The following is a 72,089-nucleotide window of genomic DNA, read 5'->3' as shown; positions in this document are numbered from 1 at the left end:
TGAATCACACTGCTGCTTTCTGAAAGGAGAAACACAGAAATATAACACACAGATCAATATAACATCAGATTTCTGCAGATTTATCTGTATATGATGTGTGTGTCTCACCTTTTCTGTGACTAAAACATCACAATGAATCGGTGAAACATGAGAAACTGTGAATGAAGAACACACACATCAGATTATAGCAATTCCTGCTCAAACAGCGACAATTAATAAATCAGTGTCACTGCGATGGAAAGAGGCTGTGGGTGGGGCTGTGGGTGGTAATGTGGGCTGGTGTGGCTATAGTGCTAGAGCTGGATTGTCCCCCAGTCCGCCCCTGAGTGAGACTGTGTTGAACAGTCGCTGTTCTAGCCAGAGCAAGTGGATGTCGCAGTGGAGTTAAAGGTCAAAGGTGAAGTAGACTAATGTCAAATTTACATAATTGTGGTTGTGATTTATTTCTGTTATAGGTGTCTTCAGCTATTTTTATGTTTGAATTTACATTGTGAAAAACAAGGTTGTGTTCCTTATTGTGGTGTTCAGCAATTTTAACACAGTATCGTCATCATATCAGTGTAGATGTAGATGGACCAAAATAAAGCCATTAAAATATCAAGTAAATAAGTATTGTGATACTTGGTGCCACAGTGACACTCTTGTTCCAAAAAGTATTGCTCTACCACAATACTCAATATGTTGTCTTACGGTGGGTCATTTCCCCTGTTGCACCTACACAAATTTGAGGGTTCCCCGACCTGACTAATCCCACTTTAATCCCAAATAGACAAAATATAAACTTCTGACCACAAAGTTGCTTGTTGCTTTTCCTATATATACTGTAGAGTGATTGAAAAGTTATAAAGTGGTGGTCAGAATTAATGGCACCCGTGGTAAATAAGATCAAAAATGGCTGCAAAAAATAAATCTGCATTGTTTATCCTTTTGATCTTTCATTCAAAAAATTCGCAAAAATCAAACCTTTCACTGAAGTAAAAGAATTGAAAGTGGGGGGTAAATCACATTATAAAATAAAAGTTTTTCTCCAAAACACGCTGGCCACAATTACTGATACCCTTTTATTAAATACTTTATGCAACCTCCTTTTGCCAAGATAACTGCTCTGAGTCTTCTCCTATAATGCCTGATGAGTTTGGAGAACACCTGACAAGAGATCAGACACCATTCCTCCATACAGAATCAAAATTCATTTTGTGCTCAGTTACCCATTTTTGTGTTGATTTTGATGTTTGTTTTGGACCGTTGTCCTGATGGAAGATCCAACCACGGCCCATTATAAGATTTCTAGCAGAGACAGTCAGGTTTTGATTTTTTATCTGTTTGTATTTGCTAGAATCCATAATACCATGTATCTGAACAAGATGTCCAGGACCTCCAGCAAATAAATAGGTCCACAACATATAAGATCCAGCAGTGTATTTAACCGTAGGCATGGGGGACTCTTCATCCTTGTTTGCACCAAACACATCTGCTGGGTTTGCTGCCAAAAACCCCTTTTTTTGTTTCATCTGACCACAGAATCCGGTCCCTTCTGTAGATCCAGTCGTGTCTGACAACTGAATATGCTGGAGTTTATTTTTGGAGGAGCGAGGAGGATTTTTCTTGAAACCCTCCCAGACAACATGTGGGGATGTAGGGGTTGTTTGATATTTTTTTTTTTAGGCTTTCTGACCCCCAAGACTCAAGTAATCTCTGCAATTCTCCATCTGTGATCCTTGGAGAGTCTTTGTCCACTCAAACTTTCCTCCTCACCGTCCATTAATACAATATAGACACACGTCCTCTTCCTGGCAGATTCGTAACATCTTTAGTTGATTATGACTTCTTAATTATTGCCCTGATGGTCAAAATAGGGATTTTCAATGCTTTAGCTATATTGTCTTACAGCCACTTTCGATTTTGTGAAGCTCAATAATCTTTTGCTGCACATCAGAACTATATTCTTTGGTTTTACTCATTGTGATGGATGATTCAGGGGATTTGGCCTTTGTGTTTCCTCATATTTAAACTCCTGTGAAACACGAAGTCATAGCTGGACAATTTCATGTTCCTAGTCACCCTGGTGTGCTAATAAAGGTAAATATTAATGGGAATATACTTCAGAGATATTTTGCATAAAAAATTCTAGGGGTGCCAATAATTATGGCCAACATGTTTTGGAGAAAATCATTTATTTCATAATGTGATTTACCCCCCAATTTCAATTCGTTTACTTCAATTTTTTGAATGAAAGATCAAAAGGATAAACAATGCAGATTGATTTTTTTACAACCATTTTTGATCTTATTTACCAGGGGTGCCATTAATACTGACCACCACTGTAGTTTATAATTGATGTGACACATTCAGACACCAGAGAAGATGAAACACTGATGATGATTAAATATGACAGTTTGATATTAAACATCATAAATACTCACAGTTTGGTTTGTCACTATTAATGCTTCTGTGTCTGACTAGACTCGGTGTGTTTTTCTGTTTTGGTTCATTAGATTGTAACTTTTTGTCCTTTTGGTTCCCCATTCTTCTCTTTCTCTCTTGTCCACATGTTTCATTATCCTGTAGTTTGTGAAGCTCCATTCAAGTTCTCCCATTTATCATATATTCTGACTTTGGTAATATCTGTTCAAGAGAATACAGTAAGTTCAGAGTGAAGTTTGACATCAGTTAATGATTGTTGAGCAATACAGGTTTACATTTCAGTTTCACTATAATAGAGACATTAATGTCTGGATATCTTTGTCTTTGGAAAAATCAGTAACACTTTATTTTACAGTGTCCTTGTTACATATATGACATGTACTTACCATAGTAATAACAGTAAATTATGCATAATTACATGCAACTCACCCTCAACCAAATCCTAATCCTATAGTAGATATACACGTAGTTGCTTAATATTACTCAGTGCTTAAAAAGATCTAAAACTACAGATTGGTGTCTACTGGTGAATTTAAAGGCATCATAAAAACAGTGGTAATGAAGGCTTGTGATTGTTTTTGTTGAGAGGATACTATGTTCTAATATAGAATTATTATTATTATTATTATTATTAATAATAATAATGTTGTCTTCATATATGGCTGCTACCTTGGCCAGGTCTCTCTTGTAAAATATTACTATATTACTTCCTGGTAAAATAAAGGTAAATAAAATAATAAATATATAATTACACTGTAAGAATGACACCTTAAAATATAGAGTAACCGAAAAATCTCTTTACAAAACAATTAAAGATTAAGTGTTTAATCACCTTGTGATGAGCAGAAGAGAGTAAGCATCCAGCGCAGATATGAGAGATCAGACTGCTCAGAAAGATCAGTTTTTAGTGTGAAGGTTAAACTCCTCCTCTGGCTCCTGATAGGCTGATCAGTTTCAGAATTATGCACCCACAGTCTCATTTACTGAAACCACAAACACTTCATCTCAATACTTCCTGTTAACCGATTTGCCTTAGCAGAATCTCTCAGTGAAATGAACTTCCCGCCATCTCTGCTGAGATCATCATAACTTTTGAAGTTTTGCCGACTCTTTACTGAACAACACCACATTAAACCAAAAAGGCACTTACAACAACAACAAATAAATCTCTATATTTCTCCTCTGCTCTTGCTTGTCTCCTAATCTAGCTTTCTAATAAACCTGATATTATATTCTATAAATATTGTGGCTTTGTGGCAAATAACTTGTGATATTCATTTGTAAGTGGATAAAAGCATCTGCTAAATTAATAAATGTATATCTTAAAGTACAGTGTATTTGCAGAATGTGTTTATATTTAGTATTTCGTTGTATTTGTTTTATTCATATAAATACAGTGTGTTTTTTGTTAACTGATCTACAGTAAATATTGATTTATTTCTCCTGTTTTAAGATATAACCAGATGCAGTGGCGTCATGCCCATTCAAAGTGAGGGGGCACGTGCCCCCTCAGATTTTTCCTCCCTGATAATTTTTTTGTCACAACTTTATTCCTATTATGCTCCATAATATACCAGAGCCTATAACGACTCAAATGTATTCTTCTGGATGTGTAATAAATCGGTCAGCATCAGCTCTTTTTCCTAATATGGTGTCTGTATATCAAATCGCGTAGCGCTCGAGAATCTTTGCTGTGTATGTTCAAGCAACTCACTCGTCTCGCACGTTGAGCTGGCAATGTTTTACAGATGGTCTTGAAGTGGTAAGTGGGCAAAGCAACAAATCGGCATTGAATTAGTTATCGGATGATATTAAAAGGTAGTGGGATTATTTGTGGTTGACCTGAAAATTTTAACTTGATCAAAAAGTTATGGATTTGATATTAGCTGCGAATTCAGAGCATTAACTTAAGTTGTGTCAGTGTAACGTTATCGATAGCTAGCCTAGTCTAACCGTAAACTAGTTGGCTAACGTTACTGCCATACAAAGCCATAGTAACGTTATCTGATTGGTTTTGAAACATCTGTTCTGTTTTGTCTTGTGTCAAAGTCCCCAGCTGGTTCAAATGTTTTCAGTTTCATAGAAACGAGCAAAATCACATAAAATAACTTAATTTCAGAGCACCACAAAGTCAGACCTCAGCACCTTTATGTACCTTTAATGTAAGATCGTTCTTAGGTCACATACCAAGAACGGGGGGTGGGGGTCTCCGTTGACAGCTATTTAAAGGAGTAATTCACTTAAAAATTAAAATTAGCCCATGGTTTACTCACCCTTAAGCCATCTTAGGTGTATATGACAATCTTCTTTCAGACGAATACAATCAGAGTTATATTAATAAACACCCTGATGCTTCCGAGCTTTATAATGGCAGTGAATTGCAACATCAGATTGAAACTCATAAAAGTGCATCCTTCCATTATATAAGTGCTCCAGTGCTTCTGAAGCTTAGTTGCGTATAAAGTGCAACTTATATAAGTGCTCCACACTGCTCTGGGGGGTTACTAAAGGCCTGCTGAAGCAAAGCGGTGAGTCTGTGTAAGAAAAATATTCATATTTAATACTACAAAGTAAAATTCTAGCTTCCAGCCAAATGAACATATACAGTACAGATTGCATATAAAGTGCAACTTACGCAACTTATGACGTCAGAAGTAGCGAAGCGCATCATGGCGTAGCCTAAATATCAGCAGTACGTCGCATTACTCGCATAAGTTGCGCCGTGGAATCCCTATGTTCGTTTGGAAGCAAATTCTGTCAGGACCACTATCGTCAAATACAAATGACCATTAGCATACAGTTTGGATTGCCGGTAAGGTTCTGTTCTGTCCGAGAACTCCCTGCGCATAGCAGCAATAACCCCCCAAACCATAACCATATGCCAATATACCCCAAACATTTTTTTTAATGCAGTGACCTGAGTGAGCTAAGGCAACAGCATGTTGCCAATACAAGCTTGAGCGACAACATGTTGCAAACAATACCAGAAAGCCTTCAGCAACAAGCATGTTGCCCTTACCCAGATGGCCTAAACGAGTATGTTGCCAATACCGAATGCTCAAGCAGTATACATGCATATTTTAATGTGGTTATGTATCCTGATTTCAGCGGCAAATGTTGAGCACTATAGATCCAAGCTGGAGCAAGCAAGGACATGTTTGCAACAAGTGTTCTGCTGTAGCCAATTTAACAATCGTATGGGATGTATTTGGGGAAGCTTACACCCCTAGCGGCAGCAAAATCTGATACAACTAGCATGTTGCATTATCACAGAACTAGTACTAATTTAATACTACTAAAACTAGTGTAGTTTGGCAGGGGAAGCATACACCCTACAGCAATAGCTCTGACTAGCGGCAACAAACTGATACAACAAGCATGTTGTATAACCATAGGACTAGTATTAAAACTAGTGTCATATGCAATGCGCAGCTAAGCAATGAATACAGTGTGCTTCCTCATTCACAAGTTCACTCTTACAAATAACTCAGACAAACGCAATAAATGGTATGCGTATTTGGCGTGCTGTCTGAGGAGAGGGCTCCGGGCTCGGTATTGACTCAGAGTACTCCCCCGTATTCCTGTCTGTGGAAGAACAGGCCAAGAGTGAGGAGTCGGAGTGGCGGAGGGATGCTGAAAAACTGTTGAGGAATGTTGGTGAATATATTTATATATATATATGCTTCCACTCATGCTGATACGTGCTCCTCCCGAACTTTGTTTAATGAAACATAATTTCATGAAAAACAGAACAAATAAATCGATGTTTACTGTAGATACACAAAACAAACACACTAAAGATGAACAACTGAGTGAATACAAAGCACAGATATGAATAAATTAAACAACGAAATACTAAATAAAAATACAGCACAAAATACTGCAAATATATACTGTACTGTACATTTATTAATTTAGCAGATGCTTTTATCCACTTACAAATGAGGAATATCACAAGTAATTTGCCACAAAGCCACAATATTTATATAATATAATATCAGGTTTATTAGAAAGCTAGATTATGAGACCAGCAAGAGCAGAGGAGAAATATAGAGAGAGTAATAGAGAGTAATAAATATAGAGATTTATTTGTTGATTTAAGTGCTTTTTTGGTTTAATGTTGTGTTGTTCAGTAAGGAGCGTTAGCTTAAATAACTGTGCGTGTGTGACTTTATGACACTGGTCCTGCATCAGTCTATAGTATAGCACCAGAGGAGGAGTTTAACCTTCACACACTGTATGAAAGCTGATCTTTCTGAGCGGTCTGATCTCTCAGCGCTGCACTGGATGTGTCCTCTCTTCTGCTCATCAAGGTGATTAAAACACTTTATCTTTAATGCTTTTGTTAAGATATATATATTTTTTAATTATTTAAATCAAGACATTTATGTCTATAGACAAATGATGATTTATGAATTGTGATTTGATTATCAACCCTAATTTTATAGTTTTCTGTTTTCTTTTATGTTTTGTACGATATCTATAGAGTCTAACAGTTTACAGTGATGTAAAAACACAAGACAGGGAATGAAACTGTCGACCTTTTCATTTTTTTTTTGTCTATTGACAGTTTCTATAACATATGAATATTATTTTCTAAATGTCACTGAAGGTGAATCAGAAACTGCTGATTAGAGATTTTCCATAAGGCTTATGGATTGATAATATCTAGTATTTTCCAGTATTTTAATAAATTCTGGTTTTGGAATTCTTTGACAAAGTATCATATATATATATATATTAGGGCTGGGGGAATTAACGCGTTAATCTTTGCGATTAATTTGAGATGTTTAACGAGTTAAAAAAAATAACGCAATTAACGCAGCACTTTTTTTTTTTTTTTTTTTTTTTGCCTCGTTTTAATGATTTCCTGTTGCGGCTGCTATTGAAAAGGCCGAAAATATGCCGTCCCGCCCCTCCGTGTTCGGCGATCAGTTTTCATTCTCGCGCACCTTTCATGAGCGTTTTTTTTTTTCGCTCTGTGTGTGAGTCGCGCTCTCCGTTCCGTGTGTGTGTGTGTGTGTGTGTGTGTGTGTCGGCGCGCTGCGCTCTCTGCTCAATGTTTCGCTCCGTGTTTGCGCTGCGCGTTCTGTTCTGTCATTAACGGCCCAAACACTCCAATCATGTACATGTTTATAAAGAAATGTTTGTAAATCTAAAAAAAAATCTGTTAAATTGATTATGTTGATTGATTATTGAAAAAGAATAATATATTGATATATTGATGTTTAATATTGGTTTAATATAGGGCTATTTTCTGTTCCTTTTTTTTTTTTTTTCATGTGTTTAAATTAATTAGGTGATTCTAAGTTTAAATATTGATGATTACAAGCTTGGGGGAAATGCAATTAATTGCAATTAATTACAGCAAATTGTGCAATTAATTAGTTTTTTTTTTATCGATTCCCAGCCCTTTTATATATATATATATATATATATATATATATATATATATATATATATATATATATATATTGGTCAAGCATTTGGACACAATAAAAATGTTTTATATTTTAGAAAAAAGTCTCTTAGGCTCATCAAGCCTGCATTTATTTCATCAAAAATAAAGAAAAAACTGTAATATTGTGAAATATTATTACAGTGTAAATGTGTAAAAATGTAAATCAGCTGTTTTCTATGTGAATATATAGTAAAGTGTAATTTATTCCTGTGATCAAAGCTGAATTTTCAGCATCATTACTCCAGTCTTCAGTGTCACATGATCCTTCACAAATCACTCTAATATGAGGATTTATTATCAATGTAGAAACAGTTGTGCTGCTTAATATATATATATATATATATATATATATATATATATATATATATATATATTAGAGGTGGGCATAGATCAATTTTTTTAATCTAGATTAATCTAGATTAATTTTGAAATTAATCTAGATTAATCTAGATTAAAATGGCTCATTTGAATTCTGCCGAAGGCATTCAGAATATGTGTGCTACCCAAATAATGACTATTAGAACGGGTTTCTCAAGCCAGGTGGCGCATTAGACCAGGGGCTAATCTCCTGTTTCCACAATGCATCACAAACTGCTTGAGAAAGCTGTTCTACTCATAGACTGTAAAAGGTTACTACTGTACTGTTACCGTCCGTAGGCAACATTAGGTAGGCCTATGTTATTATCAACTACTATAGGCTATCAATTAGGGATGGGCGATATGGCCTAAAATCCATATTGTGATATACATTGCAGCCTCTTGCGATAACGATATATATTATAATAAAACCATTTCAGAACAGGTTACACAGACCCTGCTAAACAACTGCTAAATGTATTTTTTTTTTTTTTTTTTTTTTTAAAGGGTGTATGTAGTTTTGAGAACATATATTGTGCAAAACTGTAAGTATACAACATAATTTTGCAGATAAATAAAATTTAAGTACACTGCAGAGACTTAAGTAGGTCTAATGTTTATTATGGCTTGGAGCTTATGAAACCACAAATTTAAAATTAGAATATTATCTAACTGATGTCTTTTCAGTTAAAAAGAAACACAACAACGATTCTTAAAATCGGGCGCTTTTAATAAAAAGAGATTATGTGCTACACCACTCACTAAGATATATTGGGAATAATACGCGCGCTGGTATTCAGTGATGTGTTTCGTTTTGAATTTGAGGTGGTAGAACGGATCACACTGGATCGTGTGTTAACTTACCGAGCTGTTACACCACACAGTCTACGTCGGACGGCTTAAATCCGAACCAAGTCCAAATAATGGATGTTGCACGGATCTTTTACACCAGCTTTCACTTTCAGCCGTGTTTACTTAAGATGACGACGAATATGATGCGTTGCAGCCGGGTGTTCCTCGCGGCCGCGGGTAGATTGCGTCATCATAGCTTGTGTAGCTTGAGCCAGCTCCCAACCCAACTTGGAGAATAGATTAACGGCGATATTTTTTTTATCGCGCGATAAGAGTCTCGCGTTAACGCAGCGCGTTAACGCCGATAACGGCCCACCACTAATATATATATATGTATATATGTGTAGATTGCCAACTATTAGTGAATTTGATTGCCATAAATGAGTAGAAAGCTAAAGCTAAGAAAGCTGTAAAAATTATAGTGATATAAGTAGATCTTTTTCAAGGCCCCTTTTCCTCAAATCTAGAGTTACTAAACTGATACAAGATCTGTTGTGTGGTAAAAAAAAAAAAAAAAAAAAAATAAAAAAAAAAAAATATATATATATATATATATATATATATATATATATATATATATATATATATATATATATTTATTTTTTTTTATTTTTTTTATTTTTTTTGGAACCTGTGATGCTTTTTTCAGGATTTATTGATGAATAAAATGTTTAAAAAAGAACTGCATTTATTCAAAATATAAATCTTTATTATCACTTAATTGTATTAGCAATTGTAGACCCCAAACTTTTGAACGTAGTATATATTGTTGCATTAGATATTAATCTCCTAATTGAAGAAAAAGAAAAAAACAAATCAGTCATAAATGCATTACAAGGAGTTTCACATGATGGCAACACTTTATAGTACTGTTATATAAATGAGCAATAACTAATGGGCATTCTAACCTAAATTCGAGGTCGTGATAAAATGGAGTCAGGTAAAAGCTTAATTGGAATCAAATTACTTTGCCACACGGACAGTAACGAGCAGTAAACCTTCACCCGCTTAGGAAACTGACGTTGGACAGATTGGGCAGGCCTTACAACAGTAAGCATGTTCATGTCTGCTCATGTTATCATTAGTTCTCTCATCTCCAGGTCCACATACTACAATAAAACAATGTAAAAATATGACAGCCAAACAAAATACAGTGTTCCTTACAATGAAACAACTTCTTAAATTAAAAGTAAAAAATAAATAAAATAAAAAAAGAGAAATGAAGGGCACACACAATAAACTGGCATTCATCTCTCTACAAAAGAAATGTTCCACTAAATATAATTTAGAGATATTCAAGAAAGCGCTTGTTAGTTCAGTAACTCTCTTAACAACACACACCTTTACAGCAGAAATATCTCAACAACACTGTTCAGTGTGACATTCACACCCAGCAAGACAGAACTTAGCTCTGAGTTTCTGCAGTGTGAAGACACATGAACCTTTTATATCTTACATGAGCAAACCACAGCTGAGTCTCTGCAGTGTGAGAAACTTGTGCCTTTTTATGAGCCTACCCTACTTAAACAAACCACAGCAGATGAACAGCAAAACATCATGTTGCATGTGTTGATGCACAAGATAAAACAGGCTCGGCTCCACGGGGGTCTGATTGCACCCAATCAGAAGCTTGGCCCACCCTGGCCCCACACCACATAACAGCCAATCACAAAATTGGTGCAATATTCAAATTCAGCTCCAGATATGTTATTTTCTGTTGTTTTCCCAACCCCCTCTTTTTTTCCCTCCGAGACAGACTTAGCTCATTCACTTCGCTACCTCTGAGGTAAACGGACGAGCTGAATTATGAAGCAATTTAACGACAGTAACAGCAAATTAACTTTATTAGAACTATTAGTGAATTTGATTGCCAACAATTAGTGAATTTGATTGCCATAAATGAGTAGAAAGCTAAAGCTAAGAAAGCTGTAAATATTATAGTGCTATAAGTAGATCTTTTTCAAGGCCCCTTTTCCTCAAATCTAAAGTTACTAAACTGATACAAAATCTGTTGTGTGGTAAAAAAAAAAAAAAAAAAAAAATATATATATATATATACTACCGTTCAAAAGTTTGGGGTCAGTAAGATTTTTTAACGTTTTCTTCTGCTCACCAAGGCTGCATTTATTTGATAAAAAACAAACAAAAACAAAAAACAGTAATATTGTGAAATATTATGACAATTTAAAATGACTGTTTCCTATTTTAATATATTTTAAACTGTCATTTATTCCTGTGATCAAAGCTGAATGTTCAGCATCATTACTCCAGTCTTCAGTGTCACATGATCCTTCACAAATCACTCTAATATGAGGATTTGATGATCAAGAAACATTTATGATTATTATCAATGTTGAAAACAGTTGTGTACATTTTTATTTCATGATGCTATGATGAATAGAAAGTTCGAAAGAACAGCATTTATCTGAAATCTAAAGCTTTTGTAACATTAAACACTACCGTTCAAAAGTTTGGGGTCAGTAAGAATTTTAATTTTATTTTTGGGGGAAAGAAATAAAATAAATCAATACTTTTATTCATCAAGGATGAGTTAAACTGATCAAAAGTTACAGTAAAGACATTTATAATGTTAGAAAATATTCTAAAATGTTCTTTTGAACTTTCTACTCATCAAAGAATTTTGAATAGTACACAACTGTTTTCAACATTGATAATAATAATGAATGTTTCTTGATCATCAAATCCTCATATTAGAGTGATTTGTGAAGGATCATGTGACACTGAAGACTGGAGTAATGATGCTGAACATTCAGCTTTGATCACAGGAATAAATGACAGTTTAAAATATATTAAAATAGGAAACAGTCATTTTAAATTGTCATAATATTTCACAATATTACTGTTTTTTTTTTTTTTTTTTTTTTTTTTTTTTTTTATCAAATAAATGCAGCCTTGGTGAGCAGAAGAGACTTCTTTTAAAAACATTTAAAAAATCTTACTGACCCCAAACTTTTGAACGGTAGTGTGTGTATATATATATATATATATATATATATATATATATATATATATGTACACACACACAAAATGTAAAAAATAACAATGGCCAAAAATCTGTAATGTTATACTATATTAACAGACGTAAGAACAATTCTTTAGAAAAACAGCATTTCCGATAAAATTTACATTTTTAGTTTGATGTTGTAAATGGTATAGTGATGTAAATAGTTATTTTAAAAGACCTGCCCCTTTTATCAAATCTAAAGTTACTTAATTGATACAAGATCTGTTAAGGGGTAAAAAATATATTTTACAAATGCAAAAAGAGGGAATGTAAAAATAAACATGTTAAATATTTTAATCTATATATAAAGTTACTAAATAGTTATAAAGTTACTAAATAGCAAAATATATACACAACATATTATAATGAAGAAAACACAAACAAACACAACAATAACAAACAAACGACCCTAACAATTGCCTTATATTTATGATATTAAAACTATATCAATAGACGTGAGACTAAAGTATTTTATAGTGAAACTGAAATGTAAACCTTTATTGCTCAACAATCATTCATTTTAAACTTCACTCTAAACTGAACCACTGTATTCTTTTGAACAGATATTACCAAAGTCAGAATATATGAGAAATTACCACATGGGAGAACATGTGTGGAGCTTCACAAACTACAGAACAATTAAATACATTTGGACAGAGGAAAATGGCAAACAAAAAGGACAAACATGAACAATCTAATGAGCCGGAAAAGGAGCTGATGTTCAGACAAAACAGCAAGTATGGCGGCAAACCAAACTGTGAGTATTTATGATGTTTAAGATCAAACACTGTTATGTATCTTTATTCATGAACATATCTTCTCTGGTGTCTGAATGTGTAAAATCAGTTCACTTTCAGTCGCTCACATTCGACGTAGCCGACGTATCGACTGATTGGATCACGCTTAGGGAGCCTGTCATCTTTGAGTGTTGTTAAAACAAGCCAATGCACATTCGCGTGCGTGAATTGAATCACACGCACCATATAAATTCAGTGGGTATACATTCGGAAGTGGATGCACGCACCAGTTGTCTTTCACTTCGGAGCCGATCGGGTTTTCTGATGTCTCTGAAGAGTGTTGTGTGTACAACGAGCGAGTGTCGGTGTTCTTCTGGAAGACTCTCCCAGTGCTGGAGTTTCTATAGCGAGTGCAGCGGTGATCGCGAGCTACGGAAGCTCTCAACTGCTGTTTTAACAGCATTTTTATAAAGAGTGTTCTGTTGACGACCGGTTGTTTGTGAAGTGTTGCCGCGGTTGTTCCCCTGTGTGCTCCGGCACTGGTGACGGGTCCCACTTCCTGAAAGAGCAACACGGGTGTGTTTGTGTCTTGTTCAAGATGCCATTCCATCCGTGTGTTTCTGGGTGCGACAGGGCTCTGTCCCCCTGACGGTCACGATAGATGCAGCACGTGTTTGGGGCCGAGGCGATCGGGCTCGTCTGGAATCCTCCACTGTGTCCCGAACCGTCTCGGTTGGATGATTGGTTTCTCGGGGCGGGCCGGGCTGGTTCTCAGCCCACTGCCCCAGTACCTTTCTTCCCTGAAGTGCATGAGTAACTTACTAGGTCATGGACGGCACCTTTCTCTGCCAGAACCCGCCTCAGTAGCTCCTGCCCCCTCACTAACCTTGATGGGCGAAGGGTTACGAGGCTATCCCTCCAGTGGAGCGGTCTGTCGCGATGCAACTGTGTCCGGCGACCGCTACCTCATGGAAGGGGGATCCTCGTCTCCCCTCTAAGGCCTATAAGTTCTCATCCATCCTTACGGGCAAGGCTTACAAAGCCTGTGGGCAAGTCGCTTCTTCTATGCATGCCATGGCGTTGCTTCAGGTCCACCAGGCCCAAGCACTCATTAATATGCACGAGGGTAGACCGTGAGCTCATGGGTGAGCTCCACACTGCGACCGACCTCGCCCTCCGGGGCACAAAGGTTGCAGTTCGCGCAATCGGTCTGGCGATGTCCACCTGTGGTCCAAGAGAGCCATTTCTGGCTCAACCTGGCGGATATGAGGGATGCGGACAAGGTTTGACTCCTGGACTCCCCCATTTCACAGGTTGGGCTATTCGGCGACGCAGTGGAGAACTTCGCCCAACAGTTCTCTGCTGCCCAGAAGCAGACGGAGGCCATTCAGCACATCCTGCCCCAGCTGTCGCTACTGCCTCCACCCGTCCGCCTGGGGCAGATCCTCCGCATGCTCGTCGCAGAGGGTGTCCGTCTGTCGCCGCCTCTACTCCCGCTGGGTCTCCGCAGCATCCTCCACCCGGCCGCAGACGGGGTGCCCAGCCCACTCTAGGAGCTACCAAGCCAGGGGGCCTGATTTGATCGTCAGGTTCCTGAGGGGAGCAAGCCTATGTGTCGAGCCGGTTGCTTCCATGGGCTCCCTTCACATGAAGTCAGCTTCACTGTTAGTCCGGTTCGTAGTGTCGGCTTGCTGCGCCATTTCCTCCTATGGACTGGATATGTGCACCGCTCTTGCTCCAGTTAAGTTCCCCTTTTGCCGAACACTGTTGAGTTAGCGGAGCGTCCGATGCTAGGCCTATCACTCGTATGCACTGGTGGAAACTGTGTTAGGCTGGGTCCATCTGTTGTGATCCCTACGGCGATCCCATATGTGTAGTCTTCCACGGTACGGCTCCCTGCGGCGAGCCCATGTCTTCCTCTGACCGGGTGCGTCTCCTGTTTTCTGCTGGAGCCCCCTCAGTGACATGTTGTACTGCCCGGTAATTCGCTCAGTCCATTTGTGTTATTCTCCACATGTTACCTCCCTACAGGCAGGATGTGTCTTCCGCAGTGTATTCCTTCCAACGAAAGGTTAATGCTTTCCCAGTGGTCCTGTGGAACAGCAGTGACTTTCCTGGCCTAAGCCCTGTCCTATCTCCGCCTCAATAGGAGGATCAAGAGGCTTTTGTCCAGGCACTGGAAGGTGGCAGCACTGGTGGCGTTTTAATAGGGATCCCAATCAGTCGGTACGTCGACTACGTCGAACATGAGCGGCCGAAAGGGAACATCTTGGTTACGTATGTAACCCTCGTTCCCTGAAGGAGGGAACGGAGACGTAGTCCCGTCGCCACTATTGCTGGACCACTGCTGACTCCGGGCTCTGCTCGGCTTCTCAGTGAAAAACAACTGGTGTGTGCATCCACTTCTGTATTTATACCACTCGCTGCGAGGCGGAGCTTGTGATGCAATTCACGCACGGCAATGTGCATTGGCTCTTTTTAACAATACTCAAACATTACAGGCTCCCTAAGCGTGATCCCAATCAGTCGATATGTCGACTAGAAACAGGGGTTTCAGACGTAACCGAGAAGTTCTACACTATAACTTTTCAGTCACTCTATATACAGGAAAAGCATCATTCACACTTAAAATTATGGTCATAAGTTTATAGTTATTTTGTCTGGTGAACTTTATGAAAACATGTTATTATGTGAAATTCAGTTCAAGTATTTTTTTTATTTTTATAATCACATTCTGTAGATTCTGCAAGTTGTATGTAAATTTATCACCACAACTGTAAACATTTGGCAGATGCTTTCATTCGAAGTCTGATTTATTAATTGTCACTGTTTGACCCACTGGAACTGCTATAATCTGATGTTCTGTGTTTTTCATTCGCAGTTTCTCGTTTTCACAGATTTATTCTGATGGTGTCAGGTGGAGTCACAGAAAAGGTGAAACACACACATCATATACAGAGAAATAGAGTGAAAACTGAAGCAGAAATCTGATGTTATATTGATCTTTGTGTTATATTTCTGTATTTCTCCTTTCAGAAAGCAGCAGTGTGATTCATCTAACCTGATAAATATTCTCCATCATGTTCCTTTTTCAACAAATATTAAGTTCATGTATAATAAGAATGTGTACGAATGGATTTCAATGGATTTGCACAGATATTAAATATAACCTTTCATATCTTCTTATGCTTGAATGGATCATAAATATACACAAAATTATGCCAAAATATCCTCATAAACGCAATCAGTTTTGTCCAAAGTAAATGTGAACAGTTGGGAAAGAAAGCACACATGTGTCATTATATTGGATGCGTGTATTTGTTTTTGTTTTGTTTATTATTATTATTATTTTAATTTCTTCTATGTAAAGCACTTTGAATTGCCATTGTGTATGAAATGTGCTATATAAATAAACTTGCCTTGCCTATTTGATCTTGAAGTGACAGCAGTCTATAGTCTATTTAATAAAAAGAAAACAATGCAGTGTTATTTTAAATTAAAAAAATAAATTCATTTTAAATTACGTTTGATTTCAGTTTTTTTAATTTTTGTTAATTGTATTAAGCTGCAACAAAATGTTTTGCAATAAGACACATTATAAATGTTTGATATCTAAATCTAATATATACCTTATTAAAATCAAAACTGGGAATCAATAAGAATTGTAATTTGTAAGCAAAAGCAGAATCACTATAATTGAAACGATACCCAACCCACTTATAGGAGGTGTCATATAGTAAAAAAGAACTGAACTACTAAATGTTATAAATACCAAACATTTATTGAAAACAAAATATTCAGCTCTTGAAAAGGCATTAGCTACCTGTAAGTATTTAACCTGTAAAAAAAAAAAGACATTATATAACCCCTCAACAAACGCTTCACTCCTCAAAAGCTGTATTTATAGGCCACTATATTCAGAATTATCAGAAAACTGAACTACCAGAAACAACAAAATTTCAATCACACTTCATTCCTTAAATGCCATGTTTAGATTTAGCAGAAGTTGATTTTCAAAGTTTGTACAGTCAATATAGCTCGCTTGGCAGTGAATAGTTGCCCAGCACAACTGAACAAACGTTCACAGGCTGCCGAAGCAGGACGTCCTGTATTCAAACGTAGAGACAATTTCTGTACACATGGGAACGTATGAAGAAGCTCCATGTTTTCAGAAGTGCATGCCAGGTATCCCTGCAGTTCACCTGTGGCATCTGGAGGGCTTGCCTTCATTGATGAAAAGAAGTCCTCTTCATCCGACATCTCACATCTCTGGGGCTGGGATTCTTGGTTTGGGAATGTTCTCAGATGTTTCCAGATGTAATCTAACCCTATAATAACAGGGGGGGGGGGGGGGGGGGGGGGGGGGGGGGTTGTATGTAAATTCAGGTTTAGTGCAAGAGAAAGACTGTGAAGCTCACTGATGTGTACTGTAGACTAACTACAGAACCATGAAAAAGATAAGCAAAAGTTACAGATAACCCCATAAAAATATATTATACATAAACCATGTTAACTACAAAGGTAACCTGTACAAATGTACAATTTTTTTTGTTCTTCATAAAGATTAAGCCTCCATTCTCCTCAGTTTTGCCCGTAGTTGGAAAACCGCTGGGAGCAAACATCTCATGTGGGGGTTGCTCTCAGACTGTAGGACAGTGAGTGCTGATGTCACAGGCTTCATCACTGCTACATACTCAGAGAGAAAGGCAATCTCAGTTGGATTCAACCTAAAATATATGTTTATTGGCAAATCAAGCTTCAGCAATATCCTTGATTAATAAAGGTGAATTATTCAGTAAAATAACTAAGAGAACACTTACATGTTTCTTTTGAAGGCCCCACACACATTACGAATCGCCTCCTCATCTTGGTCTTTAATTATACGGACCACCCTTTCGACAGCCAGGTATAGTGAACACCATCTGGGTTGATTTGGTCTGATAAACTGCAGGTGGCATTCATCATCCACAACCTCAGAAGCTTCTCTGCCTCACACTCCAACAGTCTGTTGTTGTTGATCGTGACATCGCACCATTGGTCGTGACATCAAAGTTGCACTGGGGTGAAGAGTGTTAATCAGGGTCTTGAAGGCAGGTTGGTCAACTACTGAGAATGGCTGAAGGCCTTCACAAATAAAGTTGATGACCAACTTATCTAGTGTGGCCTGAGAAACTTGTTTCGCTCCCCTTGATAATGAAATCATCTGATCAATTCTGCATTGCTTGCTTAAAGGAGAACTCCGGTCAATTTTAACATTGAGCTCATTTTTTAGTAAATTTGGAGTGCTGTCAGTACAGAGAACAACGACAAAAATAACAAGCTCTCCACTGGATAAAATCATTCCTGTCCAGTAGAAAGCAATGTGTCCGTATTAATGATTCAAAGTCCCCATTCTGTGAATGTCCAGTAGGGGTCCCCCAAGGCTCCATATGTGGTCCAATCTTGTTTGCACTGTATATAAATGACCTGACCTGACGTTCAGATGTATGCAGATGATGCTGTAATCTTTACACATGCTAAGAACTACCAAGAGATAGCATCCACACTTACATCTGCAATGGCTCACACTGATGACTGGCTCACTAAGTCATGTCTCTACCTAAACACCAGAAAGAAAAAAACAGTCTTTATGGCGTTTACCAAACTAAATATGAAGGTGTCACATTCTAATGTGTTCCTTAGAGGACAGGAGCTTGATATTGTTAATGAATTCAAGTATTTAGGAGTCATATGACTCCACCCTAACATTCGAACGTCATGTAAAAAAGGTGACAAAGTTAAATTCAATTTGCAGAATAAACAAGTTAGGCCATTTATTGACACTAAAGCTGCCAAGTTGTAGCCTGGAAATCAAGACCTAAATCTGAAAGATTAATGGGTCTGGCGTCGACTAATGAAAATCGGCCAGCTCGAGGGGCGGCACCAAGCATGTGTTTGAGAATCTCACTGCACGCAATTGGATAACACTACGACCAATCACAACAATAAACCCCATACGCTCAGCTACCAGTGGAGCTAACTGGTAGATTAGACTCTCACGTATCCGGTCGGCAAAACAGCAAAAACGTCCTTCTTGCAAAGGAAGGATTCGAGCGGCGTCTTCTGTTCCTCTTTTAGGGAAAAAGCCAAGTCTAGCTCATTCATTGTAGCGGCCAAAGCCGTTTCAAACAACTGGTGTTCATCCAGAGCCATCTTGCACTGTTTACTAATGACTTCGACGTCACAGCGCTGTCGTCATCTCGCCTCTGGCCCGCCTTTATCAGATAACCCGCTGTGATTGGTGCAGCTCGGATCGAGGGGCATATTTAATGAGCTTCATTACTCGACGCTAGAGTAACTCACTGAGCAAATTCAACTTGTGCTCTCGCGAGAACTCTGGATTTCAGGGTAGCAAAGCTTTTCTTACATACTATGATTTTTACACAGAGTGTTGTTTTACAAATTGGTCACTGACTAGCATATCTACTCTAAAAGTGTTGAATCTCTATTTAAGAAAGCCATAAAAACTTTTAATAAAAAGGCATTGTCATTTCACCATTGAGATATTTTAGAGAGACATACATTTTTAAGCTTTGACAATTTAAAACATTTCAAGTATGCTCGTTTGGCATATAAAGTGTTACATAATCTTGTCAATGTATACAATATTGTTTTGTTATAGTGAATGAATGCTGTATGATTGTTGACTGTCTTTATGTTAGTCTTGTGTTACCGGCCGATGGACTGCAGATGATTTTTACTAATTCTGGCATATTTACATGGTGTATTTTTATACAACAATGTTCATGAATATGCTATCAAATAAATCAATAAATAAATCAACTCAACTCAAATCTTTTTACTTTTCCACTGTTACTCCTTCACCTCAGGCAAACATTACATCTGGCATATAACAACAGTATATAACTATACACACTAAAACTCTTTAATTGTTTTACATTGTCTTTCAGCCGTTATTCTGTTCACACTCATCTGATATGAATCAGTTTATATTGTGAAATGTAATGATCTCTCTGATGAATGTGATGAATCTGATTATGCGACTGATCCTGTAATATAATCTGATCAGATGAGAGTCTCTTTCTGCTTCATATGAGACACATGATGATCCTCATTGAGCTTCAGATCAGATTCTCTGATTTCTCTTCACTGTCTCTGATCCTGAAACTAAAGGCCTTTGAGTTTCACCTCAAATCTACTTCTGACATCTAGTGGACAAAGATGAAAACTGCAGATCATATTCTGTGTGTTAGGAGGAATAGAAAACACACACTCATACACATTTATTTACAATGCCTTCATTTCTATTTTAAACAAGTGACATTCTCTCAGTTTAATTCACTGAATGTCATTCATTATCAACTCACAAATAATAATGTGATTTTACATTTTGTGTGAATGACTGAACTTCTAGCAACTTCTGCTTTAAAGGGGGGGTGAAATGCTCATTTTCACTCAATCTCCTGTTAATCTTGAGTACCTATAGAGTAGTATTGCATCCTTCATATCTCCAAAAAGTCTTTAGTTTTATTATATTTATAAAAGAAAGATAGGCTGTACCGAGTCTTTCCGAAAAAAAACGAGCGGCTGGAGGCGGGCCCTGTGGGCGGAGCTAAAGCTGTGCTAACGCGACGAGCTAACAACACACAGAGACATTTGTTCAACAGTTTTACTCACCGCCCGGTTCCTGGGTTCCTGGTTCTAGTAAGAACTCGAGCTGCTTTAATGTATACTATGATGTGTTTGTGAACAGTAGATATTGAGTATTGAGTAAGTGTTGATCTGTTGTTGTTCTGAACAGCTTCAGTTCGTCTGTTAAAGTCACTAATGTTCTGCTGATGGAAATCAGTGTTAATAAATCAGAGATGATTAAATGAGCAGCTGATGGAGTTTATCAGATCTGAGTTTTACATTTAACATTCAGACTCTTGAAACTCTTCAGGAAACAATACGGCTGCGTCTCACATCAGATATTCAGAGGAGATATTGTTCTGAAGAAGTTATTACTTCACAACTGTTAAAAAGGTACATTTTATATGCTATGAATGTGTTGATTTATTTTCATCTTTGAAATTTTCTAACATCTTCTGTACAGATCCTGAACTCAAAGTTTCAGGGTCAGAAACAATTTTATGAAACACACACTTGCAGTCTTTGCTCTTGAACACTTTTACATGATGTACTTCCTCTATGTGACCCACGTGTTTATGTACTTCCCCATCCTTGTAAACCGAGGTCCTGACTCTCTGTGGTCATTAAAAAGTAAGTGCAAGTGTGTGTAGAACCTTTGATTACTCGAGGGGACATACTTATAGTCTTGCAAAAAAATGCAAGTGTTTATAGAAGTTTTTTTTTATTATTATATTTTCAATACTTTGCATTTTAAAATAAACTTCTACATGTCTGTTCAGTTGTCGCTATAACTAACAGAAGACACACATTTTAAACTGTAGTGCTTCTAATAAGTGATAAAAACAGTTGCAAATGTTGTACAAAATAGGCCTACACACACCATACTCATCTCTGCACCAATAACTTGTGCAACACTTTGATTTTACTACCAAACTATATATATATAATTAATTAAAATTACAGTGGAATATTTTGCTCGACATCTCGCAATTTCGGGGCACATGAGTTCCCGAACATGATGCATGATGGGATACGCTTAGCCTTGAATACCGATCGGAAGCAGTATTGTAGATGAAAGAGGTACTGTAGTGTCTGCTTAGTGTGCATTTTGGGAACTGTGGCATTTTTAAGACATGGGACAGCACAGCACTTACTTCCCGTCAGTAAACACACAAGCTCTGAAGTGGCCAAGACCACAAGTGTGTGTATATGGACAAGGCAAGTGAAGAGATTATATATATCTAATTAACTTAAATTACAGTGGAATGTTTTCCTCGACATCTCGAAGAAATCAGAGAATCTGATCTGAAGCTCAATGAGGATCATCATGAAGCACAAACTCACTGACACTCAAACACATCAGATCTTATTCCATCAGTTTTATGAAGAAACTAGTTTTAGAGAACAGGAAAGTGCAGACAATGCAAACTTACCATTGCTCTTAAATACTGTAAACTGTCATGAAAACTGATATTAATACTGAATGACTGTATAAAGACTGAAAGGCATGTAAGACAAAGACAGTTTTAACTTAAAGAGTAAAGGTGAAATAAAAACTAAAAACTATGGACTATAATGTAAATGTTCTGGTGATAGTGATTCTACAAGAAACATCAAACACATTTTGAGAAATAATATGTAATAATATCTATAATATGTTAAATCTTCTCATTAAATTATTATACAACATTAAGCCTTTATTGACTCTGCTTTCCAACAAACACAAAGAAAGCTGGTAACACTTTATTTTCCAGTGTCCTTGTTACATATATGACATGTACTTACCATAGTAATAACAGTAAATTATGCATAATTACATGCAACTAACCCTCAACCAAACCCTAATCCTACCCTAACCCTATAGTAAGTACATGTTGTTAATTATTATTACTCAGTACTTAAATGTATAATTACATTGTAACAATGACACCTTAAAATGATGTGTAACCAGAAAGCTTTAGAAATGAATTGTCTGTTCTTCTCTTCTGGAAGGGGAATCATATTACAGTCAAACCCATCACTGATTCTCATACTGATCTACAGTAAAATAATAAAGAGCAATAATAGTCTAATCAGTCATTGATCATTACAATAATAACACACTTTCAGTGTGTTCAGAAGAGCTTTGGTGGATTTGAGAATGTTGGAGCTTAAATGAGAGAAATATGAAGAATATGAGAGAAAAACTGTTGAATCAGCTTTCCTTGGAGAAAATCAAATAAAGAAATAACTGGTTGAGAGGTCAATGAACTGCTGACAGAATAAATCTGTTGGTTCTACTTACAGAATAATGACAGCCAGCCCTGATATGAAAATGCAGAAGTACTCGAATTGAGTCAAACAAAGAAGAAAGCATAACCACTGATCTGGAAGAGTGTTTCCTGATTTAGTCTGTTATGCTAATACAGTATGTGGTCTGTGGACTGAATCTGTTGGTACTTTACAGAATAATGACAGGTTTCCTGTTTAAATGTTTTATGCATATATTGGTCAACAGATAGAAGATACCGTTTGCCTGTAAAGCATCATGTGATGCAATGAGATCATCTAAAAAACAGATAATTAAGTGATTAATTGAGTGATGATTGAGCATTAATAAATATGAACCATTCACATTTCCGAGAGTATTTTGGTAAACAGGAGACGACAGCAAAAATCATTTTTGTATTTCTATGTGCTACATATAGCAACAAAATATATATTTACTATATAGCAATAAATGACTTATATCAGAAATTTGCATTTATACCATTAAAGTGTTAGTTCACCCAAAAATGAAGTTTCTGTCATTAATTACGCTCATGTCAATGTCAGGATTGTGGGTGAGGGATGAAGTGAGGACTTAAGTGCAGGAAACAAGGGCTTTTTATTAATAATAAAAATAAAACAAAATACAAACAAAAACTACTTGACACAGGAGAAACATAACAGGGTAGAGTTACGACGACGAACCAGCACAGGACTTCGACTTTGACTTCTTGCAGCTGGCATCCAATAAGTCGCATTGCTGCCATCTATGGAACTAGTGCACTATATCCTGCTATACAGCCCAGTGTCTATTAGACATTTGAAAAAAAACACCGTTTTCCCCTCTCGCTTAACCCTAAAATACTTTTCAGAGATACTTTTTCCTTTTTCTCCTTCTCTCTGAAACACTTCCTTCAGTAATCCTCTTTGTTTGCTCCACTATAGGCCGCACTGTGTCCCCCTCCACAATTACAGCATTTAGGTCGTACCCCCTCTCCACATCCCCCATAGTCATGCTCCCCAACACATTTAGCACACCTTTTAGTCCCTTTACACAATTTAGCTACATGACCAAAACTCTGACACTTGTAACATCTTATTGGCTTATGAGTGAACTCTCTTATCATGTATCTCATATAGTTCTGTAGGCAACTCTTTTGTGCTGAACTGTACCAAAACTGACTCTTTTTTCTCAACCCCCTTGGTTAAAGGGTTAGTTCACCCAAAAATGAAAATTCTGTCAGTAATTACTCACCCTCATGTTGTTCCAACCGCGTAAGACCTTCGTTCATCTTCGGAACACAAATTAAGATATTTTTGATGAAATCTGAGCCATGTTTCACTCCTCCATAGGCTTCCAGTGTGACCGAAACTTGCTGGCCCAGAAAAGTTATTAAAGAGATCGTTAATATAGTCCAAGTGACTCCAGTGGCTCAATCTTAAGTATATCAAGCGACGAGAATACTTTTTGTGCGCAAAAACAAACAAAAATAACGACTTTATTCCACTATTCATTTCCTTCTCTCTGGGCCTCGTAGTGTTTTTGCGCTGCGCGTCTGTGTTGCACGTCAACACGCATCACACACATGACAAGCGTCGACCAATAGTGAGCCTACGTGGTGACGTGTACACAGACGCGCTGCGCAAAAAGACTACGCGAACCAACTAGAGGCCCAGAGAGAAGGAAATGAAAAGTGGAATAAAGTCGTTATTTTTGTTTGTTTTTGCGCACAAAAAGTATTCTCGTCGCTTGATATACTTAAGATTGAGCCACTGGAGTCACTTGGACTATATTAACGATCTCTTTAATAACTTTTCTGGGCCAGCAAGTTTCGGTCACATAGCAGCCTATGGAGGAGTGAGACATAGCTCAGATTTCATCAAAAATATCTTAATTTGTGTTCCGAAGATGAACGAAGGTCTTACGCGGTTGGAACAACATGAGGGTGAGTAATTACTGACAGAATTTTCATTTTTGGGTGAACTAACCCTTTAAACGCTTTGCACTCTGAACAGAATCACCACCTTTACTACCACTGCTCTCCCAACAGCTTGCAACTTTGAAGCTCTTCCAATCTGCTCTTCAGAGTAACATCCAATTAATAAATTGCCATCATTTAGAATATTTAACCTTGCCAACCTAATTCTTAATTATTTTTGTCAATTTTAATGGATCCAAACTCTTCACTCCTGGCTCTTCAAACCTCACAACATTCCATTTCTCCTCACTCTCTTTCATTCCACTAATTAGCTTTGCTTTATTTATCCTCCTTATCTGCCCCATCTTCTTGATCCAAATCATCCATATTGCAACAACTATCTTCCTGATTGTTTGCTATGATAGAGAATATATGCAAGTGTATCGTATACCAAACCTGTACTCCCGCAAAATTCTTTCTCCACTAATCCTAATTCTAACAATCCCTAAAAAATGTTGTTGTGACTTTGACTTGTTCAAACCAAAATAAAACAATGCAAACTTTCTCTAACCGCTAGTGCTGTGACATTTGACATTTAAAGGTGCTTGTGTCGAGAAAAAATGGGCGTGCCAGACGAAGCCGCGATTCGAGGCTTGTGTTTTTAATGTGAAGATCACGTGACTAATGACAAACGAGGCCTCGGTTTGTGTAGATACGTCATCGGTTCGGTCTGAGTGTCGCTTCCGGATAAAAGGTGGTTTGAAACTCGCGCCACCTTGTGGGTGTTGTCAGGAGTAGTAGAAGCAGTTGTAGTAGTGTCAGAGAGTCAGAGAGTTAGATAACTATCATTGTCATTGTCATATACTGTATGTGTTAGGGCTGTATGGTATTACATTATCAGGTTAGAATAGTTATAGTAGCCTATATTGTTATTATTAATTAAAGTAGCTATATTAAAGTCTTGTTACATTAATTAGATAAGATTATTTGGATAGCTTTGGATTTTTGGATCTGGACTGGACTGGTTTTTGATTTAGATTGCCATTTTTGATTTGTTTGCTTTTTGTGACCTCTTCCTTTTACCTGGTAATGGAGCCAGCGAGAAAGAGGAAGAGGAATCGAAAGACTGAACACAAGAGGATCTAAAATAGGGGAGAGTAATGAGGGATTCATTAGCAACAGGTGTGAAGTGAAATCAATAGATAATTAAGGAAAGCGAGTGGGAGGGGAACGCCACAATGACAGCGGAGCACACGGCGAGCTGTCAAAATAAAGCACATGTACTCAAAGACAACAAGGCACACAGACACAGAGAAAAGACAAAAACACAGCAGATCAGACTGAAGTCATGACAATGGAGACAAGTTCATTTCACAGACAGATTAGAGACACAGGATAAGAAATAAACAGATTCTGCACTTTCAGGGCCATACTTTAAACAAGGAAGTGTGGAGGTACGTGGCTGTGGTGTGGGAGCGGCTTGAATTAGTCACATGTGACGAGAGACTGTTTGCTATTGGATACTGTCTCCGCCTATTCCACCAGAGGGACTTTAACACACTTCATACTGTATAAAGCTGATCTGTCTGATCTCTCAGATCTGCACTGGATGTGTCCTCTCTTCTGCTCATCACAAGGTAACTCAAACACATATTATCTTTAATTGTTCTGGAAAGAGATTATTTAAGTCCAGACATTAATGTCTCTATTATAGTGAAACTGAAATGTAAACCTGTATTGCTCAACAATCATTAACTGATGTCAAACTTCACTCTGAACTGAACTACTGTATTCTCTTGAACAGAAATTACCAAAGTCAGAATATATGAGACATTACAGCATGGAGAACATGTGTTGAGCTTCACAAACTACAGGAGAATTACACATGTGATGGGAGAAAAAAATGGTGAACTAAAAGGACAAAAATCTAATGAACCAAACCAGAAAAACAGAGTCTAGTCAGAAACAACAGCATAGCAGCAAATCATACTGTGAGTATTTATGATGTTTAATATCAAACTCTTTTATTTTTCACAACAGTGAACAGTGTTTCATCTTCTAGTGTCTGAATGTGCAAAATCAGTTCTAACTATAACTTTAACTTGTGCGCTGGCTGAATAAACATAATTTTTATTAATATCTTTCACATCTACTGCAGTCAGATTGACCCGTGTTCACTCTGAAGGAATCACTCACATGACCTGTGCACTTGTAATGACACATCAAGGATGTAAAGAGGCTAAAAGCAGGTTTAGTACTTGCCCCATTGAAGTCAACAGGGTGCAAATTTTAAAAATAGAATAACTCGGTGTAGGCAACACTGATTTTTGTCGTTGTTCTCTGTACTGACAGCACTCCAAATGAACAAAAAAAATGAGCTCAATGTTAAAATTGACCGGAGTTCTCCTTTAAGTTTGAAAACCCATCGGTTTTTTATTTAACGGACAGTTTATTTATTTAAAACAGGGTTGCATCGATAGAGTTTATTCCCTTTGCGATGCGAAACACAGAATCTTATTCTTGCAACATTTTAAACTATTTATAATTTAATAAGATATAGGGCCTACATATGGAGTTTTTATTCTTTTATTTATCCTTAAAAGAATTTAGCCTTTGCCTGCTCATCAGGTTGGCTATCCGACACTCTGCATATCTCTCCCCTGTGAAGGCCTCCCTCCCCTCTCTTTACCTCTCTACAGATAAAGCGCTGTCGGGATAATTCCGGCTCGCGTGGCTGCGTGGAAGCGATAAAATTCTGTATTATTAATTTTAAGGCCAGACAAGTAGTATGTTGAGGGTTGATTTGTAGGGAAGGACTACACGCCTGCACACATATATTCAAACGTGCATACCTATAGACGGAACTCGTAATATGCATGTGCATGCCATCAGCGTTCTCACTGGTTTTTGTTTTAGAGAGAGAGTGTGTGTGTGTGTGTACACCACACACAGATCCGTCATGAAGTGTGTAAGAGCTCGTGCAGCCGCTCTGGAGAAGCTGTGCAGAATGGAGGAAGACACAATACTTCTGGAAATATAGTGTATGTAGTCAAAGGCTATAGTCAAGTGATGTGTGTTCATGTGCACATATGTGTGTGTGTGTGTGTGTGTATATGTGGACATGTTTTTCTACACCGGTGGGGACTTAAACCTGAATGCACACAGACTCATGGGGACTCGTGTCACCGTGGGGACCTAAATTGAGGTCCCCATGGGTACAAAAGCTTATAAATCATACAGAATTAGTTTTTTTGAAAATGTAAAAATGCAGAATGTCTCCTGTGATGGGCAGGTTTAGGGGCAGGGGCAGTGTAAGGGGATAGAATATACAGTTTGTACAGTATAAAAACCATTACGTCTATGGAGAGTCCTCACAAAGATAGTGCACCAGACATGTGTGTGTGTGTGTGTGTTTTCGCGCACGGTTCTAGTCTGCAGTGACCCTGTTTTAGAAGAATCTTTCATGTTCTTTGTTTCGTCACAGTTTTCAGACAAAACATTATGATATTGTGTTTTGGGACTTTGGTGTTCTCACACAGAAAAATATGAAAATGTGCAAATATAGATGTTATAGCACACACACATATAAATGCTTCACAGTGTTTATTCTGTAGCAGCTCAATGGAGAAGAAGCTCTCTGTGCACGATGTTCTTCATCAGATCATTGATCCAGACTCTAGTGACGAGGAGGAGGAGATGCAGTGAAAGAGCATTAGAGGATGAGTCAGAAGAAGAAGAGACCAGATACAGATCTTGAAACAACTGAAGAAAGTACAAACGGGTAGAAGCTCCTTACAATATGAGATTCTGTGATGAAAGGAAGTGAAACAGGAAATGAAAGTGCGAGTGACGTGTAATTCTCAGTAGTTACGGATACTGATGAAACCGCAGCAGAGGAAAACGGTGAAGTTGTGAGTGTGGCATAAGTGACTGTGACTGTGTATAAACAATACAAACCACATCAGAGTCCAGCAGAAACCAGAGGAGGAGTTTAACCTTCACACAGTATATAAGCTGATCTTTCTGAGCGGTCTGATCTCAGATCTGCACTGTGTGTGTCCTCTCTTCTGCTCATCACAAGGTAACTAAAACACTTTGTATTTAATTGTTCTCTAAAGAGATTTTTAATAATTATTTAAATCCAGACATTTATGTCTCTATTATAGTGAAACTGAAATGTAAACCTGTATTGCTCAACAATCATTAACTGATGTCAAACTTCACTCTGAACTGAACTACTGTATTCTCTTGAACAGAAATTACCAAAGTCAGAATATATGAGGAATTACAGCATGGAGAACATGTGTTGAGCTTCACAAACTACAGGATAACTACACATGTGACAACAGAGAAACGGTGAACAAAAAGTTACGATCTAACAAACCAAAACTGAAAAACACACAGAGTCTCTTCAGACACAACAGCATTAATAGCAGAAAACCAAACTGAGTATTTATGATGATTAATATCAAACACTGTATCTTTATTTATGAACAGTGTTTCATCTTCTAGTGTCTGAATGTGTAAAATCAGTTCTAAACTATAACTTTTCATTCACTCTATAGGAAGAGCATTATTTACATTATATAAATGATTTACATTATTCACTCCATAAACTATAACTCATATCATGGAGCCCAAGACTGGTTTCCCCATTATGATGATAATACACAGATTCCTGACGCAGACTCACACATAACCTCACATCTATATATTTGTCATTTGTCATCATCATTGATTATTGTGAATATTGTAGAGTTAATCTGAGATGCTGTAATAACACTGAGCTCATGCAGATGTTGATCAGGAGTTGATCTGATGTCTCGTGATATGATGTTATATCGCTTTAATGAAACTCTGTCTGTGTGATTGAACAGATTCAAATGAAGAGGAGAAAGAAAATCAGCAGAAATCACAGATCAGCAGAAACAAGAAGACTGAGAGAAAAATGGAGGACAGAAATGAGACACACACCAGTGAATCACCAGAGGAAAGAGGACAGAGACTTGATAGACGTGACAGTATGGAGAAACTACATCCACACTGTGAGTGTTTGATCATTATTGAACTTTAATTCTTCATCATATTTTAGTTTTACTGTCAGATTTACTGTTGTTTTCTCTCCTGTTATAAAGTGTCACATTCAGAAAAATTCATCAGACTGACTTTCTGCAGTTATTAAACATTTACAGATTGTGTTATTGACCAAGAAGATAATACATGTAAAAATTCAAAGCAAAGTATATGAGGATAATCTGATATATATTTGTGATTTCTAGTCTCCTGTGATCCAGGCGAGCCTGTAAAGTTTGATTCTGATGTCAAAACTGAGGAGAGATTCTCATCAAACCCTTCATCATGTTCTCAAGATCATCATCATCACTGACATCCATCAGCAGCTGAAGACCTGAACATCATCATCATCATCATCATCATCATCATCATCATCATCATCATCATGTTCTCTCCGGGACTCTTTTACAGACTCATGAACAGTTTCTTCCTCAGATGTGTCTTAGTCCTGCACTTCTGCTGATAGTGAAAGCGTTATGAATTATGCATGATTATTCTGACCTCTTGGGGTGCATTCTCAGAAATAAATGGTACAAAAGCTGTCACTGGAATGGTACCATTTAAAAAGGTTCTAATATGTACCATTAGGTACTAATGTTTTGGTACCAATATACCTTTGAGGTATTAATATTAATATGCACTCTTTAGGTACAAATGACCTTTTGAAAAGTTACCGCCCCAGAGACAGCTTTTTTACCTTTACCTCCTGACAAAGTTTTACTCAAATTCAATGTTTATGATTTTAATTGTTTTCCAAAGTAGCCTAGTGGTACATTTTATAATTATTTTTTTTTTCACACTTGTTGGTTTGAGAAAGTCACAACTTTCTCAAACCAAATAAATGTTTACAAAAATCCTTTCTAGATAAATCCTTTCACAATCCAATACACAGAAAACTTGACATTTGTTTCTGTCCTCGTTCATTTTTGTTTATTCTGGCCATCATGTAATCCGCCGGCTCTTGCAGGTTTTCTTAACAGTATAGCACTATTTTCACAAGTTCTGAAGAACTGACCTTTCTGATCACAGCCAGTCATTCAAACCTACTGTGCTTTTATATAGTTAAATGTTTGTTTCTTTCACAAATATTGTTTCAAAATGTTTAATTGCCAACAGGATGCAAGATACTTATTTTAAATACATCAGTCACTGAAGATGTGACACTGCCTTGAGGTTTTCTGTCAAAAACATTTTTAAAAATGACATGCAGTTTAACCTTGTTAATTACACACGTGTTATATAAGTAACAACATGCATTACGTAATCAGATTACTTTTTTGATGGAACAAGTAAAGTAATGCTTTCTGTCTTTACACTTCACCAGTTTTACCTGATAGGACACACAACAAATAAATGTTCATCAAAAGCTTGTATCATTTGATGCACATTTTAAAGGGATAGTTCCCCCAAAAATCTTTCATTATTTACTCACCCTCATGTCGTTCCAAACCTGTATGAAAAAAATAAATAAAAAATTAAATGGCACTTTGATTCTTCAATGACCTGAAACTGGTTAACAATTGCACTTTTTATGTATGAAATTTTAAACATTCAAAACTAAAGCTGAGAGAGACAGTCATGGTACGTGTTCCTGAAAGAATTATTGGAATGCTCTAATACCTACACTTTTCTGTCTTTACACTTCACCAGTTTTACCTGATGGGACACAGTTACAGCATAGGCTACTTGTGGTTAACTGATAAAAAGCAGGTTGTATGAGTTCCAGATTATGATGAATGATGGGATAATTAGCCTCAAATACTGTTCTGAAGGAATAGTGTGAGTGAAAGTTTCAAGCGACTCATAAAGAGGTTATACTGGCGTATCGATGTAGAGCCTGCAGAAAGAGTCTCTGCATAGTGACTTTAGTGATTCGGTACTTTAGCTCCACTTGTTAGGATGTTTTCAGATTGTGTGTGTTTTGAAAGTTGTTTATTTCTTTTACTTAGAAAGAAAGTCATAAAGGTGTGGGACGACATGAGGGTGAGTAAATTATGAAAGCATTTACATTGTTGGGTGAACTATCCCTTTAACATGATCTTTTTTTTTTTTTCTAAAAAAAAAAAGAATTTGAAAAAAAGATGTAGCTATAATTTAGAAGCCTTAGAAATGTGTGAATCTATTATCACAGCATAGGGCTTATAACTACAACTTGCATGAGCAGAAACTATGTGAACACAAGGGCTGGTTTTGAATATCAATAAACGTGAGTTGTGAATATAATGCACACATCACAGTGGACGTCTTCTCGCGTTTGGGTGTTGGTTTGGCTCAGCTCACAGAAGGATGCTCGAGACACTCGGCCAATGATAGCTCACGAGTATGGCGCAACGGGTGGGGTTTATAAGGTTAATTTGATTGTAAATATTACAGGCTTGATGTTTATATTTCGCCGTCTCGAAGGTGTCAGTTCCGAGGTAGCGGAGTGAATTGCTTTTGGGAGTCCTTAGGTAAGAATGTAACAACTGTTTTTGATTTGCTCGTTCCTCTTCTACTTCTTGATACTTTGAACGATTTTTTTATTGAGATTGTTAACCTTCTTGCGGCATGTCTGTGGTGTGTGCTCTCCGTTTAAGGGCTGACATAACACTTCACTTTGCAAGATGACGAGATAACGCAGGAACTTTCTGTTTAATGCAGAATTAACAATCGTTGGGGTTGACGTGTGTGAAAAGCGCGTGCATGTCCTTTTATAGAGCGCGCGCTATAATGGCATTAACAAAACCTCAAACCAAACCCAAGGAACGCAAGACCACAGGGGCTTGTGACAGTGCATTCTTCAGTGAAAAGAGCGTCAAATTTCCATTTTTTACAAGGTTTTAAACTGGTTGCTGTGGTTGTGTCCATCACAGATTTAGCTAATCGAGTTCCCGGCCGGATTTTAGGTTCAATGCATTCTGAAGAAATACTTTTTAGAATTCAGAGGCACGTGTGACAATCTCTCGAGTCTTGACATTTAAAACGTGGAATTATTTTGATTCGAAGACCGACTAAAATAAATTCTCTAGAACAAAGAAATCAAACTAGAACAAATCGCTAAACGAATTTACCCTTCGCTAAGCCCCGCCCTCCTTAGTTACTGTTGCTACGAAGCAGCAGACTCAGAGCCTGAAGCTACAGTCCCGCACCCAGAGCAAAGAGAGTCCCGCATTCTCAGACCCCTCGTTTTTCGAGACAGCGCCTCCTATCAAATTGGATTGGATAAACATGTGAAGAACTTAAGCCGAAACGTGAGTAGGCTATAGTCAATTTTATTTAGTGAATGCCATTTCTCATGCTTGGCATGTCATTGTTTAATATAGGCTATATTCCAGCAGTGAGCAGTAGTTTCATCTTTAAGCCTATTCATGTTTGAATGTTTTACAGCTGATCTGTATCAGTGCATTATATTAACGCTTGATAATGATTTATTGCTTAAAGTTATTCAAGTGTTGCCTTTCTAACTGCAGGTTGTCATATTTGTAGCCTAACTTTGTTATTTTTTTTAAATATTTTTTACATGGTTTTAATTTTAAAGTTTTTATTTGGTTTTATTTGCAAATCTGTCTTCTGTTTTTTTGTTGTTGTTTTTTTGTTGTTTTTTTTTTTTTTTTTTTTGCACCTGGGTCATCTATTTTTGGTTTAGAAACCTTGTTGAATGTTGACTGCTCTTTTAAATAAAAAATTATTTTGATTTATATCCTTTCTAAAGTGTTTGCTTGTTTTATAGATCGTTTAAAGGGTTAGTTCACCCAAAAATGAAAATTCTGACAGTAATTACTCACCCTCATGTTGTTCCAACCATGTAAGTCTTTCGTTCATCTTCGGAACACAAATTAAGATATTTTTGATGAAATCTGACAGAATTTTGACTCCTCCATAGGCTTCCAGTGTGACCGAAACTCACCGGCCCAGAATAGTTATTAAAACATCGTTAAAATAGTCCAAGTAACTACAGTGGCACTACATTAAGTTTATCATGCGACGAGAATACTTTTTGTGCGGAAAAACAACAAAAATAACGACTTTATCCAACTATTAGTGTTCCTCAATGTGGGCCTCTGACGAGAGTTCACGGGAGCGCCAGGACGCATGCGCGAGAACTGAGCTTAAATACTCCCAAGGAGTGAGCAGTCAGTAACAAGTAGTAGTAGAAGAAGAACGCCGTAAGCTCAGTTCTCGCGCATGCGTCCTGGCGCTCCCGTGAACTCTCGTCAGAGGCCCACATTGAGGAACACTAATAGTTGGATAAAGTCGTTATTTTTGTTGTTTTTCCGCACAAAAAGTATTGTCGTCGCATGATAAACTTAATGTAGTGCCACTGTAGTCACTTGGACTATTTTAACGATGTTTTAATAACTATTCTGGGCCGGTGAGTTTCGGTCACACTGGAAGCCTATGGAGGAGTCAAAATTCTGTCAGATTTCATCAAAAATATCTTAATTTGTGTTCCGAAGATGAACGAAAGACTTACATGGTTGGAACAACATGAGGGTGAGTAATTACTGACAGAATTTTCATTTTTGGGTGAACTAACCCTTTAATGTAATGCATTTATTATTTTATGCCTTTGTACAAAAAGAGTGATTTTAAAGTAACCATAATGATGTTGTAAATTGAAATAATCACAGAGATACTGCATTTATTTTACAGAAAAAAATCTGTTAAAACAAGAACACTGAGAGAAAAATGGAGGCCAGAAATGAGACACAAACCAGTGAATCACCAGAGGAAAGAGGACAGAGACTTGTTAGACGTGACAGTATGAAGAGAATAAAGCCAAACTGTGAGTGTTTGAATATTATGGAACTGATGAATGAATGAATGAATGAATGAATGAGGCATTTCTAGCGCTTTCAAATTTACTACTGTACACCCAAAGCACTTTACAATCATATCAGGGGATCTCTCCTCACTCACACACACACACACACACACACACACACACACACACACCCCAGCTATAGGTGTAGAGGAGAGAGAGTGATAGAGCCCCAGTTGAATGTAAGGGATGATTAGGAGGCCATGATTGGTGAGGGCCGTTGTAGGGAGTGTGTCCGGGACACCGGGGTTACACTCGTACTCTTTGCCAGAAGAGCCATGGGGTTATTAATGACCTCAGAGAGTCAGGAGCTCGCTTTAATGCTCATCTGAAGGACGGCGCTCGCTGACAGTATAGTGTCCTCATCTCTACACTGGGGTGTTAGGACACACACAGAGCACAGGGTGAACAGCGCCCCCTACTGGCCTCACACACAGAGTACAGGGTGAACAGCGCCCCCTACTGGCCTCACACACAGAGCACAGGGTGAACAGCGCCCCCTACTGGCCTCACACACAGAGCACAGGGTGAACAGCGCCCCCTACTGGCCTCACTCACAGAGCACAGGGTGAACAGCGCCCCCTACTGGCCTCACACACAGAGCACAGGGTGAACAGCGCCCCTACTGGCCTCACACACAGAGCACAGGGTGAACAGCGCCCCCTACTGGCCTCACGCACAGAGCACAGGGTGAACAGCGCCCCCTGCTGGCCTCACACACAGAGCACAGGGTGAACAGCGCCCCCTACTGGCCTCACACACAGAGCACAGGGTGAACAGCGCCCCCTACTGGCCTCACACACAGAGCACAGGGTGAACAGCGCCCCCTACTGGCCTCACTCACAGAGCACAGGGTGAACAGCGCCCCCTACTGGCCTCACACACAGAGCACAGGGTAAACAGCGCCCCCTACTGGCCTCACACACAGAGCACAGGGTGAACAGCGCCCCCTACTGGCCTCACTCACAGAGCACAGGGTGAACAGCGCCCCCTACTGGCCTCACACACAGAGCACAGGGTGAACAGCGCCCCCTACTGGCCTCACACACAGAGCACAGGGTGAACAGCGCCCCCTACTGGCCTCACTCACAGAGCACAGGGTGAACAGCACCCCCTACTGGCCTCACACACAGAGCACAGGGTGAACAGCGCCCCCTACTGGCCTCACTGACAGAGCACAGGGTGAACAGCGCCCCCTACTGGCCTCACACACAGAGCACAGGGTGAACAGCACCCCCTACTGGCCTCACTCACAGAGCACAGGGTGAACAGCGCCCCCTACTGGCCTCACACACAGAGCACAGGGTGAACAGCCCCCCCTACTGGCCTCACACACAGAGCACAGGGTGAACAGCGCCCCCTACTGGCCTCACACACAGAGCACAGGGTGAACAGCGCCCCCTACTGGCCTCACACACAGAGCACAGGGTGAACAGCGCCCCCTACTGGCCTCACACACAGAGCACAGGGTGAACAGCCCCCCCTACTGGCCTCACACACAGAGCACAGGGTGAACAGCGCCCCCTACTGGCCTCACACACAGAGCACAGGGTGAACAGCGCCCCTACTGGCCTCACACACAAAGCACAGGGTGAACAGCGCCCCCTACTGGCCTCACACACAGAGCACAGGGTGAACAGCGCCCCTACTGGCCTCACACACAAAGCACAGGGTGAACAGCGCCCCCTACTGGCCTCACACACAGAGCACAGAGTGAACAGCGCCCCTACTGGCCTCACACACAGAGCACAGGGTAAACAGCGCCCCTACTGGCCTCACACACAGAGCACAGGGTGAACAGCGCCCCCTACTGGCCTCACACACAGAGCACAGGGTGAACAGCGCCCCTACTGGCCTCACACACAGAGCACAGGGTGAACAGCGACCCTACTGGCCTCACACACAGAGCACAGGGTGAACAGCGCCCCCTACTGGCCTCACACACAGAGCACAGGGTGAACAGCGCCCCCTACTGGCCTCACACACAGAGCACAGGGTGAGCAGCACCCCCTGCTGGCCTCACGCACAGAGCACAGGGTGAACAGCGCCCCCTACTGGCCTCCCACACAGAGCACAAGATGAACAGCGCCCCCTACTGGCCTCACACACAGAGCACAGGGTGAACAGCGCCCCCTACTGGCCTCACACACAGAGCACAGGGTGAACAGCGCCCCCTACTGGCCTCACACACAGAGCACAGGGTGAACAGCGCCCCCTACTGGCCTCACACACAGAGCACAGGGTGAACAGCGCCCCCTACTGGCCTCACACACAGAGCACAAGGTGAACAGCGCCCCCTACTGGCATCACACACAGAGCACAGGGTGAACAGCGCCCCCTACTGGCCTCACTCACAGAGCACAGGGTGAACAGCGCCCCCTACTGGCCTCACACACAGAGCACAGGGTGAACAGCGCCCCCTACTGGCCTCACACACAGAGCACAGGGTGAACAGCGCCCCCTACTTTTTTTTTTATTATTATACCTTTATTTAACCAGGAGGTCCCATTGAGATTCAGAATCTCTTTTACAAGAGAGACCTGGCCAAGGTAGCAGCCAAATCACAACAAATGCATACATAACAAACACCAAATTACATTTTCACAATAAAAGAAGTACCAAATGTTAAAAATAAAAATATAAAACACAATGAGACTCTTAAGAAAAACAAGAACATGTCTCCATCACAACACTCTTTACAGTAGTTTTAAATTCATTTATGGATATAAGGGTTTCAAGATTATTCCACCCCCAAGGTGCTAAATAAGAAAAAGCAGTTTTTCCCAATTCGGTTGTAACTCGTGGCACATTAAAAAACAACCACTTTGAGGAGCGTAGCTGATAGGTACCAGAGCAAACAGAGAGGAGGTTACAGAGGTACAGTGGAAATTTGCCAAGTATAGCTTTATAAATAAAGATACCAGTGCTGTTGTCTACGAATTTTAAGTGATGTCCAACCAACTAAATCATAAAGAATGCAGTGATGGGTAAGGGACTTTGTATTTGTTATGAATCGTAGTGATGCATGGTAAACTGAATCAACATGACGCAGGATGGAAAATGCAGCATGCATGTACAATATATCTCCATAATCAATTACAGGCAGAAAAGTAGCTTCCACAAGTTTCTTCTTAGCACTAAAAGTAAAGCAAGATTTGTTTCTGTAATAGAAGCCGAGCTTTACTTTAAGTTTCTTAACTAAAGCAGTAATATGTTCATTGAAGGAAAGCTTATCATCTATCCATATCCCCAAGTACTTGTATGAAGACACTCTCTCAATTGATTTCCCATCTAATGACAAAAGGCCACAATTGTCGAGTAGCTGTGCTCGAGCTTTTGAGAAGACCATGAACTTTGTTTTCTGTGTATTTAAAACCAGTTTTAGACTCAATAATGTGTATTGTAATGCCTGAAATGCAGTCTGAAGTTCCTGCACTGCTACTGAAATGGTGGAAGCCTGGGTGTAAACCACTGTATCATCAGCGTATAAATGTAATTTGGCTTGAACATCTCTATCCAAATCATTTATAAAAATTGAAAACAGAATGGGTCCTAAGATTGATCCTTGAGGGACACCTTTAGTTATCTCAAGAAAATCAGATTTATAACCTTCAGCATAAACACATTGAGTACGATCTAAAAAATAATTTTGGAACCATGCAACAGCCTTTTCACTTAAACCAACTGAACGTAGTTTGGTCAATAACAATCCATGATCAACCGAATCAAATGCCTTAGAAAGATCAACAAATAATGCAGCAGAATGTTGCTTCTTATCTAAGGCCCCAATAATATCATTTGTCACTAATGTAGCAGCAGTGATAGTGCTATGGCCACTTCTGAACCCTGACTGAAAATTATTTAAAATATTTTTGTCAGTCAAATACTGTTTTAACTGTACATTCACAAATGATTCCAAGATCTTTGACAAAACAGAAAGTTTTGATATTGGACTGTAATTATTCAATTCTGATGGGTCTCCACCTTTATGTAAAGGGAGAACATAGGCTGCTTTCCAACTTTTAGGAATGGAGTTAGAAAGAAGACTCAAATTAAAAATATGCGCTATGGGCTTAGCAATAATATCAGCTGCCACTTTTAAAAGAAAGGGATCCAGATTATCTGTACCTGCTGACTTTTTGTGATCAATGTCTCTGAGGGCTTTATGAAACTGAAATCGGTTTAAAATTAAACAATTCCCGATTTACATTTTCAGATGCTGACATGGCAGGACATGGGACAGATTTATTTACAGTTTGATTAAATATGAATCCAGCCTGAATAAAGTGTTTATTAAACTGATTGACTATGACTGCTTTGTCTTTTATTTCATCTAATCCAATAAGAATCTGTTCTGGGAGGTTTGAGGTCACACGTGCACCCGACAAAGATTTAATTGATTTCCAAAACTTTAAAGGATTGTTTAAGTTTTCTGTGGTTGACTTAAAAAAATACTCAGATTTGGACTTTCTAATCATCAAAGTACACTTGTTTCTTACAGTTCTAAATGCAGTCCAATCAGCAGAAGAGTCGGAAAATCTGGCTTGTGCCCACATTTTATTTCTCAAACAGATTAGCTCTGATAGGCTGTCTGAAAACCAATGATTGTCCTTACCACTGATCCTAAACTTTTTGATTGCTACATATTTATTTACAATGGAAATAAAATTTGAATTAAAAAAATCCCATGCCATTTCAGCATCCGAAAACAAAGACACCCTACTGAGTTCACTATGATACAGATCATGCAGAAAAGCCTGTTGTTCAAAGCTTTTAAAATGTCTTTTTAAGATCATGCGCGGTTTTACCTTAGGGATTTTTGTATTTCTTACACAAGCGACCTCACAATGGTCACTGACATCATTACAAAATACGGCAGTTGAGGTATATTTATGAACTGAGTTTGTTACGATTAGATCTAGGAGAGTAGAATTTATGTTTTGCTTTGGGATTTATTCTTGTCGGTTCATTAATAAGTTGCACTAAATTTAAGTCATTACATAAGTCTTTAAAACAATCAGAGTTCCCAGACAACCAGTCCCAATTCATATCACCCATAAGAATAAATTCAGAGTCATTAATTTCATGTAATATTTCGGATATAGATTGGAAAGCATCCTTTGAAGCAGATGGAGGTCAATAGCACCCAACTACTGTAATATCAGCATCTTTTGAAATATTCACTTTCATGGTCAGAATTTCAAACTGTTTAGCTTTAGTTAGTGACAGGGTTACCAAGCTTATAAACTTGGATTTCACATATATGGCAACCCCACCTCCTTTGCCAACCCGATCAGTTCTATAAACTTTACCTACTGGCCTCACACACAGAACACAGGGTGAACAGCGCCCCCTACTGGCCTCACACACAGAGCACAGGGTGAACAGCGCCCCTACTGGCCTCACACACAGAGCACAGGGTGAACAGCGCCCCCTACTGGCCTCACTCACAGAGCACAGGGTGAACAGCGCCCCCTACTGGCCTCACACACAGAGCACAGGGTGAACAGCGCCCCCTACTGGCCTCACACACAGAGCACAGGGTGAACAGCGCCCCCTACTGGCCTCACACACAGAGCACAGGGTGAACAGCGCCCCCTACTGGCCTCACTCACAGAGCACAGGGTGAACAGCGCCCCCTACTGGCCTCACACACAGAGCACAGGGTGAACAGCGCCCCCTACTGGCCTCACACACAGAGCACAGGGTGAACAGCGCCCCCTACTGGCCTCACACACAGAGCACAGGGTGAACAGCGCCCCCTACTGGCCTCACACACAGAGCACAGGGTGAACAGCGCCCCCTACTGGCCTCACACACAGAACACAGGGTGAACAGCGCCCCCTACTGGCCTCACTCACAGAACACAGGGTGAACAGCGCCCCCTACTGGCCTCACTCACAGAGCACAGGGTGAACAGCGCCCCCTACTGGCCTCACACACAGAGCACAGGGTGAACAGCGCCCCCTACTGGCCTCACACACAGAGCACAGGGTGAACAGCGCCCCCTACTGGCCTCACACACAGAGCACAGGGTGAACAGCGCCCCCTACTGGCCTCACTCACAGAACACAGGGTGAACAGCGCCCCCTACTGGCCTCACTCACAGAGCACAGGGTGAACAGCGCCCCCTACTGGCCTCACACACAGAGCACAGGGTGAACAGCGCCCCCTACTGGCCTCACACACAGAGCACAGGGTGAACAGCGCCCCCTACTGGCCTCACACACAGAGCACAGGGTGAACAGCGCCCCCTACTGGCCTCACACACAGAGCACAGGGTGAACAGCGCCCCCTACTGGCCTCACACACAGAGCACAGGGTGAACAGCGCCCCCTACTGGCCTCACACACAGAGCACAGGGTGAACAGCGCTCCCTACTGGCCTCACACACAGAGCACAGGGTGAACAGCGCTCCCTACTGGCCTCACTCACACCTCCTCCAGCAGAAACATGGTTTTCCCAGGAGTCTCCCATCTAGATAACCAGCTCAACCCTGCTAGATGAAGATAGTGTTACTGTTTTAAACTCAGGCACATTCACAGAGATTCATCAGTTTCTGACGTCTGAAGACAGAATCTACAATATTGAAAGTTTACAGATGTGTGTTTGTGTTTAAATGACAGAATGTGTTATAGATTGAGATGAGAAAGCAATGAGGATAATCTGATATATATTTGTGATTTCTAGTCTCCTGTGATCAAGATGAGCCTGTAAAGTTTGATTCTGATGTCAAAACTGAGGAGAGATTCTCATCAAACTCTTCATCATATTCTCAAGAACACATCATCATCATCATCATCATCATCACCTTCATCATCATGTTCACTCTGGGACTCTTTTACAGACTCATGAACAGTTTCCTCCTCAAATGTGTGTCTCAATCCTGCACTTCTGCTTTACTGACACACTAGTGTTCTCTGCCTCTGATAGTGAACACGCTTATACTGTATATATCTCACCCAGGTCGCACTCGAAACGGGAATTTCTTGTGTGTCCCAACTTTGTTGCTTCCCGTTTGAGCCACGTAACAAAACTGAATCAGCATTCTTAAGCTATAATATGATTATTTATTTTAAATAGTAGATATATAGCCTAGTGTCAATAAACTGCAAACCATTAATGTCTTTTAACTTATATGTTTCATATACTAGTATATAGCCGAAGGTATCCACAACTTTCCTGTGAGTTTTATTGGGCGTGGCCATGACACTCGATACTTCCTGTTGACGGTATCTCAGTTCCGGTTTAGCCTAACACTTAATGAAGCTAGCACACAAGGGATACTCGCGTCGCGGTACAAACGGGTGAAACTGATTACTGACAAGTAGTAATGCTGACAGATTAAGCAATGGCTTCTTGTGGAAGTTGTGGCTCAACTTGTACCGTTGTCGGGTGCACAAACAACACGCGAAAACTGAAGGATTTATGAATGGGACCTGTTTCCAACATAAACAGACCCTCTATGCAGAAAGAGTGTTTCTTGTACTTAGAAAAAACTGCAGTACAACTGTATATATATATTTAAGTGTTATGTTTATTGTTTTCAATAATTTGAACATTTATTCGAGAATTAACTTGAATGTGCAGCAATTTGTACAAATAGAGAGTATGTAGGCCTATATTTGTTGTAGCCATTAAATAAGAGCATTTAGTCTCATATTTGTTCAAATATTATAATGTAATTTTTTCCATCTATGTTGATTATGAAAAGTGAACACCATGATAGGATGCATCGGGAGACATGGAGTGGGTCAGACATGATTTTGTTAATGGGTCAGACATGATTAAACTTAATTTTCTTCATTAAGTTTTGTTTTGTAGAAAGCCTTTCTTTAAAGTGAATTTCGTTTTGTATAAATTGTATCTTAATTTTAATAAATTTTCCATCAACCAATTACCTGGATTTAATAAATAAGAAGTAAATAAGAATTAAATATAGCAGACAATATAAATCATGACATGGAAGCGCCGGCGCGGCGCGGTCACTTGCATTGCACGTGAACTGGAGCGCATCTCATCATAAACGAAACAATTCAAAATGGAAAGAAATAGGCTACTCATGCATTTGTGCATTTCTCTCTAGGATAGGCGTGTTCACTACGGAGATGGTGATCGTCAACTTCATCTTTGCAGCAGACACTTACAGAAAAGACTAGTTTATTAATAAAAATCAATGCACGCGTGTCACTGGATTTACAAATGCACATCTTGCTTGTTGCACGCACACTCGGCACACATATTATGTCGAAATAACGAGGTATTGTGTTGAAATAACATTATTAATAATAAATCTTTAATAATATTTGATTGAATGCCAAATGTTGTGCTTGTTCAATTTAATACAATTAATACTTTAATTGTGATCATTAAAATAACTGAATATTAAATATTAAATGGCCAATTTTTGCTCATTTATTAAAAGTATTTATATATAATATATCTAGCACCCCCTCATGTTGAAAAATTATCTGGCGCCGCCCCTGGTTATAACGGCCCACGTATTAAAAATGGTTGGGTCTAAATCGGGCTCATAATTACAGTTAATGTGTCGGACACAACGGGCTCAGGTAGGGTCGGGCGTGATTTTTTGGGCCTGATCTAAGCTCTACTCCTCATTACCCAAGCAAGTTGTTTGGGCTTGTTAAGGCTCTCTGATAGCAGTTTCTTCAGGCTAACATAAACTGGAAGTTCGTTACCAGCTTGTTCTACGTTGCCATAGCGATCACGGGAAAGGTCAGTGTTCGGGAAAGTTGTGGATAGATTATGAAATTAAACATTTCTCGTTCTTAGTGTTTTTTTAGTTAGCTTAGATAGTAGCGTAGCATACAGCTATCTGAAATGATTAGAGATAACGTTTTTTTCACCATCTACGATATTTTTCGATAAGAAAACTTAGACAACGAATATGATACAAGCACAATTCTGTTTAAGAATTAATTATGACATGCTTGTAATTAAAAAAAAAAAAAAATGTTTTATTGCGTAATAACAATTCGCAAAACATACCTAAAAATGCAATTTTTTTCACTTTAACTTAAACTTTCAAGCATTCGATCTACGTCAGAGCGTCCACGCATCTTTCTACGGCGCCGGTGGAAGGACGGCGATAAGGAATTTCTAAACTCCGCTCAGTGCCGCTGGCAACGCTATAACGCCTCCGCTTTGGGGTGTGTTTGTTGAGAGTGTGTTTAATCTGTTTGTTTTTTTCAACACACAGACAATATAATCATCAGAGATGCACGCGATTACATAAAGCAAAGATATCCTGGCAATTCTTTTTACTTTTATAAACCCAGCCAGTATAATCACAATGAACACATCCAAAATACAATATTTAACATATAACAACTGCAAAACCTCTAATTCGTAAATAAAACAATTTACGCACTAAATCCAGCAATAACTCCGGCACAATCTGCATATTTTTAAACTCTAAAGACAGAAGTCACAACCCGAACCTCACAGCGATTGGCTGATGACCGCGTTTTTCGCTTGCTATTTGCATAAAGTCGCTCCCAAACTTTTGATGCTCTCACCGCTTTCTCCGGTCCGCAGTCAATCCCACAATGCACAGCGCGGGCGTGAAGCTCAACTTCCATAGGAATGAATTGAAAACACTCGCTCCGTGCCAGTGGACACGCGGCTAATATTATGCACAACCCATCGCGCATTGGATGAGCATTTGATTAGAACTACAAACACGAGTAAAAAGTGTTAAAGAACTACAAACATGGAGGATGTGTGAGTCCGGTGGTTATGTAGAGAGGTTTAGATAACGTGGTTTGAGTGATTATCGTGTCAGTATGTAACCTGACGTAAATGTATTTATTCAATGTTGTCCACATTATATTTCATCTGCAGCAGTATTGTGAACTTTTGTAAAGATACGTTTAGCCATTAACTTGTAAATGCATCATTATAGGCCAATTTCGAGCCAACGTCACAGTTACGTCACGGCGTTAGCTGGTGGCAAAACAAAGGGAAAATTGGAGGCGGCCAATACAAACCAGCACAGATTCGGCTACATAATAATGAGCTTAAATTATTATTATTGTTATTAAATGTCATCTTGTTGTGTTTTTGGGTGCAAGAATCGACGGAGTACAGGCTCCAATTTTACATTTTATCGCATAATGTTTTCTAAATGATTGTGATTATTTGTGAATCATCTATGATTTTATACATTATTTTGATTGATTGTGACTAGACTTTTTGAAGAACCTGGTAAGAAAGGGTAATCAAATACATAGTTAAAAAATGAATATGCTGTATCTGGAATTTTTGTTTCTAGAAAATATACACATCGTTAAAATTGCACCGTAATATCACTCTTTACATTGTCGTCTTCTGTCTGGCCGTGACGCTGGCTAGGCAGAACTGCGGATCGTAGGCTATAAGTCTTGTAAGTGACCATTTATTACAGTTATAGGCATCTAAAGATTTATATGCCCTCAGTTTCTCTATCGGGTCGGTGTAGAAGTCAGGCCGCTCAACCGGAGGTAGCGTTGACGTTAATCCTGTCAGATGGTACATCCATTGACTGAGCGTGTATGGGTCTGGGATGTCCGTTAAAATTTACTTTTGCAAATAACAATCGCGGTCCTGGACAGTGAGTGACCTTGCGCATTAAGATAAAATCGGATTTTCTCCAGTCATTGTTAAAAAACAAGCTAACAAAACTTGCAAACTAACGTTAGTGAAGCGGCCAGAGGGATTGTTCTGCCTCCACTTAAACTCCGCCCACAAAAAAACGTCACCATGTTTACCAACTGAAAAGGGGTCTATATTCAAATTGCAAACACATGAGGAGAGTCTCTGCATGAAAGACCCACGACTGGCAGATCATCGTGCGACAACATTTAGGAAATTAAATTAGATTGAATGGAGGATTTTACCTGTGACAAGATGATTGACAGGGCAGGCACAATACACTGTATACACAGTATGTACGCACAACTGATGCATTTTACACAATTATGGAACTGAACTGAAAGTCCAACTGAAATCAAAATTGACCCTATTTACTTTGTTAGCGCATATTACTAGTCTTGTGGTGAAAAATTAATCCGTGCAAGTTAATACACAGAAAAAAATTGTTTGACGTGGTAATCTTTAATCAAAATCTGAAAAGTTACTTCCAGTCTGGAATGGCGTTCCTACTCTGATGATGTAGGTTTGACGGCTTGGGTTGGGAAACGCTTAACCACTCCCCTCAAACCGTTAGTCTGCTATGAGCAGAGATGGAGAGGAGGAGCGCTAGAGTAAAACCCTGCCCTCTGTTCAATATTCCGTTTTACTTGGAAATACGTTGTTTGCAACTTCCGGTTCACGCGGACTTGAATCAACACTGAACTGACTTGAGCAGAATAATGACACTATTGGCTTGTTTGAGCTGCTTTACAGCAAAATCTGAATGTGTTATTATTGTAAAGCTGCTGCGAAACAATCTATATTATATCTAGTATGCATATATTTCTAAATGAAAGAAGAGCTGTTAGTTTTGAATGATGTGTGTAATGTAGAGAACTGTGTTTACAATAGCAACCTGAGTGTAAAGCGTATAATGTGCTGGTAGTTTTGCAGACTTGGTTTGAAGATTCGGTACATGAGTGAATGTTTCACTGAGTGAGTCTCAAGTTCAACTTTTAGTCATTTGAAGAAAAAAAACTGTAAATCATCACTACAGCGCCACCTTCAGGCTGAATAACTCTAGATCTCTGACAGAAGTGTGTGTGTGTGTGTGTGTGTGTGTGTGTGTGTGTGTGTGTGTGTGTTCAGTCTCAGTAACTAGAGATCACACCAGTTTGAGTTATGAAGACTTCAGATGATCATAACTCTGAGTCAACACATTATCATCTATATACTGTAATCTGTACAACACTGTAAGATAATATACTGTAATCATCTTTAATGTGTTCATTATTTCTGCCTAAATGAGTACATGACGTGAACCACTGTAACTCATGATTGTATTATCTGTGTATTTCTGATGTATGGACGTTACTTTGTCACAGTATGTATAAGCACTAAATGAACGTAAAAGTGAAAATAAACCTAAACATGTGAACTAAACCCAGATTGCCCTTTGCCCCTGTCCTGCAGTCTCGTGTCTCCCTCTACAGGAGATCATCAGAATCACAGCAGAGTTAAAGAAGCTACAGATGAAAATGTGTTTTACAGCAACAAATGAAAACACTTCCAGATTTCAGTTCATCAGGGAATATGAAAATCAACAAGTTGTAATTTGAAGGGAATCATTATTGAAGTCAAACACAAAGATGTCAAATGTGCGTCACTATAAAATATGACTTCTGCTGTTTTGATATTATTCTGAAGGTTTGAATGGTTTGATCCGAATCAAGATCTCTTTAGTTCCAGTGAATTCTGTGACGCTTCCAGCTTTAATATCATAAAGCAGCCTGTGATTATGATGATGAGTTTATGACAGAATCACTTTTATTCTCCGCTTTCTCCATCATGTGCTTCATCTGTCGTTTCACACAGAAGATCTCTCTGTTTCTCTTTCTGATAGAGTTAGAAACAGGGAATAATTGATGTTCTTCCCAGAGACTGTGTTTCTGGATTCTTCTGTTAGCAGAAGCTGATGATGATGTTTCATATAGATGTATAATGAAAAGTACCATTACACTCCAGAAAATGTGTTTGAGTAAATAAAAAGTACTTGTCCAAAAAAACCTAAAAAACTAAAAGAGTAAGAGTAAAAGCTTATTCAAATACTCATGAGTATTGAGCTGCGGAACCTTATAATAAACACTGTACACTACAATTAAAAAAACAGAAAACATTGTGTACACTGTAATTTACATTAGCTTTAGTTGTTTGTCAGAAAGATTGAAGAATACAATCTATCATCCATCTTTTTAAAATGCATTAAAACATCACAGAAGAACGAGTATCTGTAGCGAGAGGAGGACAAACAGGAGCATCTTAAAGACATCTATAATACATCTCATCACTGCAGAGAGAAAGACTCTTCATATCTCTGTCTAGCTGGAGCTCTACTGTACAGATACAGTATTCAAACAGCAGAAGCTCAAAAGATCAATGAAAACTGTAAGACTGCAGAATCAAAGTGTGTGAGAGATTGATGATCAGCGTCACGTCTTCATGTTGGTCCTCAGGACTCGCTCCACAATGTGTCACGAATGACACACAACGGCTCAAAAGTGTTCACACTTGATTCTAATGATGTGATCAAACCAACTGTGCAGAATATGAGCCCGTCCAGAAAAGTTCACAGTGTCATTGTTAAAAAGAGCATCATTGACCAGTGAGCATTGTGAGAACTCATGACCCCTCGACTACATGAAATGCTTGAGGACAGTGAATGATAAAGTGTTCTCAGGCAACAGAGGAATATGTGTGGAAGAGTTGTAGAAAGGCTCCGGTTGAAACGGATAAAGTGCTGGTTCACTATAATGAACAGAAACCCTTGGCAGTGTTTGAGACTCTTGGACTTCAGGCTTTATTCCACATGATCTTGATGGATGAATTATGCCATATTGATAATGAAGCTTTGGCGGATGTTTTTGCTGTCAGGAAGTTTCACCAGTATCTCACAGGCGCATTTCGTGATTTTTACGAACTACAAACTACTATTCCCAGCCAATGCCATCCTTTCACACTAGAGTTTAATCACTTAAGACTATATGTTTCCATCACCCTGTTTTCAAGCACATTCTGAAGTATCGCATCAGAAACAAGTGATGGAAATGCCAAATTTCTTTTTCAGAAAAGTTGTTGCGTGTGAAGAAGAGTTAATGTGAATAATGGGAGATGGAAATGCATTTTGCCGAATAAATTCTGATAACGGATAGCCGGATCATACTCTTCCTTTCAAGTATCTTACAATGCCTACCCTAGTATACAGAGAATATATTTTATAACAATTTATAACCCTCATTTTTTATTCATAACCACTGACATCCCCTCCCCTCCCCTATTGTAGAAATGCTAGTATCACACAATAGAAATGCACAAAGTCCCCTTACTTTAGTCTGTATAGGAACAGATAAAAGTGTTGATCTCTAGAAGGATTGTGTGAAGATAGAAGATCAGAAGGGCTGTAAAGTTATTCAAACACTTGTGAACTAATAAAAGAATGTTCAAATCGACTGTCAGCCAATGAAGTGAAGACAAGATTGGGGTTTAATGATGTCTTCAGGTTATCAGGTCTGGTATTCAGGGTGTAACTCTGGCAGTGAAACTAAACTTGCTGAGCATGAACAATCTTGATCCATGTTGCAGGTTTAAACACACACACACACACACACACACACACACACACACACACACTGCACAGAAATACACCAGGGGTTCATATCAGGGCTGGTAGAAGCACTGGGAGCCGATTATAGCACTTACACACGGGAGAAGTCTGAGTTTCATGATATGTCACTTGTAATGACAGATGCAGACGTGTGTTCGGCTTCTTCAGAAAGCAAGACAGTATTGCACTATTGCACTATGAACAGAGTAAAGTTGAGTCTGTTAAACTGCCTCCTTGTTTTTATTAGTTACCTGTAGCATTACACAATTCATTAATGAACGTATTATTAAGGACAATATAGACTAAAAACCTCAGATAGTGTTCAGTGCTCGTCTTGCAGCGACGACAGAACAGCTTACATGCTTTGTTTGAACTTTTGACATTGAATATATGTTAAAAGTACATATTGTATATGTACTTTTAACACCTGAGGTGTTCAAGCTTTAATTTACACTGGTAACACTGGTGTGACTTGCGAAAACCAAATTACGTTGCCGTGGGCAGAAACCTGCAGAAACGTGCAATCCTATTAATTTCCTGATTCTTCAGATTCTTCCACCAACTCAAAATCTGGGTGTGTGAATGTGTGTGTGTTTTCTGCCCTGGTGATCTTGACTTTGAGCTCATTGAGTCAGAGGAGAATCTCTGCAACTCTTCGCTGACTCTGGGATTCTTACTCTGGACTTTTCCTTTATATATTCAGTGATTTTATTAACAAATCATTCCACATCACTCTTCTTCTCACAGGTGAGATACAGTATATGTTTGGTTTTGAAAAGGCTACATAATTTAATGATTAGTTTTAGCCTATAATTGAGGAGTTTCATTTTCATATATGGATGACTGAATTATTTGCCATTTTATCATACAATGTTTTAATTGCTTAAATATTTGTCTCAGGTTTACAGTTTAGATGATGAAGAAATGCATGAAAACACACCGAGTGAAACATGAATCTTGAGAAGTTCAGACGGAGCAGCTGCAGTGATAAAGACTGTGAGTAGATTAATATCAGTCATTCATATCATCATATTTCATCAGTCAAGATACAAACAAGGAATATATCAGGGAATCTTCTGCACATCACTAGTGTTTGTGTTAATGATGCAAATGCCATTTAATTTGTCCTTATTTGTAGATTTTACTAGTGGAAACTGGAAATGACTTTTATTACAGAATGAATGCTGATGTTAATGTTGTGGTGAACAATTTCATTCTGATAAGAACAATTCTGACTAATTCAAACCTATCTTGATCTACTTTAATGGTGTATTAAAGGCTTTAAAAGCTGAAAAACATTTTACAACAATAACATGAGCTAATCTGAATCTGTCAGTTCAGTCACTGTATTATAATTATGATGATAACGGGTTGTTTTCTTCATTTACAGTCTCTGTTGATCCAGTCGGAGCTGTAAAGTGTCGTTCTGATGAATCAAATATGATCAAACATGAGGTGAGAAGAGAAAGATCTACTGAACAGATTCAAATGGAGATTATAAATGAAATCACACATCCAGAAAACTGCTGGAGCCTCAGAAATCACAGATCAGCAGAAAACAAGAAGACTGAGAGAAAAATGGAGGACAGAAATGAGACACAAACCAGTGAATCACCAGAGGAAAGAGGACAGAGACTTGATAGATGTGACAGTATGGAGAGAAGAAAGCTAAGCTGTGAGTGCTTGATTATTACTGAACTTAATTTAATCTTTCATCACATTTTAGTCTGTTTTAAATTGAGAACATAATACCATAAACTCAGAACAATATATATGATAATAATCTAATATGTATATTTCTAGTCTCCTGTGATCCAGTCGAGCCTGTAAAGTTTGATTCTGATGTCAAAACTGAGGAGAGATTCTCATCAAACCCTTCATCATGTTCTCAAGATCATCATCATCATCATCACCATCATCATCATCACTGACATCCATCAGCAGCTGAAGACCTGAACATCTTCATCATCTTCATCATCATCATCATCATCATCATCACTGACATCCATCAGCAGCTGAAGACCTGAACATCTTCATCACCATCATCATCTTCATCATCATCATCACTGACATCCATCAGCAGCTGAAGACCTGAACATCTTCATCACCATCATCATCTTCATCATCATCATCACTGACATCCATCAGCAGCTGAAGACCTGCACATTTTCATCACCATCATCATCATCATCATCATCATCACTGACATCCATCAGCAGCTGAAGACCTGCACATCTTCATCACCATCAGCAGCTGAAGACCTGCACATCTTCATCACCATCATCATCATCATCATCATCATCACTGACATCCATCAGCAGCTGAAGACCTGCACATTTTCATCACCATCATCATCATCATCATCATCATCACTGACATCCATCAGCAGCTGAAGACCTGCACATCTTCATCACCATCATCATCACTGACATCCATCAGCAGCTGAAGACCTACACATCTTCATCACCATCATCATCATCATCATCACTGACGTCCATCAGCAGCTGAAGACCTGCACATCTTCATCATCATCATCATCACTGACATCCATCAGCAGCTGAAGACCTGCACATCTTCATCACCATCAGCAGCTGAAGACCTACACATCTTCATCACCATCATCATCATCATCATCACTGACGTCCATCAGCAGCTGAAGACCTGAACATCTTCATCATCATCATCATCACTGACATCCATTAGCAGCTGAAGACCTGCACATCTTCATCACCATCAGCAGCTGAAGACCTACACATCTTCATCACCATCATCATCATCATCATCACTGACGTCCATCAGCAGCTGAAGACCTGCACATCTTCATCACCATCAGCAGCTGAAGACCTGCACATCTTCATCACCATCATCATCATCATCACTGACGTCCATCAGCAGCTGAAGACCTGCACATCTTCATCACCATCATCATCATCATCACTGACGTCCATCAGCAGCTGAAGACCTGCACATCTTCATCACCATCAGCAGCTGATAACCTGCACATCATCATCATCATCATCATCATCATCATCACTGACATCCATCAGCAGCTGAAGACCTGCACATCTTCATCACCATCATCATCATCATCATCATCAGTCTGTTCACTCCTGGACTGTCTCATATGTATTGATGATGTCTGGTACTGACCCGAGAGCTGTTTCTTTCGGACACGTTGGATACGGAGAGCCGCTGCTGGAGAGACTGCGCATGCGTGATAGCTCTGTCTCTGAACCCAACTTTCTTCTGGACAGCGATGCTGAGCTGATCATATGAGCACGGGTGAACCCAGCACTGAGGGGGCCAATTTAGTAAATATAAGTTTATTTAATAACAAATAAAACGTACTGGAAAATGCAAATGTTAAAGGTCCCATGACATGAAATTTCCACTTTCTGAGGTTTTTTAACATTAATATGAGTTCCCCTAGCCTGTATATGGTCCCAAAGTTTCTAGAAATTTGAATCGGTGTAAATCGAGCTTTTGCTTCCTCCTTATGACGTTATAAGGAGAAATGTTACCTCCCCTTTCTCTGCTTGCCTGCCCAGAGAATATTTCTCGCCCATGAGAAAATGAGCTAGGAAGTAGGAATGCGCGCGCGATTTTAGTTTGTCCACGAGAGATATCATGGCTTTTGAGCGAGCGAAGCATAACAATTGCTCAATAATTGGATGTACAAATGAACATCGAATGGTCAATACAGAGCTGGGCTTGCTAAACGTCTGACAAGTAAGTCAACAAATTATATATAAGTGTGTTGCTTTACTGTTTATGGTTACCTAGCTTCTTACACACGTAGAATGTGGCTGTCACATTAGCTATGCAGCTATGCAGTTACTTGCGCTAATGTAAAGGTAGACAGCATCAAGTATGTGTGTGAATACACACAATGTAACGCGAGTGTTGTACATTTCGTTGTTATTTGGATAACCGTTTTCCTGTTGGTTATATGGCGCGCGCGATATCCGCATTTCTAGATCGCAGAGCTTGATGTAATTGTAATAAGATAAATACAGACGTTACAGATCTCTCATGAAAAGGCAACAGTAGGTTCGCGTTAGCTACATGATAATAACTGTAAACCATCCGAATAAAGTACCGTATCCAGACATAATATTTTAAACTAACCATTCGGAAACGTCCTGCTGGAGCCGCTGAGTTGCAACTTCTTCATCCGTTGCTTCTCCATCCGGATCAGATTCTGGGTCAAACTGAAATGCTTGAACGACTGCGTGTCTTCGTGCCATTGCAATAGGCTATATCCAACATAAATATGCATGGTACCGTTGCGCCAGATGGTCATAGGCCACACCCACCCTCCACCTTGCGCCGCCTTTCTCCTCCTCATTAGTATTTAAAGCTACAGACACCGAAACGGCATGTCTGAAGGAAGCTCATTCTGGGACTGGCTTGTAGTGACTATAATTCTGCACCGAGGCTATATAGTGGCTATAATCCTGCACCGAGGCTATATAGTGGCTATAATTCTGCACCGAGGCTATATAGTGGCTGTAATTCTGCACCGAGGCTATATAGTGGCTATAATTCTGCACCGAGGCTATATAGTGGCTATAATCCTGCACCGAGGCTATATAGTGCCTATAATTCTGCACCGAGGCTATATAGTGGCTATAATCCTGCACCGAGGCTATATAGTGGCTATAATTCTGCACCGAGGCTATATAGTGGCTATAATTCTGCACCGAGGCTATATAGTGCCTATAATCCTGCACCGAGGCTATATAGTGGCTATAATTCTGCACCGAGGCTATATAGTGGCTATAATTCTGCACCGAGGCTATATAGTGGCTATAATCCTGCACCGAGGCTATATAGTGGCTATAATTCTGCACCGAGGCTATATAGTGGCTATAATTCTGCACCGAGGCTATATAGTGCCTATAATCCTGCACCGAGGCTATATAGTGCCTATAATCCTGCACCGAGGCTATATAGTGCCTATAATCCTGCACCGAGGCTATATAGTGCCTATAATTCTGCACCGAGGCTATATAGTGCCTATAATTCTGCACCGAGGCTATATAGTGCCTATAATTCTGCACCGAGGCTATATAGTGGCTATAATTCTGCACCGAGGCTATATAGTGGCTATAATTCTGCACTGAGGCTATATAGTGGCTATAATTCTGCAAAAATGACATCTCTGGCCATTCCGTTGGTTGGTTTGTCCAGTCACAGTGTCCGGACAGTCCGGCTCGGCTTTTCATCAGTCGAGCGGCAGAAGGGATTCTGCTAAGGTCATACTGGGTAAACTCCATGCTGTTCTAGTCAGGGGGAATACGCCCTCAGCTGTGACACAAATTACATCATTACGAGAGGACCAAAGAACTAGTGAACTGTTTTTTTTTTTAACCGGTTGATTAACCCGAACTGTCCGAAGGTAGCGTACCGGTGCGTGTAAAAGAACTGAACTTGGCGATCAGGAAACTCCCGAGTCTCATCCCTCTTCCTCTTCCTCACGCTCCTGATATCATCATCATCGCCCATCGCTGTGTTTGTTTCACTGTAGACATTGCCCAACCCTAGAGTGTGTTTGGTGGAGGGGATTCCTTCTTATCAGGCCAAACATCTTCACTGTCTGTCAGTGTGTGGTATTGCTTTTTTCCTATACTACAGTTTGTACAGTATAAAAACCATTACAATGTTGCCCCCCCTCCCCCTTATGTGAAATGTACCTTAGCATAATAGAGGAAGAAGCTGATATCTCGATTGAACTGATGCTTGAAGAACGCACTTCCACAGGAGCCACGAGTAACAGCAGATAGGCGAGCGGTTAAAGTTCTCCATGCAGAGTTTGATTTGACGACAGTCACGAGACCGATTGCTTGATCCAGTCACGTTGATGGATAAAAATAAAAGCAAAGTTTAAACAAGCATGTAACGAGTAATGACCACAAACGGAAGGAAAATAGCGGAGTAAAAGTACCGATACGTCACTTAAAATGTACTCGAGTAGAAGTAAAATTACACGATTTTTAAACTACTCAAAAAAGTACAATTTAAAAAAAGAAAAAACTACATAATTACAGACGTGAGTTTGTAATTCGTTACTTCACACCCCTGATAACAACATACAGTTACGTGAGCGAGCGACTCGAACCCGAGAGATGGACTAATCAGTTTTGTGTCCGGTACCGACTGCAGAGCTTCAGTCTTTGGGGCGGTCACGTGATGAACGAGCGGCTCGAAGTGTGAACTAATCAGTTTTGTGTCCGGTACCGACTGCATAGCTTCAGTCTTTGGGGCGGTCACGTGATGAACGAACGACCCGAAGTCGAGAGACTGGAAATGTGAACTAATCAGTTTTCTGTAAGCGGTATACAGACTGCAGAGCTCAGTTTATGAGGATCACAAGATAAACAAACGGCTTAGATCGGGAGGTGAGGTAAACTAACAGACTGCATAGCCTGAAGACCCAGATAAGTAATAAATTCATCGTTTCGGTTTCTCATAATTTGGCCTTCTATTGCCATTTTTTTCTTATTCTAAATGTGATCAACATTTGATGTGTTTGGGGAATTTAACATGTAATATTTCAAATACATTCTGCTGAAATGAACTAAATGACTTGAACCACAAAACCAGTCACATGGGTCAATTTTATTTAAATTGAGATTTATACAGCATCTGAAAGCTGAATAAATAAGCTTTCCAATGATGTATGGTTTGTCAGGATAGGACAATATTTGGCCGAGATACAACTATTGAACATCTGCAATCTGAGGTGCAAAGAAATCTGAACATTGAGAAAATCTCCTTTAAAGTTCTTCATTTATGATCACGATTGTGCAGCATTCTCTCACACAAATACATGTGTTATATATTTACGGTAGAATTTTTTTTTTTTACAAAATATCTTCATGGAACATGATCTTTACTTAATATCCTAATGATTTTTGTCATAAAAGAAAAATCTATCATTTTGACCCATAGAGTGTATTGTTGGCTATTGTACAGATAAACCCGTGCGACTCGAGACTGGTGACGTGATCCAGGGTCACAATCAGAATAAGGTGTGTGTTTTCTCTTTTACTGTTATATGATGGTCACACACATCTTAAAAATAAACTTTCGTCCACAATTATAAAATGTAAAAATACAACAGAATTAAATGTATTTTAAACTAAATTAAAGATCAGCTGTGAATACAAATGTAATGTAATCCTTGAGATATTTATATAAAGAAACATCATCTAATCTTTATATTGAATGTGAAAGTGTGTTTAAATAAGAGAAAGTGTGTCTGAGAAGGGCTTCTGTTTTTAACCTGTTAATGACCTTTCTAGATGTTTGACACTGAAACACAAGAGATGAATCTGGATCATCACTTCCAGTCCAGAACCGCATTACCACATGCATTTATCACAAAGCTCGTAGATCATTGTAAACTCACAGTTCTGATGCACAAACACACTGTAATCCCACAAGCTTGCTTCCGCCTGCACATGTCCTGACACAGTCCAACATTTACGTGCTTCCCTCCATTACACACCTGACTTCTCTTCTTCTTCTTCTTTTTGTTTATTGGCGGGTGGCATCTAACGTCTAGGTGCATTTCCGCCACCTACTATGCTGGAGTGTGAGTCGGAGTAAGATCATAATAAAAAAACTAAAAAAAAACTAAAAAAAACTAAATTCGATTCAATAAACCACTTTGTTTTAAATACTCAATCACCAACTTATATTTCCTTTCTTCACCATCTAACAAATTCTTTACATTTATCCCTCCCCCTCCTATGTTTTTTAATTTCTCCCTGAGTTTTCTTCTATTTTCCTCATATTTTATACAATTACATAAAACATGTTCCACTGTTTCTCTCTCTACCCCACATACACACAAGCCTGTGGGATGCTTCCCTATCAGATGCATAGTACTATTTAGCCTAGTATGACCCATTCTTAATCGTGATATTATTCTTTGCTCTTTACTATTCATTCTTACATTTTCCATTTTCCTACTTTCCCTTGTATTTGAAATAAATGTCTCCCTTTCTCTTCTTTTTCCCACATGCTTTGCCACTCTTCCATTATATGTGCTTTAATAATAGATTTCATTTCAGCAACACTATATGCAATATTTATTATTGTTTCCTCTCTTATTGCCTTTTTTGCATAATAATCTGCCATTTCATTTCCTTCTACTCCTGCTGGTACCCATAAAAATTTAACTTCTGTTCCCAATTTACTTAATCTAAATATGGTCTCATAAATTTCATATAATATATCTATTCGACTTTTGGTGGACATTAATTTAACTGACACTAATACACCTGACTTCTCTTCCTCTCTGGCTACCTTTATATTAATTAGACTCAAACTCCACCTGGTGTCCAACAGTGGAACTACAACAGACATTCAATAGAGCACAGTGGCTCCTACAGGTATAAAGTAGACTGGCAGTCATTTGTGTTTCTGGAAACTGGGTTTGCTTTGAGCTCATACTTACAGATGTGTTCAGACATATTCACTGACGATAAAAGAGACACACAGGGAATGTTGCAGATCTGTCCTCAACAGAGGAGAACTGGAGAGAGATGAGGAGTTGAGTCAGCACTTTTACATCTGTTGTTTCACACAGTTTTCATGCTAACCTTCCTCTCGACTGCAAACACGTATTTAGAAAATGCAGCTCAAATATCCAATAAACCCTCATTACAACATATTTAACTAATAAAAAATGCATAAAGATACATGTAAATATAATTAGACATAATAAATGAATAAAATAATAACTATACAACTGGATCTCCTAATGACTCAAACTCAGTGTTAATGGTCAAACACACACAACAACAACATAATGCTCAGACATGAACTACATTTCTGTAGTTCTTATTATTAAACAAATACCTTTAAATCTACTTTCTACCTAATGGTAAATACACACACACACACACACACACACACACACACACACAGACACACACACACACACACAGGCTGAGAATCAGAATTTGGTACAGAGGAATATCAGATAAGGAAGCTGCTCTTACAGTGACCTAATACACTTTATAGGATATAAGTTTGGGTGGTTTAAATGACAATGACCACACACAGACAGACACACACACACACACACACACACACACACACACACACACACACACACACACACACACACACACAGGCTGAGAATCAGAATTCGGTACAGAAGAATATCAGATAAGGAAGCTGCTCTTACAGTGACCTAATACATTTTATAGGATATAAGTTTGGGTGGTTTAAATGACAATGACCACACACACACACACACACACACACACACACACACACACACACACACACACACACACACACAGGCTGAGAATCAGAATTCGGTACAGAAGAATATCAGATAAGGAAGCTGCTCTTACAGTGACGTAAAATACTTTATAGAAAAGTTTGGTGGTTTAAATGACAATGACCACACACACACACACACACACACACACACACACACACACGTGCACACACACACACACACACACACACACACACACACACACACACACACACACACACACACACACACAGAGAAAACACACACACATACACACACACACACACAGACACAGACACACACACACACACACACACACACACACACACACACACACACACACACACACACACACACACACACACACACACACACACACAGGCTGAGAATCAGAATTCGGTACAGAAGAATATCAGATAAGGAAGCTGCTCTTACAGTGACCTAATACATTTTATAGGATATAAGTTTGGGTGGTTTAAATGACAATGACCACACACACACACACACACACACACACACACACACACACACACACAGGCTGAGAATCAGAATTCGGTACAGAGGAATATCAGATAAGGAAGCTGCTCTTACAGTGACGTAAAACACTTTATAGGATTTAAGTTTGGGTGGTTTAAATGACAATGACAATGACCACACACACACACACACACGTGCACACACACACACGTTCACACACAGACACACACACACAGACACACACACACACGTAATACACTTTATGGGATATAATAATGACAATGACCGTAATTCATGAAATTCTTACAAGCTGGGTGTCTGAAAAACATGACACACAACAAACAAACAACAACAAGAAGGCAAATAGTTACATTTAGCTTATAAAATATTTGTCCAACTGTAATCACTTGACATCAACACAAAATATATGGACACATTTGAGGAAATTAAATATTTTGGCATTCCTCCACCACAAACTCACAATTTACAGCACTGGAGGAACTCGATGCAGAGACCCTGCACACCTCATCCTAAGAGGGGTGATTTGACCACTGTCTCGAATTTAGAGACGTATACTGCCTTACAGGGCTATGGGGAGCAGGGCCTTAACAGAGAGACTCTAAGAAGAGGAGGCCTGCCATACTCACACCCAAGTGGTCCTAAACTAGTTTTTCTACTTGTGAGAAAATAAAGACAGTACATTACGCGTATACAGGCAGGAGCCATCTTAGAAAACTGTCTCGACTGGTCGAGCCACGAACGCTTTTTTAAAACGAAACAAATATTTTCATTTTTATTAAATAATCATTTTATTTTTATTTATTTATTTTCTCTGTTGCGTTCAGTGCTTTCTTCCAGAAACAACGGACCATAATGAGATTCCAAGTCACAGTTCATCTCACGTAGCACGGCGTTCGTGGCTCGACTAGTCGAGACTGTTTTCCAAGATGGCTCCTGCCTGTATACGCGTAATGTACTTTATAAAGTATCTTCTTATTAAACTGTCTGTACACTTCTCAATGCTTCGGTTTGCATGTAGGGGCCCTCATTATGCTACCGTGTTAGTGTGAGGCTATTTTGAGCCTTGTTAGTGGTATTAACTAGCGATTTATTTTTACTTACACTCTGCCCCATATACTAGCGTTATAAGCTAATCTGTTTTTAGAGATAAAACTCTTTACATTCGATTATCATGAAAACGCATCCCAGAGAACGATTGACTCTGTAACCATGTGTTAATTACCCCTAGGTTCATTTCCCTGTAGCAATTTCACCATGCCGAAAGGGAAACCCATCCTTCCAGGAGGGGAACAGAGACTGAATAACCCAGTAGATAAAACATATATTAATCTTCTTTTTTTTTTGGGGGGGGGGGGGGGGGGGGGACGACAGCCTGTCTACGTTCCTTTTAACTGGAGGAGGCACCTAGTGCTATGCTAACAGTGCTGTGAGGCTACAGGGGTTGTTTCTCACTGTGATCGGTTGGTCTTAGGTTGGTCACACAAAAAAGGCCTGAGCCAGACCGTCAGAATAGATTATCCTCATCGGTCCAGCTCGTTGGGCCTGATGTTATGGGCGAAGGGGGAAAGAGGAAGAGGAGGGTGTGCACAGGGAAAGAGGCCATTACCTGCCTCTGCTTGTGCCAGGACGCTCACATCTGACCTGAGCTACTTCCCTGACACCCTGCCTCTTCCTCCTGGACTCGCGCCGCCTCGTTGACCTACCCCTGCCAGGAGGAGCATGAGTCCCACTGGCCCTGTCTACGATCCTCGGAACAAGATGGGGCTGTCTGGGTGTGGGCCTGGACCGGAACGGTGTGCAAGATCTATATGCCGCTGAGCGCGCCTTTGCCTCCTTGAACTTTCCGACCACTGCCCCAACGGAGGTCCCGAAAAGCTCAGAGGGCGAAACCGGGGCATCAAGGAGAAAAGCTTTCTCTTTCTCCCCGATTCCTACCAAGTTCACCCACAGATGCCTCTCTGTGACCACCATGGCCGCCAACGATTGTCCGATTGCGGCAGCCGTCTGTTTGGTGGCCCGGAGAGCCAAGTCTGTGGTGCGGCGCAACTCAGCCACCGCGTCTGGGGTTAGACCCTGACCCTGGTCCTGGTCCCTCAGCAGGTCAGCCTGGTACACCTGCAACATGGCCATTGTGTGCAGCGCAGCACCAGCCTGACCTTCCGCCTGCTGTATGCCCTGCCATTTAGATAAGACGAGGTCTGAAGTGGTCTGGATGGCAAGGTTGGAGCTCTTAGTGTCGATGTCTCCCCCTGCGAGAGATAGCTCACAAACGTCTCCTCAACGGGAGGCATCGACACATACCCATGCTCTCGCATTCCCTTCACATTCGAATAGTTGTTTCGTGAATGGGAGAAGAGTACGGGTTCTTCCATGCCTTAACGACCTCCACATGGAGGAATGGAAGGCTCACCGGAGGTTGGTGGGGTGTGGCAGGAGAGAAAGCGCTCGTCATGCCTTCCACGAGCGGCTTCCTCTCTGACGCGCTGCCATGGCAACTCAAGCCTGGCGGTGGCGCTCCATCACCTCCACCAGCTCCGCATATGCAGGGCAGTGGGGCTGGGCAGGTTCAGCCATTTTGGTATCTTCACCTGCTTCTGTCCCATCCTACTCATCTGGGCTCGAAGCCAATAGAGCACTGGCTGTTGGACCAGAGGACGCCTCAGAGAGCGCATCCCCGCCCAACAGCTCATTCTCGTCACCCGCCATTCACTCCTCTCTCAAACTCATAGGCAAGCTCCCTCTTACCCCTTTTCCACCAAGGCAGTGCTGGTGCCGGTTCGGAGCCGGTGCCTACTCGCAAACCAGTTCTTTGTGTTTCGACAGCCAAAGAACCGGTTCTCGGCCAGGAAAATTGGTTCCAAAGCGGCACCGACTCTTTGCTGGACTAGAACCGTTCTTTTATCACGTCATGCTTACGTCGGGGCTTGGGGGTGGGGTTATTGTCAAACTTCTTCTCGAACGTAACCTCCGTCTGCAGTAATCCAGACGAGCAGCGCAAATGTGTTCTAAACGTCTTCTTCTGACCCCAATATAGGATCGCAAAGCCAGAAGAAACATTAGCAGAAAGACAATGTAGTCCGCCATTGTAATTGTATTGTAACAGGTGTAAGAAACCCCTCACACGGGTCGGCACACTTCCTAAAGCCTTTTTATGCTTCCTGGTCGCGCTAGAGGATGATGTCATGGATGGCGCCGGCCAATACGTTTGTCATGATTATACAGTGTTTCTGCGGTCGTAACACTCCAACACAACAGGGCGGTTCTATAGATCCTTACAAAAATGAAGCATTGCTTGGTGATTGATTGAGCTAAACTGGTATTATCTAATTGTGTAGTTAAATTTAACAGCTGACAGATATTCAACATAATTCATGTGTGAGACAGTCTAACAGAAGGACGGACAAAACCAGTCAAATATCAACTGAGTTCTGCTCATATTGTATTACCATTTTCTAAACTATAGCGAATAAACTGTGATAATGTGAGAAATGTTGAAGTGTCTGAATACATTTGACTGTATATAGAAATAATAAATAAATAGTTTAGTCAAACTATTCTTAGCATGAATATGACAATTTTGTTTTAGTATTATTTAAGCATGAAGATTAACCAATAACAATAACATATTTTTCTTTCACATTAGTGAAGTAACTGCTGAGATTCATCTTTAAAAAATATGACATAAAATGCACAGACATTAATACTTGACATACAAAACACAACACTCAATAACTAATAAAAATACTTACAACATAAACCAACATTACAACATAAACCAACAACACAAACAAAATGGTAAATAAATAAAAACACATAAATAAATGGTAAATGGTAAATGGACTGCATTTATATAGCGCTTTCACAGACCTATGGCCACCAAAGTGCTTTACATATTGCCTCACATTCACCCATTCACTCACTCATTGCTACACCGACGGCGGTGTCAGCCATGCAAGGCGCCGATATCCAGCTTGTCGGGAGCAGCTGGGGTAAATAAGTTCAGAAACACAGATAAAACCAACAAGAATCAATAAACTCCACAGTATAATCTGTTCATGCCGCACTGCATGCTGGGAACCTTCATACACATACGCACTGTAGAAATACTGTATGATGTGGTTTGCTTGCAGTAAATCGTGTTTTCCAATACTGTATGTGTGTGTGTGTGTGTGTGTTTGCTTTACCTGCATAAATAAACAGAAGAGACAGGGAGTGTGTGTGTGTGTGTGTGTGTGTGTGTGTGTGTGTGTGTGTGTGTGTGAGGAGTAAGAGACTCCAGACAGAATCAATAGACCCAATGGTCCTCGATCAGCTTATTGATCAGTCCTGTGTATCAGACGGACATTACTGTGATGATGAAGACTGTTATTAAAGATATTACTGATAAGTATTTGCTCAGAGTGAATCTGGAACTAAACACTACAGAAGCTCATTCAGGATCTTTACAGACAAAACCAGTCTCTGATTTATTGTCATCTTGATCAGATGATGCTGATCTGCACTATAAAGACAGCAGCAGTTATTAAAATAATAATAATAATACACTTGTGATATAATGTGCTCAGAAGGGTTTAAGACGATAAAATGTTACGGGTTACAAAATGAATATGATCAAATCTGTTGAGTGTGAACACTGTGAAGGGTTGGTGATTTAAATCAGACACTACAAGTAAAGTAAATAAAGATGAACAAATAATAAAATACTGCACAGACTGTATAAAGTTAGATCAAGGTGATTATGATGATTTTAATATACAGTGACTAAATAATGACTGATAAATCAGATGATATTTGCCTATTTAACTGTCTGTATAAATGATATTTCAGTGATTATATGTCATCATTAAATCATCATTATATCAGTCGTCAGTTCTGGATCTGAATTCAACAATAATGCCGTAAGCAAAGCAATAAAAGCAAAGCAAAGGTTTAACTAAACCATATTTCTTCCCCATTCTGACGTCTGTACAAATCTGTGCGTGTTTTGAATAACAGAATATATGAAATATATGAAACAGGTTTGGCAGGACTGATGTGTCTGAATATGACTCAGATCCAGTGTTATTCTCTACATGATCAACTTCATGAGGATAAAATGATTTTAGAGCAAAGGAAGATCTGATGACACAAATCTGACTAAATAATAAAGTTACATGAAAACTGTGAATAATACAGTAATAACTTACAACTTTATGATGTGTAAATATTTCCTGCTGATAAAGATTGAGCAGAAAGAAGAGCTTGTGTTTGAGTGTAAAGTGTTATTGTGTGTCAAATGTGGGTCTGTAAAATTATTAGAAAACATGAGATTAGTTTCCACTGTTATGCTTATTAATGATCAACTATATATTTATTACAGACAAAATTACATTTGTAACCAAGTTGCCAAAGATATGGATGACCAGTCATGTTCTTATAATAAATGATGATAATCATAAATAACATGCTATTATTGATTGGCCATAATCCTGTCCACAGAATCTCTTGTAAACAATCTGCATCAGTGTGTGTTTCTTCATCATGTCCAGTTAAAGATCTGGCTGATCCTTCAGCGTTATTCACCTCAGAAACACCAAAATACAGAACATGTTTCTGATGCAGAAAAGCTCATAAAGCGTTCATGACTGGATTACTGTAATGCATTACTAGATTATCCTGATCATTATCAATCAACAAACTACAGTTATAGTGCAAAATACAGCAGCTAGAGGTATTACCAGATCAAGACAATATCATCATATAACACCAGTTTCACCATCTCTACACTGGTTATCTGTTACTGACTTAATTATTTTGTGAAATAAGCTAATTTACAGATAAAAACAATGCTCAATTAACACAGAGAACGAAACACAGGGAATGTCTGTGATGCTCCATTGGCAGAGAAGGCCCTGCCTAACAGTGCTTTGTTCCTCCTACATCTGTAGGTCTTATATAAACGAGTGTGAGCTGTGAGATCAGCAGTGTGTTCTCTGTATCTACTGCTGTCACTTCATGACTTTATCTTTATAGTCATCTCTCTTCTTCTCAGGTGAGAAACATGTTTCTAAATACATGATTTAATTATTCATTCAAGCCTAATTTACTGAGGAGCTTTATTTTCTGACTGGGTTATTTGCTATTTTACCATAGATGCTTTGATCGCTGCCACTTGTAAATTACTGAATGTTTGTAATACTTTAACAGTGTAATCATCATGTCTCTCTATATTCATTGTCATTGTTGCACTAGGCATTGCATTAGCCAAGCTTGCATTTTAATGCATCGTATTTTAGGGCTTGCATTTTTGGGCTGAAATTCAGCATGGTTGAATATTTAACCTGTGAATATTTCAATTCAAAACATTTCACACACATTTTCATCATTAAAAATTCAATAATCCATATTCACCTGTCATCTTTCACTTCGAAAATATTCAAACTGTTTAAAAATACAACGTATAATATTCAACAGGCAATTTTCGGTCCATTTTATTTCTCTTTGCAAATATGCTTGCACAAATTCAGTGGTTCAAATTTGACAGAAAATTCTACATTGACATCCAGGAACTGCAGGAAAAGCAGTAGATTGCAGAGCATACTCTCCATCTGCTGTAGTTGATCTCACCAGCAGGAGGTGCAAGCGTGTGTTGACGCATTCCCCAGATGCGGATGTACAGATCTAATGTTACATTTGAGGTTGACATATATTTTTCTAGGTTGTTTAGTTGCCTTAACTTTATATTGCGGCGATGTGCTGCATGCAGTAGGCTATAGGGTTTCCCTCAATACTTCAGGACATAAAAGCTTAGCGTAGCTTAATGGGCTAATACAGTGATATAAAATACCAAACTCGCAGGCAAGCAGATGGACTCAGAATAACTTAACGCGCAAAGTTTAATGCTGAGCGTCTCCCAGTGATATACAGGCATAAAGTTGGCTTGACATTCACACATTTAAGGACCGTCTCTAAAGTTACATACATTAGCATTTGTATAGAACAACTTACAGTCATAAAGCCAACTGTAAAGTGTTCATGTAGTGTCAGGCATAATGCGCACCCTTTAGATTTGTGATATTTATTCAAATAAATTGAAGTTTGCTATTGAAGTTAGAAACGTGTATGCCAATGTTGTATGCAACTTTAGAGACGGACCGTCTAAATGTGCAAATGTCCAATGTCAAGCCAATTTTACATTTAGCAGATGCTTTTATCCAAAGCGACTTACAGTTAAACTAACAATAGGAGGAAAACAATATGCAATTGTTATGACCCTTCCCAGTTTAATCTAATGCAGGACATGTAGGCATACTATATATATATATAGAATAGAAGAGAATAGAAGAGAAAGTGTTAGTATTAATTGATCAAGTGTTGATTTTATGCCAGTATATCACCGGGAAACGCTCAGCATGAAACTTTGCGCGTTAAATTCATATTCTGAGCCTGCTTGCCTGTAGCCTATAGAGTACAGCCTTCATCCCCAATAAGGTGCGAGTTTGGTCTTTTATATCACTGTATTAGTCCATCAAGCTACGTTAAGCGTTTTGTCCCGACGGAAGTGGAATCCTTGAGTATGAGGTATTGAGAGAAACCGTTTACAATCCCGTTCATGGTAGAGAAAGCTGATAACATGTAGGCTACACAGGGGAAAGTAACAATGAAGTTATTGAATGAAACATAAACACAGCTTTTGTGTCTTTTATCATCTTTTCTGCATATATACTGACCCAGATAATCATCACAAAAACTTAATGCATGCTCAATTGCTGTAAATGAGCTTGCTCTAACTGTTGCTCTGATCTTCGTCAACACATGCGCAGATGAAGAGTATGCTCGGCAATCTACTGCTTTTCCTGCAGTTCCTGGATGTCAATGTTGAATTTACCTGAACCACTGAATTTGTGGAAATGAATTTGCAAAGTGAATATTATTTGAATATTATAGGTTGTATTTTTAAACAGTCTGAATATTTTGGAAGTGAAATATGAAAGGTGAATATGGATTATTGAATTTTTAATAATGAAAATGTTTTTGAAATGTTTTGAATTGAAATATTCACAGCTTAAATATTCAACCATGCTGAATTTAAGCCCATAAAAAAATGCAAGCCCTAAAAATACAATGCATTAAAATGCAAGCATGATTAATGCAATGCCTATTTTTTTTTCCAAGTAGTGCAATTCAACTGGCTTTTTTGTTTCAAAAACATTTGCCATTATTTTACTTCCATAAAAGGGCCCTATGTTGCACCCAGCGCAATTGACTTTGTACACCGACGCATGTATCATTCCTATTATGCACCCGACGCACAGCAGACTTTTCCCTCCACAGACGCACGTCGGTAAATTAGGGAAACTTGCGCTCCCGGGGGCGGTTCAGGGAAAAGAGGAGGCGTGTTCCGGTGCAAACGTTCCCTGGTGCTATTTTGCAGTTTCAGAAAACAATTCCGCCACAGACCAGGAGAAACCTCCTCTAAAGTCAGTGGCGCGTTATTCAGATGATATTTTAAGGGCACATGCTTGGCCATAATGTAGCGTGTGCACAACGCAAACACACTTTGCTTCTCTCATCAACACACAGAAGCAGCAGTTCCCATTTTTGCAAACCATACAAACTCTGGAACTCATTACCATCTGACATCAAGACTGTACTTGACTTTAAAGTGTTTACTTCCAGGCTAAAAAAACTGGTTAAAAACATACTAAAAGTGTACTCATTTTTAATTATTGTAAGTAGGTAAGAGTTGTATATGATATGCATGTTTATATATTATGTGTATATATATATTTTATTTTTTTTTATTTTTTGAGGTAGTGTAGTATGTAAATTTTACGGATAAATTTTATTGTGTCTAAAGGCCCAACCAGGGACAGGAGTTGTTTATATATCATGTTTATATTGGTTTATATATATTTATATTTTAAATTGAAATAGTGAAGTATGTAAATTCTATTGTGTCCAAAAGCCCAACCAGGGACAGGAGTTGAAAATTAGCATTTGCTATAAACTTTTTATGCAGCACTTCAGTGACAAGCTTTGCTTTGACACTATGTCTGTTTGCATTGTCCCTGTCAAAAAAAATAAAATAATAATAATAATATAATAATAATAATAATAATAATAATAATAACTAGATTAAAAAGTTCGTCGAGACAAACTTTAAGTTGGCTTGAGAAAGTTTGGACCGGAAAGTTTGAAGTTTAAAGTAGTTTGAAGATTAAAATAGTTTGAAGTTTAATTTAGTTTAAAGTTTAATTTAGTTTAAAGTTTAAAGAAGTTTGAAGTTTAATTTAGTTTAAAGTTTAAAGTAGTTTGAAGTTTATAGTTTAAAGTTTAAATTAGTTTGAAGTTTAAAGTAGTTTGAAGTTTAAATTAGTTTAAAGTAGCTGAAATGGATTAATGTGATAGATAGATAGATAGATAGATAGATAGATAGATAGATAGATAGATAGATAGATGAGTTTAACTCACACTCGCACATGCACTCACTCACACACAGAACACACACTAACTCACTCAACACTCACTCAGACGCACACACACTTAGTTTTTGAGTTTAGAGTTTACACGTTTAAATTAAGTAAATTTAGCAGTTTGAAGTTTAAATTAGTTTGAAGACACACACACGCACAGACACTCTCACTTGCTCACACACTTTTTCACACACACACACACACACACACACACACACACACACACACACACACACACACACACTCACTATCTCACAGACACGCTCACTAACTTTCACACACACACTCACACACATAGACACACACACACTCTCTCACACACACACACCCTCACTAACACACACACACACACACACACACACACAGACATGCTCACTGTCTCACACACACACACACACACACACACACACACTAACTCGCTCTCTCACACACACACACACACACACACACACACACTCACTATCTCACAGACACGCTCACTAACTTTCACACACACACTCACACACATAGACACACACACACTCTCTCACACACACACACCCTCACTAACACACACACACACACACACACACACACAGACATGCTCACTGTCTCACACACACACACACACACACACTAACTCGCTCTCACACAGACACACTCACACACATAGACACACACACTCTCTCACACACACACACACCCTCGCTAACTCTGACACACACACACTTACGCACACACACACACTCACGCACATACACTCACTCACGGACATACACTCACACATGCACACACACACACACACACACACACACACACACACACACACAGACATGCTCACTATCTCACACACACTCACACACACGCACACTCAAGAGTTTATGAGTTTAGAGTTTATAAGTGTATCAATTGATGAGTTTATAAGGTTATGAGTTTTTGAGTTTATAAGTTTAAATGAGTTTAAGAGTTCAGAGTTTATTAATTTATGGGTTTAAGAGTTCATAAGTCTATAAATTTATGAGTTTATAAGTTAATTAGTTTATAAGTGTATGAGTTTAGAGTTCATTAGTTTAAATGAGTCTCAATGGCTCATATAGTATATAGAACGGCAGTTTGGTTTAGTCTTCAAGGTGTTTAGATTTAAATTTTCAACATACACACACACACACACACACACACACACACTCAAGCACGCACGCACAGACTCTTACTCTCTCACACACACACTATCTCTCACACACACACTCACTCACTCACACACACACACACACACACACACACACACACACACACACACACACACACACACACACACAGACAAGCTCATTAACACACACACACACACACACACACACACACACACACTCACGCACATAGACACACACTCTCTCTCACACACACACACACTCAGAGTTTATATGAGTTTAGAGTTTATAAGTGTACAAGTTTTTGAGTTAAGAGTTTATAAGTTTAAATGAGTGTGTACGAGTTTTTGAGTTTACACACACACACACACACACACTCACACATAGACACACACATGCTCTCACTAACTCACACACACACACACACACACACACACACACACACACACACACACACACACACACACAGACATGCACACTGTCTCACACACACACACACACACACACACACACACACACACACACACACGCTCTCACTAACTCACACACACACACCCTCACTAACTCACACACACACACACACACACACACACACACACACACACACACACACACACACACACACAGACATGCTCACTGTCTCACACACACACACACACACACACACACACACACACACACTAACTCGCTCTCACACATACACAGACACGCTCACACACATAGACACACACACACTCTCACACACCCTCGCTAACTCTCTCTCTCACACACACACACACACACACACACACACACACACACTCACGCACATACACTCACTCACGGACATACACTCACACATGCACACACACACACACACACACACACACACACACACACACACACACACAAACACACACACTCACTCACGGATATACACTCACACATGCACACACACACACACACACACACACACACACACACACACACACACACACACACACACACACACAGACATGCTCACTATCTCACACACACACACACACACACACTCTCTCTCACACACACATACACGCGCACACACTCACACACACACACTAACTCGCTCTCACATAGACACACACACACTCTCTCTCTCTCACACACACACACACACACTCACTCACGGACATACACTCACACATGCACACACACACACACACACACACACACACACACACACACACACACATGCTCACTATCTCACACACACACACACACACACACACACTCTCTCTCTCTCACACACACATACACGTGCACACACTCACACTAACTCGCTCTCACATAGACACACACACTCTCTCTCTCACACACACACACACACACACACACACACACACACACTCAGTCACGCACATATACTCACTCACACACAGACACACACACCCTCACTAACTCACACACACACACACCCTCACTAACACACACACAGACATGCTCACTGTCTCACACACACACACACACACACACACACACACACACACACACACACACATCACGCACATACACTCACACAAGCACACACTAAGTCACTCACTCACACACACACTTAGAGTTTTTGAGTTTAGAGTTCACTAACACACACACAGACACACACACACCCTCACTAACACACACAGACACACACACACACTAACTCACACACACACACACACACACACACACACTCACGCACATACACTCACTCACGCACATACACTCACTCACACAGTTTCTTTTACACACACACACACACACACACACACACAAAGACACGCTTGCTAACTCACACACACACACTTACACACACACACACACACACACACACACACACACTCTCACACACACACACACACACACACACACACACACTCACACACACACACACACACACTAACTCGCTCACACACTCAGACACACACACTCAAGAGTTTGAGTTTAGAGTTTATAAGTGTATAAATTGATGAGTTTATAAGTGTATGAGTTTTTGAGTTTATAAGTTTAAATGAGTTTAAGAGTTCAGAGTTTATTAATTTATGAGTTTAAGAGTTCATAAGTCTATGAATTCATGAGTTTATAAGTTAATTAGTTTATAAGTGTATGAGTTTTATAATTTATTAGTTTAAATGAGTCTCAGTGGCACATATAGTATATAGAATGGCAGTTTGGTTTAGTCTTCAAGGTGTTTAGATTTGAATTTTTGTCGGTTTGAATTTTTTAGAACTCCCAATGTAAGTCAATGGGAGTTTTTGAATGAGTTTTTCCGAGTTTTGATCGGCATTTTTAGGAAAACCGTAAGTCCGATCAGTCTGAAAAGATATAGCACACCGAGTCAGATCAGTTTGAGTGTCTGTGCCGATTTTGGAGTATGTGGAGTTAAAGCTCTAGGAGGAGTTTGAGTTGTAAATTTTTACGCTCAGAAGAATAATAATAACTAGATTAAAAAGTTCGTCGAGACAAACTTTAAGTTGGCTTGAGAAAGTTTGGACCGGAAAGTTTGAAGTTTAAAGTAGTTTGAAGATTAAAATAGTTTGAAGTTTAATTTAGTTTAAAGTTTAATTTAGTTTAAAGTTTAAAGAAGTTTGAAGTTTAATTTAGTTTAAAGTTTAAAGTAGTTTGAAGTTTATAGTTTAAAGTTTAAATTAGTTTGAAGTTTAAAGTAGTTTGAAGTTTAAATTAGTTTAAAGTAGCTGAAATGGATTAATGTGATAGATAGATAGATAGATAGATAGATAGATAGATAGATAGATAGATAGATGAGTTTAACTCACACTCGCACATGCACTCACTCACACACAGAACACACACTAACTCACTCAACACTCACTCAGACGCACACACACTTAGTTTTTGAGTTTAGAGTTTACACGTTTAAATTAAGTAAATTTAGCAGTTTGAAGTTTAAATTAGT

General features: G+C 39.2%; 4 long non-coding RNA genes across 5 annotated transcripts in view; all 4 read left to right on the top strand.

Moving 5' to 3' along the window:
* The first annotated feature begins 12,799 nt into the window (after positions 1–12,799).
* On the top strand, positions 12,800–16,151 carry LOC307144342. The gene is made up of 3 exons (XR_013818728.1): positions 12,800–12,876; positions 15,754–15,790; positions 15,893–16,151. It is a non-coding gene; the product is annotated as an uncharacterized lncRNA (long non-coding RNA).
* A 10,067-nt stretch (positions 16,152–26,218) lies between these two features.
* LOC307144492 lies at positions 26,219–31,184 on the top strand. Of its 2 annotated transcripts, none has more exons than XR_013818761.1 (6): positions 26,219–26,291; positions 26,459–26,645; positions 28,269–28,735; positions 28,911–29,010; positions 29,532–29,699; positions 29,934–31,184. It is a non-coding gene; the product is annotated as an uncharacterized lncRNA (long non-coding RNA). The 2 variants fall into 2 exon arrangements; XR_013818762.1 differs by having other exon boundaries at positions 26,221–26,291; positions 28,255–28,735.
* An 888-nt stretch (positions 31,185–32,072) lies between these two features.
* Positions 32,073–42,577, top strand: LOC307144499. The gene is made up of 3 exons (XR_013818770.1): positions 32,073–32,177; positions 34,360–34,492; positions 41,219–42,577. It is a non-coding gene; the product is annotated as an uncharacterized lncRNA (long non-coding RNA).
* A 7,639-nt stretch (positions 42,578–50,216) lies between these two features.
* Positions 50,217–72,089, top strand: part of LOC307144490 — a 299,734-nt gene continuing 277,861 nt past the window's right edge. Inside the window, exons 1-2 of the long non-coding RNA XR_013818760.1 lie at positions 50,217–50,496; positions 50,625–52,190. This is a non-coding gene — a long non-coding RNA (uncharacterized lncRNA). The remainder of the gene's footprint in view (positions 50,497–50,624; positions 52,191–72,089) is intronic.

Source organism: Squalius cephalus (assembly GCF_949319135.1).
Source record: "Squalius cephalus genome assembly, chromosome: 17".
NCBI lineage: Eukaryota > Metazoa > Chordata > Actinopteri > Cypriniformes > Leuciscidae > Squalius > Squalius cephalus.
Note: the sequence above shows the minus strand (reverse complement) of the source record. Positions and strands in the feature narration are given on the sequence as shown.